Here is a 72,089-nt window from a genome sequence, read left to right as displayed (position 1 = left end):
CTTGTTCAAACATTCTCAGACTTATTGAATGCAAAATGATAAATCCATGTTTTTGTTGAGTTAATGGAGGATTACATTTGAAGTCTTTATTTCCTGCTAGGTTAATATGGAGTGCTTATTCTTTGATTCTTACAGAAATCTTATGAGGGAGATATCACTTGGGAAAGGAACTGAAGCCTAGAGGGTTAAAAATTTGAAAATAGGCACAACCAGTCTTATCTTCTCTTCACTAAATCTACCCGTCTACATGTGCCTGGACTGTAAATGTTGTCTTTCTTCCTGCGACATGAGGAAGAACATTCCTTTTTAACTTCTGCCTGCTTCATTCAGGATCTTGATTCTGTTGCAGTCTCCCTCTTGTATCTCTGTTTTCCACATTTATCTAATCATTCTAAGAGTACAATGTTATGCTTTAATATCAGGCATCTTGAAAGAGGATAAAACATTTCTTTGACTTATGTTCCTCTCTAGCCACTACTTAACTTTTTTTTTTTTTTTTCCAGTATTGGGGATGGAACCCAGGGACATTCTATCTCCGAGCTACATCCCCAGCCCTATTTTTATTCTTTATTTTGAAATGGTCTCACTGAATTGCGAAGGGCCTCACTAAGTAGCTGAGGCTGTGCATGAACTGCAATCCTCCAGTCTCCGCCTCCCGAATGCTGGGATTACAAGCGTGCGCCACCACGCCCAGCTACTACTTAACTTGTATGTCCTCTTTATAGCAAAATTCTCCAAAGAACTGTCTGAGCCTGGAGTGGTGGTACACTCTTGTAATTCCCATGTTCCAGAGGCTAAGACAGGAGAATAAAGCTTCAAGGCTAGCCTCAGCAAAATTTAATGAGGCCTTCTGTAACTTAGTGAGACCCTTTTTCAAAATAAATAAAATAGGGTTGGCGGTGTAGCCCAGAGTTAGAATGTCCCTGGGTTCAAGCCCCAGTACCACCAAAATGGGACAAAAAAGAAAAAAGAGTCTGAACTCTAATTTGCCAAATTCAAAAGATAAATTCTGAACTCATTCTCTCTTTCTCTTTCTTTGCCTTTAAGCAGAATTTGATACACATGGCCACTTCCACACTTTTGAGACATTTTCTTCTGTAGGCTCCTAAAATACTTCATTTTTCTGGGTTTTCTCTTAACCTTCCTGATATCTCCTCATTTTTCTTTGGCTTATTCTCCTCCTCTCCACCCCCGACTTCTAAATATTAAGAGCTGCTCATTTCTTAGTCCCCGATCTCTTTTCTTTCTTTCTCTGAATAGTAACACCCAATTCCATGGCTTAAATATCTATATTGTGTGGGGAAAGGAGGTATTGTGTATTGAATCCAGGGGTAGCATACCTCTGACCTACACCTCCAGCCCTACTTTATTTATTTTGAGACAGGGTCTCACTAAGTTGCTGAGGCTGGCTTGAACCTGAAATATTCCTGTTTTAACCCGGGATTATAGATGTGCACCACCACACCCAACTTAAATACTTTTATTTAATTTATTTCATTTATTTATTTTGTGGGTCTGGGGATGAAACCCAGGGGCATTTGACCTCCGAGCTACACCCCCTGCCCTGTTTTTTTTATTCTTTATTTTGAAACAGGGTCTCACTGAGTTGCAGAGGGCCTCACTAAGTAGCTGAGGCTGTCCGTGAACCGCAATCCTCCAGTCTCAGCCTCCCAAATGTTGGGATTACAAGCGTGTGCCACCACACCTGGCTAAATACTTTTATTTTATTTTATTTTATTTTATTTTGGTGGTACTGGGGTTCCTGGAAACCCTCCTACCTCTGGGCTATACTCCCAGACCTATTTTTTATACTTTTTTATTTGGAAAAAGGGTCTCTTAAACCAGCGCGGCTGACTTTGAACCTGCATGATCCTCCTGTCTCTACCTCCCAAGCACAGGGATTACAAGCATGCACCACCATGCCCGGCTAAATACTTTTATTTTAATGGCTTCTAGGAGTTGGGTGTGCTAGCACACAGCTGTAATCCCAGTATGTGCACAGGCAGCTTTAGCAATTTAGTGAGGCTCACAAATTTTGAATTCCAGTACTGACTCGTGTGTGTGTGTGTGTGTGTGTGTGTGTGTGTGTGTGTGTGTGTTGAGATTGAACCAAGGGATGTGGTACCACTGAGCTGCACCCCAAACCTTTTTAATTAATTAATTTATTTATTTTGGTGGTACTGGGGGTGGAACCCAGAGGCTTTCTACCTCCGGGATATACTCCCAGACCCATTTTATATTTTATTTCCAAACAGGGTCTCACTAGGTTGCTGAGAGCCTCACTAAGTAGCTAAAGCTGGCTTCAAACCTGCGTGATCCTCCTGTCTCAGCCTCCCAAGCATGAGGATTACAGGCATGCACCACCACTCCTGGCTTTTAATTTATTTTGAAAAAGAGTCTTACTAAATATCTGAAACTGGCTTCAAATTTGCAATCCACCATACCCAGGTCCAATACTAATTCCTTTTGATTTCTGGACTAAATATTCTTTTTATATTACTATGGAAAACTTAAGGAAAATAAAGTAAAAATAATAAACACCTGTAGACCATCAGCCATCAACATTTATCAAATTAATGCATAAACTTAATACTTTTCATAAATGGTAAAGTGATTCCCTTTTTCATTTTTTATGTCAACATATTCATAGATATTTATTCCATATATATTTTAGGTTTTGTTGAATTATTTAAAAATTTTAACCAGGTGGGATGGCGCATACCTGTAATTCCAGTACTTGGGGGGGGGGGGTGCTGACACAGGAGGATTGTAGGTTTGGGCCCAGCACCTTAGTAAGATCATATTTCAAAAAAAAAAAAAACACATAAATATGCTGAGGTAGATAACATAAATAGCTCAGAGGTAGAATGCCCCTGAGTTTAATTTCCATTACTACAAAAAAATTTTTTTTTTTTTTTTTTTTTTTTTTTTTTGGTGGTACTGGGGTTCCTGGAAGCCCTCCTACCTCCGGGCTCCACTCCCAGACCTATTTTAACATTTTTATTTGGAAACAGGGTCTCCTAATGAAACGGGGGTTTCTTGAGAGAAAACCCCGGCGAGTTCTTGTCTACGGAGAGCAAAGAATGACACCCGCAGACCTCAGGAAGGGGAGTAAAAGGTTTATTGGAAGCAGCAGGGAATGGGGCAAGGGTGGCTGAACACCCCCAAAGGGGCTGGAACTCTGGGTCCAGCAGCTGCCTTCAGGACAATACTTGAGAGTAGCCCAAGCCGAATTGCCTTCAGGTGCAGGCTGCTTTCCTCCGGAGTCCACGCAATCTGCCAGAAGGGAATAGAGAAAAGTGGCCGAACACCCCATAGGGCTGTCGGAACTCCGGGGTCCAGTAGCTGCCTTCAGGGTCACTATCCAAGTGTCGCCCGAGCCAAGTGCCCATCAGTTGCAAACTACTTTCTCCCAGAGTCCACGCGATCTGCCAGGAAAGAGGTTCAGGTCACCCCTAGGAGCCTGGTCAGCCATGATGTCCAGCAGAGGCCTTCAGGTCACTACTCGAGAGTGTCGCCCGAGCCACTCTGCCTTCTCTCAGGGCCAACACGACCTGCAAGGGAGAGGGAGAGGGAGAGGGAGAGGGAGAGGGAGAGGGAGAGGGACTCCCTGGGAGGGGGAGGGGGAGGGGGAGAGAGACTCCCTAAAAGGGGAGGGGGAGGGGGAGAGAGAGACTCCCTAAAAGGGGAGGGGGAGGGGGAGAGAACAGCTCCCCAAAAGGGGAGGGGGAGAGGGAGAGAGAGAACAGCTCCCTAAAAGGGGAGGGGGAGGGGGTGGGGGAGGGGGAGAGAACAGCTCCCCAAAAGGGGAGGGGGGGAGGGGGAGGGAGAGGGAGAGAGGGAGGGAGGGAGGGGGAGAGAGAGAGAGAGAGAGAGAGAGAGAGAGAGAGAACAGCTCCCCAAAAGGGGAGGGTGTCCCTGAGTGGGAAAGTCCCCCACTTTTGCCATCTGACTGGCCGATGCCTGACCACTTGCAAGTCCGTTTGTGGTTAGGGTGACTCCAAGGAGAATTTGCATAGGACATTTGCAAGTTCTTTGAAGGGTCTCCTTTCAGGAATGCCAGACTTGCTTGGTGGGTTTGTTGATTAGGAAACTCAGGATGGCTTTGTGAAGCTCTGGCCTTCTTATCTCCTGAGCCTTTGGAATTTCAGGCATTTGTTGCCCCTCAGGAAACTCAGGAAATTAACTTTTTCTACCAAGGCCTTTTCCCTATCTGCCTATTTCCTTTCTATCTCCTCACTAAGCCAGCGCGGGGATTACAAGCGTGTGCCACCACGCCCGGCCAAAAAAAAAAAAAATTTTTTTTAACTGGAGTTGAATAATGTATAGATAGATTTGGGAAGCATGTATTTATTATTGTATATGTCTGTTCAGTTGCAGGGAACAGATCTCTCTAAACATATCAGATTTTTTTTTTTTTTTTTTTTTTTTTTGGTGGAACTGGGGTTCCTGGAAGCCCTTCTACCTCCGGGCTACACTCCCAGACCTATTTTTTTTTTTTTTTTTTTTTTTTGTGAACAGGGTCTCTTAAGCCAACACGGCTAAACATATCAGATTTTAATATAGGGAATTGATGCTTTAAAGGTGTTTAAAGGCCAGGCGTGGTGACACATGCTTGTAATCCCCGCGCTTGGGAGGCTGAGACAGGATAGCACAGGTTCGAAGCCAGCCTCAGCTACTTAGTGAGGCTCTCAGCAACTTAGTGAGACCCTGTTTCCAAATAAAATATAAAATAGGGCTGGGAGTATAGCCCGGAGGTAGAAAGCCTCTGGGTTCCACCCCCAGTACCACCAAAAAAGAAAAAAAAAAGTGTTTAAAGGTTGCCGGGCGTGGTGGCACACAATTGTAATCCCTGAGCTTGGAAGGCGGAGACAGGAGGATTGCGCAGGTTCGAAGCCAGCCGCGCTGATTAAGAGACCCTGTTTCCAAATAAAATATAAAATAGGTCTGGGAGTGTAGCCCAGAGGTAGAAGGGTTCCATCCCCAGTACCATAAAAAAAAAAAAAGTGTTTAAAGGGATGAAGGAAGCCAGGCGTGGTGGCACACACTTGTCATCCCAGCATCTGGGAGGCTGAAACCGGAGGATCGCGGTTCGCGGACAGCCTCAGCTACTTAGTGAGGCCCTCTGCAACTCAGTGAGACCCTGTTTCAAAATAAAGAATAAAAATAGGGCAGGGGGTGTGGCTTGGAGGTCAAATGCCCCCTGGGTTCCATCCCCAGACCAGCAAAAAAAAAAATAATAATAATAATAATAATAAAGGGATGGAGGAGTGGGCTTTGGGTTAACCTGGCAAAATTAAGTCTAAGGATAATACTGCAAAACTGGGCCTTAGAAAAAGAGAATCAGGATGTCACAACTGGAATCACTGGTGGTAAGAGTACACCACTGTAACTACAATCTAGGGATCAAAAGGATATTGTAACAACTGCTCCTCCACACCTACAAAGTACTGACAGGGCTCTGGAAAGCTGCTGTAGACAATACTTTATCTCCCTGGGCATGCCTGCCAGAAAAACAAACAGCAACAAGAGAGCAAAATGAAAAAAGCTTTGAGTTTGGGTCCACTTTCCAACTCTTATGTAAATAGCCTAATTGGCAGAAATAATTCACCTCTAGAACCCTAACCACAAGGATGTCTGGGAATGTAGCCTTTTTAGATGTATAGCGCAAGAGGATAAGCTTGAAAGAAATTGAAATGGATACTGAGTACCAAACTACCTTATCTACCCAAATTTTCACTTCTACAAACATACCGCATCTATATTTTCCAATCATTTATGTATTTTAGCAGAGTTTTTAAAACTTTCTGAAAGTCCTGTGCATTTTTGTTAGGTGGATTTCTAGATATGTCGTAGTTTTTGTTTTATTTCTTGCCTATTTTAGTCATTGAAAATATATTTTCCTGGTCTGTTAAATCTGTTGTTCTTTTGTTGAACATAATTTTTGACCCCAATATGATCTAGATATCAATTTGCAAAATGTACAATGACAGAAAAATATGTTAAGACAATAAGGTAATTAATCTGTTTCTTCAACAAGTAAACTCCAAAAGAAAAGGAGTAAGTGACCAGGTGTGGTGGCACATACCTATAATCCCAATACTTGGGAGGCTGAGACAGAAGGATCACAAGTCAAGGCCAGCCTCAGCAACTTAGCAAGACCCTGTTTTAAAATAAAAAGTAAAAGAGGCTGGGGGAATCAACTCAGGTAGAATGACTCTGGGCTCGATCTCCAGTACCAAAAAAAAAAAAAAAAAAAAGAAAAGGAAAAAGAAAAAGAAAAAGAATAAGGGAATCTTTCCTAAGACATATCAAAACAAGCCAAAACATATATTGTTTAGGGGATGCACACTTAGGTGATAAAACTGAAAGGAAACTACCAAAAGATAGTGCTTATATTTGAAGAAAAGGTGTTATAATTAGGAGGAAGTACATAAAGGGTTTCTAGGGTGAGGAGTAAAGGTCTGTCTCCTGACTTGCTCATGCATACCATTCTCTATATTGGTTGTCCTGAGCAATAAAGGTGTCTTGAAAGGAAAAGCACATAAAAGATGACATAATAAAAAGATCTGTGCATATTTAAACTCATTTCAACATTGCAGTGGGTATCCTTATCGAGGAAAAGAATGGAAGCGAAGATCAGAGAAGAAAAATCAGTAAGCAAGACTTGCATGGCCTAAAAATCACAATGTGCTGGTAATGGCTAATGTTTATATAGTGTAAGATATGCCTTAGGCACTGCTCTTAGTGCTTTATGTATGTTAGGTAGTTAGCCAGCAGGGCAGGGAAATGGAACAGGGAGGAGCCTTCCTGAGAAGAGATATTGCTTCACCCAGCAGTGATCAGAGACTTGGAGCCCTTACCTTGCAGCTTTAGACACCAGCATAAAATATCAATGTGGTAAATTTGCACTAAGCTGTAACTTCCCCAAATTGCTATGCATGAGAAGGGGGTGAGACTTCTGGACATAAAAACTTGCCCCTTGCCGGGCGCGGTGACACACGCTTGTAATCCCCGCGCTTGGGAGGCGGAGACAGAAGGATTGCGCAGGTTCGAAGCCGCGCTGGCTTAAGAGACCCTGTTTCCAAATAAAATATATATATATATATAAATAGGTCTGGGAGTGTAGCCCAGAGGTAGAAGGGCTTCCAGGAACCCCAGTATCACCTCCCCAAAAAAACTTGCCCCTTTTTCTGTCCTGAGACCTCCTGGTGACCCCCCCCTCCCATAAAACTCATTGTGTTCACCCTATCAGTATCCCCAGATGAAATCTTTCTTTTGAGGAGACAAGAACCGGGGAAAACTCACCGTCCTGTGACACATATATTAACTTAGTGTGGTGTGTGTGTGTGTGTGTGTGTGTGTGTGTGTGTGTGTGTGTTTTACTGGGGATTGAACCCAGGGGCATTCTAACTCTAAGCTACATTCTCAGCCCTATTTTTTTGTTTTGAAACGGGGTCTCACTATGCCGTCACACTCTGGTCTTGAACCTGTGATCCTTCTGTCTCAGCCTCTGACTACTGGGATTACAGGCATGTGAGTATATACACCTCCTCCATTCATTAACCCAATTCATTTGGTTCTCAAATGAGTTAATGAACTCATTGGATCTTGTGAAGTAGATACTAATGCTCCCACTTTACAGAACTAGAAAACAGGCACAGAGTGCAGTCACTTATCCAAGGCCACAGCACTGGTAAGTTGCAAAGCAGAACCATGCGCCCATGCAGTCTGTCCTGTGGTCCCTGCTCTTAACTGTTCTACAGTGCTGCTGGCTACTAGAAAATAGGATGATCTCAATCTGCTCCTCCTGTCTAGGAAAAATTGATTCAACTGCTCACTCATTATCTTTACCCAGATGAGAGCTCAAATATAACACATCTAAGTCAGAATGAGATTTCCCATTCGCCATTAAGTCAAAGCTCTCAAAAGTCAACTTTTTTTCTTCCTGTAATCTCCCATATCTATTAGCAAATTTTACCAGTCTTACCTCCTTGACCACTTTAGCATATTTACTCTCACCATTCTAACCCAAACCGCCATCATCTCTCACTTGAGCTACTATAAAGGTTCCTAATTTACCTCCCGGTTTCCACTTTGTCTCCGCAGCCTGCACTCCATGCAGCAGTTGCATTAAAAAAAAAAAAAAAAGAGCTGGACATGGTGGTGCATGCTTGCTATCCCAGTACTTGGGAGGTTGAAACAGGATTGCAGGTCTGTGGCCAGCCTCAGCTACTTAGTGAGACCCCGTTTCAAAGTAAAGAATAAAAAATAGGGCTGGGGTGTAGCCCAGAGGTAGAATGTCCTAGGTTCTATCCCCAGTACTGCAAAATAAAAAAAAAAAATTAAAAAAGCAAATGAAATTATCTGTGCTGCAATAGCATTCCAATAGCTGTCCATTTGAGTTTTTAGTTTGTTTTAGTACTGTGAATTGGACCCAGGGCCTTGTGCATGCTAGAGAAGTACTGCACCACTAAACTACCCTCCTGGTCCTGCCTGTTGCCTTTGAGATAAAACCTAGACTCCCTACCAGGATCTACAAAGCCACACTTTTGTCTTCTGTCCTTATCTTCTCAGAATTTGTCTCCTACCACTCTTCCCCTAGTTCTTGAGCATCTTAACCTGCTCAATTTGTACAGACACACAGAACAAGTGCTTTTCTGATTTTTTTTCTACCTCCAGGCTATACTCCCAGACCTAGTTTATATTTTATTTGGAAACAGGATTTCACTAGGATGCTGAGAGCCTCACTAAGTAGCTGAGGCTGGCTTTGAACCATGCCATCCTCCTGTCTCAGCCTCCCAAGCACTAGGATTACAAGTGTGTACCACCATGCCCAGCTCTTTGATTATTTTTATTATGAAAATACAGGACTAGGATAAAAATAATCAAGAATGATGAGTTTATTTCAGTCTGGGGTACTTAATGTAATATTTAAACTGACTGTTCCTCGACCTCAGCTGTCATCAACTTCCTTAGCCCTAAACTGTGACCAAGGCAATGGCCATCAGAGTCTCAGAAGTGATCCCTTAATTATTCTTCCTCCCCTTCCCCCAACCTTCCCTAAACCCACTCCATCGCTCCATTGGGGTTTCTCCTCTATTATCTAAAGTCCCTCTTGGCCCCGGGTGTGGTTGCCCATTCTTGTAATCTCAGTACTTGGGAGGCTGAGATAGGAGGATCACAGGTTCACAGCCAGCCTCGGCAACTTACTGAGGCCCTGCTTCAAATAAAAAATAAAATAGGTTTGGAGTGTAGCTCAGATGTAGAATGCCCCTGGGTTCAATCCCCAGTATCACACATACATGAAAATTAAAAAAAAAAAAACCACAAGAAAGTTACATGAAGAATTAGCCAAATACCCATTTGTCTTTACTTTTATTACATTACCTTTTTCTCCCAGCCTGCATCAATGGCCTGATGGATCCTTTCCTGTGAGTTGACAGTTCTCAGAGGAAAAGATGATTTGGGCCTGGTTTACAGATGGTTCTGCACAATATGCAGGCACCACCCGAGAGTGGACAATGATGGCACCAAAGCCTCTTTGTGGAACATTCCTGGAGGATCGGAGTGAAGATCCTCCCACTGGGCAGGACTTTGAACAGTGCACCTAGTGGTTCACTTTGCATGGAAGGAGAAATGGCACGACACAAGACTGTGGTCAAGTGGTTGGATTAAATAGTCCAAGACATGACAGAAAGATAACTGGAAAACTGGTGACAAGGACAAGTGACACCACACACCTTTCTGAATGGGGGAGAACGACAAAAATACTTCTGTCCTGTGTGAGTGCTCACCAAAGGATAACCTCAGCAGAGAAGGGATTTAATAATCAAGTGGCTAGAATGACCTAGTCTATGAGTAGCAGTCATGTTCCTTCCTCAGCCACCTCTTATTGCCCAGTGGGCTCATGATCAAGGCACTCAGGGTAGCAGAGGTGGAGGGTATGAATGGGCTCAAAAACATGGACTTTCTGTCACCACATTGACCCGGCTGAAGCCACTGCTGAGGGCCCAATGTGCCACACTAAACCCCTGACATGGCACCACATTCTTGGTGATCAGCCAGCTATCTAGTGGTGAGTTGATGACCTGAGTCACTTTTATCATAGAAGGAGCGACATTTTGTTCTAACTAGAACATATACTTACTCTGGATATGGATTTGCTTTCCCTGCATGCAAGGCTTCTACCAAAACTACCAGTTGTAGACTTCTTTTTTGTACTGGGGATTGAACCCAAGGGCTGAACTTCACCCCCAGCCCTATTTTGTTTTTCATTTTGAAAGAGGGTCTCACTAAGTTGCTGAGGCTGGCCACAAACCTGTGATTCTCCTGTCTCAACCTCCTAAGTACTGGAGTTACAGGTATATGCCACCATGCCCAGCTCAATCCACAGACTTATACAATGCCTTACCCACTGTCTTAGTATTCCACACACTATTTTTTTTATTAAGTAACTCACTTCACACCAAAAGAAGTGTGGCAATAAGCCTGTAGTCATGGAATTCACTGGTCTTACAATGTTTCTCATCATCCTCAACTAGATAGCAACACGCTTGTGGGGGCTGGGCAAGATTCTCCAGAAGGCTCTGAACTAGCATTTGATATAGATATATGTATTATGGGGTTGTTTTTCCCATAGCTAGGATTCACAGTCCAGGAATCAAGGGGTAGAAAGAGAAGTGGCCCTACTCACTATTACTGGGTTACAGTAACCCAGTAGCACAATTTTTGCTTCTTGTTCCCCTGACTTTATATCCTGTTGGCCTAAAGATTTTAGTTTCAGAGGGAAGGATGCTTCCCCAGGAGAACCAATAATGATCCCATTTGAACTGGAAGTTGAAATGGCTGCTGGACACTTTAAGCTCGTCATGCTTTTGAGTCAACAGGCAAAAAAGGGAGTTATGGAGTTGGCTGAGTGATTGATCCTGACTACTAAGGGAAACTGGACCACTATACCACACTGGAGTTAAGAGTATGTCTGGAATACAGGAGATCCCTGAGAGAATGTCTGAGTATTACCAGGCCCTGTGATTAAGTAGATGAAAACTACAATAATCCAATCCAGGCAGGACTGCCAGCCTTCAGGAACCACACCAGCTCAGGTTCATGCCAAAGGCAAAGGGAATACAGTATGTAGTGAAGAAGGAAGTTATAAAGACCAGCCATGGCCACACAACTAGTTGCAGAAGTGAGAACTGTAATCAGCATGAGTATTTCTTAGTTTCTTATGAACACGTGTGTGTGTGTGTGTGTGTGTGTGTGTGTGTGTGTGTGTGTGTCCTATTGGTTCTGTTTCTCTGGAAAGCTCTGACTAATACAAGGAGCGTCACACTTAATCTGCAACTGCAATCAGGGCCTATTCCCCTGGGGACTTGACAGGCTGGCCACAATGACTATGTCCAAACTAAAGCAGAGCACTTACACTCCTAAGAAGAAAACACAAAGCGACAGCGCAATTTGAGAAGGCTAGAGTGATGTTTCCCAAAGCCTAGGACGTTGGTCAAGCTTAATATTCAGATTTTAGGTGGCTCACAGCCAGATGAGTCATTACAAAGTCATAGACCTTAACTCTTTTCAATGAGTTTTCAACTATTCTCTTGTAAGGGGAAGCCTTCTTTGGTTCTAGTGTATAAAGCCTTTGTGACATTTCCTAATCTCCTCCCCTTTTTTGTATGTGTTATTGGGGATTGAGCCCAGGAGAATTCTACCTCTGAACTACATCCCTAGCCCTATTTTATTTTTTAATTTTGAAACAGGGTCTCATTAATCCCTTTTAAGCAAGAGAGTTAGTGTAAACTCAGAACTTCAGCTGGCAGCACTATCTAGGTAGAATTTAAAAACATCTTCCCTTGATGGCAATTGAAACTAATTTGCTATTTTTTGGGTAGTGATAGACAGTTTCCTTTTTAAGATAGTTTACTTGAATTATTAAATTGATTTGCTTTAAAAATACTAAGTAGGTATCATAGTTCATTTGCTACATGGGCATGTAAGAAATTGTGAAGGCAATGTATGAGCGACTGAGTTTTTGAGGCCATGATATAGAGAGGTGGCTATAGGCAAGGAGCAATTAAGAGTGACCCTGGAAGAGAGGTTAAGGACTTTAATTGCAAAGTGAATGGAGGAGTCCTAACAGTGTTAAACAACAGTGCTAAACTTAGAAAAGAGCCCCCAAAGATCATGCCAGAATGAAGTGTGTAAGTTGGTGTAGAGGGGAAGAGTTCTCAGATGGGTCTGGCTATAGACAATCTTCAAGCTATTCTTCTTGATGGACATGGTCTATTCATTAAATCAATGGTGACTCCTGACGTGGGTGAAGTGGTCCCTTTAAGAACCTGGTGGCGCATGCTTGTAATCCCCAAGCTTGGGAGGCAGAGACAGGAGGTTCGAAGCCAGCCGTGCTGGTTTAAGAGACCCTGTTTCCAAAATTAAAAAAGTATAAAATAGGCCTAGGAGTGTAGCCCAGAGGTAGAAGGGCTTCCAGGAATCCCAGTACCACCAAAAAAAAAAAAAAAAAAAAAAAAAAAAAAGAACCTTCTGCCCTATTTAGCTGATAGTCATAGCTTAGATATGAACAAAATTATTAGTTTAGTAAAATAAAGCATGACAGCTTTACAGACGGTTGTTTGTTGTAGAGGTAAAATTCCATGCTAAAATTTAGAATATAACAAATATTGCCAATATTATGGGGGGTACCAGGGATTGAACCTAGAAGCATTCTACCTCTGAGCTACACCCCAGCCCTTTTTTATGTTTTGTTTTGAAACAGGATCTTGCTAGGTGGCTGAGAGTCTCATAAATTACTGAGGCTGGTCTTGAACCTCTGATCTTCCTGTGTCGGCTTCCCAAATTCTGGGATTACAGATGTACACCACTGCACCTGGCTCTACTCAATCTTTTCATGTACTTTGGGTAAAATAGTTCCTGTTGCTTACCACTCCCCCAAAATCTGAATGTGTGCCTTGTGCATGTCATAGCTCCCCCAGAGACTGGGCCAGGCCTGACTGCCAGCCGCTCAGAAACAGTGGCCACACTTGGTTGTAGAACCAGATGCCAGACATCTGTCTTCTATCAACTGGGATCAAAATAAAGCTCTACCCGCTAGATGACTTAACATACAATATATAGCAGAAACAAAGATTTCCCTGTTGCCTGTTTAGCAAAATCCCCTTTGGAAGACTTCCCTGCCACCTTCTCAACAGCTGTGAAGATAGACACTTGAAATATGGGCTTTTTGTTCTTTGTCTTTACTATTATGGTGGACTGCTTTATTATTTATTTATTTATTTATTTATTTATTTATTGTGGGTCTGGGGATGGAACCCAGGGTCATTCGACCTTTGAGCTATACCCCCTGTCCTATTTTTTATTCTTTATTTTTAAACCAGGTCTCACTGAGTTGCAAAGGACCTCTAAGTAGCTGAGGCTGTCCGCAAACCACGATCCTCTGGTCTCAGCCTCCCAAATGCTGGGATTACAAGCATGTGCCACCATGCCCAGCTCTGCTTTACTTTTTTTTTTTTTTTCTTGGTGGTACTGGAGATGGAACCCTTCTACCTCCAGGCTACACTCTCAGACCTATTTTTTATATAGTATTTGGAAACAGGGTCTCTTAAGCCAGCAAGGCTGGCTTCGAACCTGTGTGATCCTCCTGTCTCTGCCTCCCAAGAGCGGGGATTACAAGCATATGCCACCACGCCTGGCTGCTTTGCTTTACTTTTTAAACTACATTTTCAGGCCCTTTCTCTTTCTCTCTCTCTCTCTCTCTCTCTCTCTCTCTCTCTCTCTATCTCTATCTCTATCTCTATATCTATCTCTCTCTCTGTACTGGAGATGGAACCCAGGGACATTCGACCTCCAAACTACACCCCCTGCCCTAATTTTTTATTCTTTATTTTGAAACAGGGTCTCACTAAGTTACAGAGGGCCTCGCTAAGTAGCTGAGGCTGTCCACGAACCATGATCCTCTGGTCTCAGCCTCCTGAATGCTGGGATTACAAGTGAGCACCACCACGCCCAGCTCCCCTTTTCTCTTCCTGCTCTTATTCCCTCTATCCCTACTCTAGGAAGCTCAGCTATATTCTGAGCCTTGATAATTGAGTCTTTGCTGACTTCTGACTTTGCATCACAAACCCAACCCCTCATTACCAGGTCTGTATCTTTAGGTGTCTCCCCAGTCTATCCATTGGCATGTACACAAATATAGTGTATATCAACCAAAATCTCCCCCATTTTGGGGAGGAAGGAGTACTGGGGATTCAACCCAGGGGCATTCTACCTCTGAGCCACAACCCTAGCTCTATTTTATTTTGAAACAAAGTCTCACTAAGTTGTGGAGGGCCTCACTAAGTTGCTGAGTCTGGCTTCAAACCTGCTATCCTCCTGTTTCAGCTTCCCAAGAACTGGGATTACCAGTGTCCACCACCATGCCTGGCTCCCATTTCTGACTACCAGCCATGGAGGCTGATCAAATGATGCACTGCAGGCAGTAGAGTCGCCTCTCACTAGCTGGTGTGCTGTTTGGTAAACTTGTGCCATAGAAAAATGGTCTCCATCAACTGATTGTGCACCAAGAAATTGAAGGAATCATCTTCTGTTCCTTGTGCCTTTACCTGTAAGGTTTACCTCTTTTACTTTTTTATTTGTGGTACTAGGGTTTGAATCCAGGGGCATTTTACCTCTGAGCTACATACCCAGCCTTATTTTTTTATTTTGAAACGGCCTCACTGAGTTGCAGAGGGCTTTACTAGATTGCCAAGGCTGGCCGAAAACCTGTGCTCCTCCCATCTCAGCCTCTCAAGAACTGGGATTACAAGCATACACCACCATGCCTGGCTTATTCTCTTTTAAGAAGAATTTGAGAAGTGAAAATCAGTGGAGTGACTAGTTCACAAACACTTATCTTTTACAAATAACTAGAATGGAACTGAAACATTAATTACTCTTATTTGATCAGTACAATTGTATTGATATGTTGAAATATCACACTATACCTCATAGATATAGTTATTATGTGGTAATCAAATTTTAAATGTTTAAGGAGATGGAAATGCTAACTACCTGATTTATATCAAATGTATCAAATGAAAACTATAAGCATGTACAATAAAAATAATTAAATTTAAAAAGAATCAAAAGTCAGATGTTTAGTAATTTCAGATTACTGAGTACTGGACTTTTTAATGTGATATACTCATGAGTAATGCTCATCAGCTTTTGTTGCTAGTGAATACACTAAAGGAAACCTTACAAATTCTAATATGATTAATCAATATAGTTGTACTCAGCGCTTGGGAGGCTAAGACAGAAGGATCACGCAGGTAAGAGACCCTGTTTCCAAATAAAATTTATAAAGTAGGTCCGGGAGTGTAACCCAGAGGTAGAAGGCCCCTGGGTTCCATCCCCAGTACCACCAAATATATATATAGTTGTACTCGAAACATGGTTGTAGAGGACATACTTTATAATAAAAGTATCTAAGTTAATTATACCTTCTACTTACCTGACATAAATTTATCAATATATATTTAATTTTTCTTTCCTTTTTTGTATATGTATGGGGGGATACTGGGGATTGAACCCAGGAGCATCCTCTCTCTGTGCTACAGCACTTTTATTTTTTATTTGGAAACAGGGTCTAAGTTACTGCACACTGGCCTCGAACCTGCAATCCTCCTGTGTCAGTCTCCCATGTGCTGCGATTACAGGCATGCACCACTGCTCCCAGCTAGCAAAAATATCCCTCATGGAGGCTTGAGTAGAATTTTCTTTTTTCTTTTCTTTTTTTTTTCTTTTTTTCTTTTTTTTTTTTTTTTTTTTTGGTGCTACTGGGGGTGGAACCCAGAGGCTTTCTACCTCCGGGCTATACTCTCAGACCTATTTTATATTTTATATTTTATTTGGAAACAGGGTCTCACTAAGTTACGGGGGGCCTCACTAAGTAGGTGAGGCTGGCTTCAAACATGTGCAATCCTCCTGTCTCAGCCTCCCAAGCGCAGGGATTACAAGCGTGCGCCACCACGCCTGGCAAGAGTAGAATTTCCTAAATAAAGATTCATGTTGGCTGCTTTCAGGATCTAGTACCTTAATGATAATGATGTAGAATGCTATGTAATCTCTGCATTTTAACATACATGACAAACATTGTTGAGGGTCAGCAAAAAGGAAACAAAACACATTCCTTCAAGCAAACAGAAATGCATAATTGAGTATGAATGTGGCACCCAAAATGCTGGTGCCGGAATAGCATCTCAGGTTGAAAACAGTACCGCCTGGGTCATCTACCGCCACCTGCCAAGGATCTCAGCATGGGATTGTGGTTCCCAGAGGAAGAGAGCTTGTTACCAGAAGACATTCAACAGTGTGGAGTGGCCACGCGTGGTACTGCACGCCTGTAATTCCTGTGCTTGGAAGGCTGAAACAGGAGGATCACAGGTTCAAGGACAGCCTCAACAAATTCTCAGCATCCTAGTGAGACCCTGTTTCAAACACACACACACACACACACACACAAATCAGGATGGGGGTGTACTTGGAAGTAGAATATCTCTGGGTTCAATTCACAGCATCACAAAAAGAAAACAAAACAAAGCCACAGAGTGGAAAAAAAAATAGCAATAAAGGGAATGTGAGAAGGGCAAGAAGAGAATGTGAATAAATCCATTCTTATTTCTAAATTTTAGCTAAATTCTTCCCTGTCAAGGTGCTTAGGTAATACTAATTCAAAGCTTATTAACTTTAAGAAAGTTATTATTCTCCTCAAGTTCTTTTATTTTTTAAATTTTTTATTGGTGCACTGTATTCATATATCATAGTGGGATACAAACTTTTGTAGACATACATGCACACATCGCCCAGTCAGGCCCACCCAATCCCACCCCATTCCCTCCCCATCCCTCCTTCCCATGCTTGGCTTAGTGGTTGACATCTAGTATTATAGCAATTTATCCAAAATTAAAAATGATAATCTCACATAACAGTTTCATTTGTCTGATACCAAGCTTTTGATAACTTAAAGATAACATTTCAATATTTCTTTTTGCTTTCTTTCTTACCAGAGAATATTTTTTTCTTTTCTTTTTTTTAGGTGAAACTATCATATATTTATATATTTATTTTTCAGAAAAAAATCTATCCTAATATAGAATATGGACTCTAGATACCCAAAACGATCTCGAAAAAGAACAAAGCTAGAAGATATATATTTTCTGATTTCAAACCATATAAAGCTACAATAATTGAAACAGTGTAGTACTGTTCTAAAGGCAGATATATAAACCATTGGAGTTAAATAAAAGCCTAGAGCTAAATTCATTCATATATTGTCAAGTTATTTTTGACAAGGTTTCCACGAACATTTGGTGGGGGAAATAATAATCTTTTAACTAAATATTGTTGAAAAATAATAATTATATGAAAAAGAATAAAATTGGACCCTTACCTAACACCATATACAAATATTAACTCAAAATAGATAAAAGACCTAAATATAAATCTTAAGACTATAAACTTTTAGAAGAAAATCTGGGTCATAAAACCTCACAACACTGAAATTGGCAGTGATTTCTTGGATATGATTTCAATGGCACAGGCAACAGAAGAGTATACAAACTTCCTAAAAAATTTTTAAAAAGTTGTATATCCAAAGACAATGTAAACAGAGTTAAAAGTTACTGATAGAATGGGATAAAATATTTCCAAATTCTATATCTGAAGGTATATTAATATTCCAACTAGAAATCCTAAAAATTAACAACAATAAAGGCAAACAATACCATTTAGAGATAGGTAAAAGACTAACATAAATAATGAATCTCCACAGATAACTAATATTAGTTGTCTGTTGGATGGAAAATCTTGTTTCTCTGGTTCTGGTGTGTGTTACCTATTTCTTCTTTGTAGTTAATCTCTTTGAGTATTTTCTCTAGCACTGGTTTTGAAGACATAAATTCCTTCAGTTGCTGTTTGTCATGGAAGCTTCTTATTTCTCCATCTAATTTGATAGAAAGTTTTGCTGGGTAGGAAATTTTTGGCTGGAAGTTGTTTTCTTTCAGAGTTTGGAATATTCTGGCTCTCATGACTTGGTTTGGGAAGTCTGGAGTGATTCTAATTGGTTTGCCTCTGAATGTCACTTGGCCCTTTGTTTTTGTTGCCTTTAAGATTCTCTGCTTGGCTTCCACATTGGTCATTTTGACAATTATGTGGCGTGGGGATCCTCTTCTCCGATCCTGTCTAAAGGGAGTTCTATAAGTTTCCTGGACCTGTGTATCGACCTCTTGCTCTATGTTTGGAAAATTTTCTGCTATTACTTCCTTGAAGAGATTATTGATCCCTTTGGTTTCACCTTCTTTTCCCTCCTCTATTCCAATTATTCTTAGGTTAGCTCTCTTAAAATGGGCCCATATTTCTTCAATGTCAGATTCCTACTGTCAGATATTTTTTTCTAGATTAGAAACTATGCGTTCATTTTTGGAATGATCATCTTCTAAGAGCGAGACTCTATTCTCCATGTGGTCTAATCGGTTGTTTGTACTTTGAATTGAGGCCTTTACTTCATTAATTGCATCCTTTATCTCTTTTTGGCTCTCTCTGAATTCTTTTAGAAACACCTCTATTATTTCTACAGTTATTTTCCTGATTTGATCTTCTAGAAATCTCTGAATTTCTGTCTTATCGGGTTCTGATGGTGTAGGGTTGTGGGCATTCATTGCTCCATTGTTATTCCTCTTTCCCATGATTTTGGAAGTTTGTGCCTTCTCTGGGTTCTTCCCTTGGGTCACTATGACTTCACTTAAGGTGCTCTGGATCTCGAGTCTCTGGTATCTCAGACCCCACTACTCCTTTACTGGGTTGTATCACAGAGTTTCAGACCCAGGGAGTCGATAGAGGCTGCTTTAGACCATAGGGGGTGCCAGGTTGGGCATTTTCCTATGGTGTGATATCTCTGCCACCACCACTCCCCCACTGGGTCAAGTAACTGGGAGTGCAGTACTGGGATTTCTCCTCTGGGGCCCGCAATTTGACTCACTGTTGTTGAGTACGCAGATGGAGCTGTACTGGACTCGGTGAATTTTCTGATGCTGCCGCCAGTGGCAATATGGCGCCGCTGCCACACCCTCGGCCGTGAGGCTGGCGTATTTGTTCTCTGATTTTGAGCTCTGCTCTTAGTCCCTGCAGCGTGTGCTGAGCTCAGCCACTGGGAGCTTTAGATGCTCCCTGCGCTGAAAAATCCCACCCAGCTGTTCCGCAGCGGCTCACCTCGGCTTGCTGTAGCCGTCCGGTGAACTCGCCGCAGCCGCCGGCAGGATGGCGCTGCTGCCATGTCCTCGGGCGTGAGGCTGGTGTATCTCCTCTGTGGCTCTGAGCTTTGTTCTGAGTCTGCTTTCTCTCTGGAGCCTGGTGATTTTTTTGTTTCTCTGGTGATGATGTTTTCTGGCTATGAAAGGTGCTGATTTTGTGGTAATGGAGATTAGTTGTTAGCAGGGCTCTTAAGCCCCGCTTTTCTCGGTTGCCATCTTCCCAGAAGTCTTCTCAAGTTCTTTTTGAACATTTTTTGTCTAATCACCCCCATGAAATTTTTTTAAATCACAGGTACACTTATGTACTATATGTATATCCATGCTTTATATATAAGAAGAGTAAGTATAAAAGCTTATTCTTCTTATCCATTACAGAGGTAAAAACAATGAAATAAAATCTTAAGTTAAAATTTTAGTTAAGAGCTGGGCATGATGGCACAGGCTTGTAATCCCATCATTTGGGAGGTGGAGACAAGAGGATTGTGGTTCAAGGACAGCCTCAGCTACTTAGTGAGGCCCTCTGCAACTCAGTGAGACCCGGTTTCAAAAATAATGAATAAAAAATAGGGCAGGGGTGTAGCTGGGAGGTCAAATGCCCTTGGGTTCCAGCCCCAGTACCCCCCCAACACACACACACACACACACACACACACACACACACACACACAGTTAAGTTAATAAATAAAAGCTGAAGTTGGGTGTGCTGGCGCACGCTTGTAATCCCAGCATTCAGGAGGCTGAGACCTGGAGGATTGTGGTTCGCGGACATCCTCAGCTACTTAGTGAGGTCCTCTGCAACTCAGTGAGACCCGGTTTCAAAATAAAAAATAAAAATAGGGCAGGGGGTGTAGCTCAGAGATCGAATGCTCCTGGGTTCCATCCCCAGACCCACAAAATAAATAAATAAATAAATAAATAAATAAATAAATAAATAAATAAAAGCTGTAACATTGAAATTGAGTTTGGGATGTCAAGAAGGAGGTAAACAACAGCCGAGGTATCAGAAAAAACTGCTTTAATCAAACCTGGCACCTTCGGGTAAGGTCTGCCGCCCGTAGGGGAAGGGGCCAATGACCGAGCAACAGAGCCATGCGGTGGAGCAGGGTCACCATTGGTAGGCAGAGTCACGTGGCAGAGGGGAAGTCAGGGTATTATATATCCGGGTCTTGGGGTGGGGCTAGAATACAGGTCCTCTCAAGACATCTATAGTCTCGAGTCCTTTGGAGTAGCCTCAGGACGCCTGGAGTCTCCAGGCACCTGGAATCTCGTGATATCTCCACTTCTGCCTTCCGGGGTTTCGCCTCCTGTCCCTGCTGCGGGGTCCCATGGGGGAAAGGAGGGACCCAACCTATCAAGAGCTACCAAAATGTAGTATTATTATTATTATTATTATTATTATTATTATTATTAATTTATTTATTTTTTGGTGGTACCGGGGTTCCTGGAAACCCTTCGACCTCCGGGCTGCACTCCCAGACCTATTTTATATTTTTTATTTGGAAACAGGGTTGCTTAAGCCAGAGAGGCTGGCTTCAAACCAGTGCAATCTTCCTGTCTCCACCTCCCAAACACGGGGATTACAAGCGTGCACCACCAAGCCCAGCTTTAGTTTATCTTTATACTGTATTTTTTGTATAACTTTTCTTTTTTTGGTACTAGCATTGAACCTAAGGACATCCTACCTCCAAGCTATATCCCCAGCGCTTTTTGTTTTTTATATTGAAACAGATTTCACCAAGTTGCTGAAGCTAACCTCAGATCTGTGATCCTTCTTCCTCAGCCTCCCATTGGTATTACAGGAGTGCACCACCATGCCCAACCTGATGCATAATTTTAATATAATTCATATAATTAAGTTATATAATGTATTATTATATATACAAATATGTAATTTATGTAATAACAGCAATGTAATCAATTTTGGTGGAGGTACTAGAGATTGAAACCAGAGGCCTTCTACCTCCCAGTTATACCCGCAGCCCTTTTATTTACTCTTTTTTTATTTTTAATAGAATCTCACTAAGTTGCTGGGAGACTTCTATAAGTTGCTGAGGCTGGCCTTGAACCTGTAATCCTCCTGTCTCAGATTCCCAAGTACTGGAATTACAGGCATATGCCACCATACCTAGCTTAGTCAAATTCTTAAACATCATAAAACTGCTTTTCCCAGCAAGAGTAAAATAATTGAGAGTAATTTATTTCCTGAACATTAACTTTTGCTTGATATGAGAAAGTAAGTTTAACTAGATATTTTATATCTATTCAAATATTATTGGTATATTTTTCTTTTCAGCACTTGAGATATTTAATGGTGGTTCAATAAATTCCATAGTATTATATGGAAAATAGCTGGGCGTGGTGGCACACGCTTGTAATCCCAGTACTTAGGAGGCTGAGACAGGAGGATCCAGGTTCACAGCCAGCCTCAGCTACTTAGTGAGGCCCTGAGAAACTTAGGGAGATCCTGTTTCAAAAATAAAGAATAAGCTGGGCATAGTGGCGCGCACTTGTAATCCCAGCATTCGGGATGCTGAGACCTAAGGATCACGGTTTAAGGACAGTCTCAGCTACTTAGTGAGGCCCTCCGCAATTTTGTGAGACCCTGTCTCAAAATAAAGAATAAAATAATAGGGCAGGGGGTGTAGCTTGGAGGTTGAATGTCCCTGGGTTCCAGATTCCATCCCAAGACCCACAAAAAAAAAAAAAAAAAAAAAAAAAGAATAGCCGGGCGTGGTGGTGTGCACGCTTGTAATCCCAGTATTTGGGAGGTGGAGACTGGAGGTTCGTGGACAGTCTCAGCTACTTAGTGAGGCCCCTCACAACTCAGTAAGACCCTGTTTCAAAAAATATAAAGACCTCTGGTCTTTATATTTTTTGAAACAATATATAGGACCAGGGGTGTAGCTCAGAGGTAGAATGCTTCTGGGTTCCATCCCCAGTACTACAAAAAAATAAAAAATTAAATTAAATTAAAAATAAAGAAGAAAATATCAGGATGGGAGGGTGTAGTTCAGAGGTTGAATGTCTTTGGGTTCAATCTCCACCACCACAAAAAAGAAAGAAAGAAAATATAGACAATTCTCTCTTAATTTTCATAGCTCAAGTTACACACACAAGCACTGAAAATCAAACATAGATGATGTCGTCAAGGCAGCCAATGGCTTTTTCGAAATAAAATACACAGTTGAGAATGGTGGTGCATACTTATAATCCCAGTACTTGGAAGGCTGAGACAAGAGGATCACAGGTTCAAGGACAGCCAGCCTCAGCAAGTAGTGAGACTCTTATCAACCTAGCAGATCCTGTTTCAAAATAAAATAAAATAAAATAAAATTACAATAGGGCTGGGGGTGTAGTTCAGAGGTAGAATGCCTCTGGATTCAATCCCAGTATCACACAAAAATAATAATAATGATGATGATGATAATAATAATAATAATAATAATAATAATAAATATACACTTGGCACCTGAGATTTAATGACCTAATTGTAAATGTTAATGGATTGACAATGTTCAAAAAATGCAAAAACATGGGCATTTTTAGGCCTGTAATACATAAAGCACTGGTCATTTTGGCCATACTAACACACTTTAACAATGAGACCTCAAACACATAGTCAATGGGTGGCACCATTTGGCAGGGAGAGGGGAGAGACTTTGCTATGATAACTCTATACAGTTAGGCAGAGGGGAATTTTTGACTTGAATTATTTGAACATTTGGCCCAATCCTTCACTCATTGAGAATAGACCTAGTTTATGAGAGTTAATTCATACCATTTGGAGGCCGAAGCAGTTATAAAGCTGCTTTGGAATGTCCTAAATTATGCCTAAGAGACCTATTTTTGACAGATGTGTTCATGAAGTCCAGTCAATTGGCATATGGAATTTTTATGTACAAGCTAGTGCAAAAGTTTCAACATGTAACATTTATTAGTGTTCCTACTGGCCTGGAGAGACAAATGGTACACACATTTCATGCAGAAGCAAGCTGTGCAGTTGGCTTGACTTACAAGCTTGACTTTGCCCAGCTTCCTAGGTCGCTGAGCTGAACCCCCAGCCCCACACAGGCTTAGAGGCCTGATCCTGCCATGTCTCCAGCCGAGGGCCCACCGTGGGGCCCCTCTTCCCTCCCAGTTGCTGGAATTCAGGTTTCTCTTCTTTCTGGCCTCCTTTTTGCCAGATCTTTTCACCTCCCGCTTTTCACCTCCTCCAGCTGGGCTGGGATGAGGTCTGAAGGCAAAGGTAGGGAAGAAGCTGCTCCTGCAGCTGTTCTCAGCTGCCACCTTCCCCCAGTGTGAGTCGTGGCAACCTCCACACTATCCACATTCACCCCAAACTCCTCCTCTCTTCAACACTCAGCTTCAAAAATAAACTGCTCAGGTCACCAAGAGGTGCAGATAAACCTTCTGTCCTGGACAGTTCCAAAGGAAAATTTAGTTCAGGGGTGAAGGAAGTATCTTCCCTCTTTCCTGTAATAGCTACACGAACTAGCAAAAGAAGGAAGAGATTCAGGGTGGAGTCCTTTTGGCTTTCCAGTCCCTGCCTCTTTCTCCATGGCTGCTAGCAATACAAGCAGGTTTATCTGAGGAGGAGAAAAGCTGAGTCTAAATTTTGTTTTCCAGGTGCCCAGAGGAAGAGAGAAGTTCTGTTCATAAGCTACTAGTGGTGGTGGTGGTGGTGGTGGGGAGTGAGCAGCTGGCACGCCTGGGGGTGCAGCTGGAGGGCCTTGGAGATGGATATGCAGGAAGCCAAAGCCACATCAGCCACAATGCCTTGAACCTTTGCCCGTTTCCCTCTGCTCCATCTCTTCAGCCTTCACCCAGATCCTCACTCCAGTTGCTAGCCTCCTCCTTCTCTCCAAATATTTCTGGTATATAGGGCTATAAAGAGAGGGAGGGTCCCTCTTTTCATTACAGTAGGGAGATGAGGGGTAAAAGAGAGGTATAAAGGAATCCCAGACATCTTCTTGTAGAAATGCTATTGTACATCGCAGACAGGAACAGTACTGTTAGTACTTTCACTGAACAGAAAGATTGGGCTTACTTGGTGAGACCTAGGGCATGACCGGAACCTGGCCTAGGAATCCGGCACTTAGTTTTTCGTCATGGCTCTGTTGCCACGTACTTTTGAGGAATCGCTTATGTATCAGCCTGTAAAAACTCCCATTCATACTTCTTCCAAATGAAAATCATGGTATCTGCCTACTGCACAAGACTGGGGTTGGGGGATATAGGTGATATAAAACAGGCAAGTCATGGTTTGGAAGATTAAAAGAACTGTACAGTAGTGGAGGATATTGCATTACTGCTAGCATGGGAAACATAATCTGAAAAGAACTTTTAGCATAGGGTGGGAGAAACTGAGAATGTGTTGTTAAAATGGAATGCAGACTCTTTATTTTAAATCCCCCAAGCATTTATATTTGAAATCTTAGAGTTGTTGTGGTGATAATTTTATGTGTAAACTTAACTGGGCCACAGGATACTGAGATACCTGATTAAGCATTCTTTCCAGGTATGTCTATACTATAAAAACGGTTCTGGATGAAATTATCATTTGAACTGGTAGACTGAGTATAGCAGGTCATCCCCTCCTGGGGGTGGGAATCGTCCATTCCATTGAGGTCCCCCAAAAGAACAGGGGAAGAAAGAACAGGGGAAGGCTCATATCTCTCCTCTTCTCCCTTTCTCTCTCTCTCTCTCTCTCTCTCTCTCTCTCTTTCTCTCTCTCTCTCTCTCTCTCACTTTCTCTCTCTCTCTCTCTCTCTCTCTCTCTCTCTCTCTCTCTCTCTCTCTCTCTCTCTCTCTCTCTCCTGCCCTTGGACTGTACAATGTTTGAATATGGTTTGTCCATTATACAATTCATGTTGTAGTTTAATCTCCATAGTGAGATATTAAGAGCATGGTAATTGAATCTGACCATGGGGTTAAGAGGTGAGGCTTTAGAGAGGTAATTAGGATTGGATACGGTCATCACAGTGGAGTCCCCATGATTGGATACTGGAGGAGAGATTCCAGAAGATACACACATACAAGCCCCCTGTCTCTTGGTCCTGCTCTTACTCCCTGTTTCTTGGTATTGTCTCAGGATTCTGCAGCAAGAAGGCCATCACCAAATGCAGCCCCTCAACCTTCAACCAAAACTGCAAACCAAAATTAACAACCTCTTTTCTCTTTAATTTACTCAGTCTGTGGCATTGTCTTATTAGCAAAAGATGAGCTAACAGACTGTTTATACCTTAGTGCTCCTGGTTCTCAGAACTTTGGACTCTTGTTGGAGTTTATCTCCTACATGTGATTATAAGCCTCTCGATGGCAGGAATTGAGTTGAATTTGTTTTTATGTCTCCATTGTATCTGTCACACTGTGTCTGTCATTGTGCTTCCTATTTTATGGGCCTCCGGGCCAATGGGAAAGCTCTGGCTTCCTGTAAAACACTGAAGTGTTCAGTCCAGAATGGCCCCACCCAGCTCCCCAGCAGTGTAGGCTAATGCATTGTGGCTTGCATAAAATTAGAGGCTATGTGACCCCATCTGGTGAGGAAATGTAGGTTGGAGGTAGAATGCCCCTGGGCTCAATTCCCAGTACCACAAAAATTGAAAGGAAGGAAGGAAGGAAGGAAGGAAGCAAGGAAGGAAGGAAGGAAGGAAGGAAGGAAGAAAAGATGGGCAAAGAGAAGCTGATCTGAGCCTCCTAACACACCGATTCCACTGCTCTGGCAGTAACACCTCTGGACACCACTAGATGCTCATGGCTGTCAGAACCTGTCAGAACCTGGCCATCATGCTGAAGACATCAAATCCTAAGGCTAAATAGAAAGGCCAGGGCCCGAAGGGCACAAAGATGGAGGATGGTGGAGGTTTGTATGCTCCAGCTGACACTGAGAAGTGTGGCCTTATGTCAGTGGCTTCTGCCATTGCTACCACCACCATTGGTACCAGTCTTCCTTTTGAGAAACAGTGAGGTTGTGTTTTTAAAAGATGACTCAAGCTGTACATGGTGGCGCAAGTTTGTAATTCCCACACTTGGGAGTCTGAGACAGGAGGATGGCACAGGTTCAAAGCCAGCCTCAGCTATTTAGTGAGGCTCTCAGCAACTTAGTGAGACCCTGTTTCCAAATAAAATAGAAAAATAGGTCTGGGAGTATAGCCTGGAGGTAGAAAGTCCCTGGGTTCCACCCCCAGTACCACAAAAAAATAAAAATAAAAGATGACTCAACATCAGAAGTCTAAGACTACGATCTTAATTTTCCACTGCTGTCCTGTAGGTTTATCAGAATCCCCTGCAGGGCTTGGTAAGCACAAATTTAAGATCCCTGCCACATTGTCAGGGTGTGCTGCTGTGATGACTTGTTCACAGCAGGAAGTTGGTTCTCAAGGTTCTGGAGGCTGAAGTTCCATGGTTGGGATCTGGTGAGGGCCTTCCTCAGAGTTTCAGATTGCCTTCTCGCGGTATGGCATCCTCGAGTGGTGGGAAGGAATCTAGAGAGCTCCCTGGGGACCCTTTGTTAAGAGCGTGAATCACATTCATGAGGGCTCCTAGTTACCTCTGGAAGGCCCCACCTCCTAACCCCATCACATTTTAAGTTAGGGTTTCAGCATACAAAGATGGAGGGGGTGGGGGAGATACCTAATCAGTTCACTTTACCCACCCTCAGAATTTCTAGAATAGCACCTGAGACTTTGCATTTCTAACTCCTAAATGATGCTGATGCTACAGGTCTGGGGACCACTGAGAAATGCTGCTCTGGGTAATCTTAGAAGGTTTGGCTAACCCTGTTTCTAGGAAATCTACCGTGAAGGCTGATTTATTTATTTATTTATTTATTTATTTATTTATTTATTTATTTTGCTCCTACCTCCACCCATACTATGCAGTTTTCAAAATATAATTATCTCAACTGAACATGATGATGCATACCTTAATTCCAGTACTTGAGAGGCTTGAGACAGGAGGATTACAGGTTTGAGATCAACCTTAGCAACTTAGCAAGACCCTTAGCCAGTTAGTGAGACCCTGTTTCAAAATAATAATAAACAAGGGCTGGGGGTATAACTTGGAGGTAGAATGCCCCTGGTTTCAAAGTATATATATATATATATATATATATATATATATATATATATATATATATATATTGTTCACAGTGGGATATATTTATCCCAGTCATCTATTTTGTTGTTTTGTTTTTGTTTGTTTTGTTATTGCAGTAATGGGGATTGAACTTCTCAGCTACACCCCCAGACCCAGTTTTTATTTTTAAATAGGATCTCAGTAAGTTGTAGACGGCCTCACAAGGTTGCTGAGGCTGGTCTTGAATCTGCAATCCTCCTGTCTCGGCCTCCCAATTACTGGGATTACTGGTGTGCACTACCATACCCAACTCCAATCTATTTTGTTAAAAGCAAGGAGGAATATCTATTTTATTTATATATTTATTTTTGGCAGGGCTATGTGTCAAATGCAGAGCTTTGTATATGCCAGGCAAGTGCTCTATCACTGAGGGGCAATGTCAGTCTCAAGAAGGGGTAATTTATCTGGAACAGAAATGACAGATGATCAGGGTACAGATTAGTAGTCCTGGATAGTGGATAAACTTTCAAAGAATCTGGGAAAAAGGAAAAAGGCAGGCAGACAAGAAGAAAGCAAGTAATCCCAGGCTTCACACCTAGGATTTTTTTTTTTTTTTTTTTTTTTTTTTTTTTTTTTTGGTGGTACTGGGGATGGAACTCTTCTACCTCTGGGCTACACTCCCAGACCTATTATATATTTTTTATTTTGAAACAGGGTCTCTTAAGCCACTGAGGTTTGCTTCGAACCTGCGCGATCCTCCTGTCTCCGCCTCCCAAGTGTGGGGATTACAAGCGTGTGCCACCATGCCTGGTGCACCTAGGATAGTCTGATTTAATTGCTTTGGTGTGAGGTTATGGCAGGATTAAGTTTCAAAAGCCCCAGTGTAACTCAGACTTGCAATGAGGATGAGAACTGCTGGTTCTCAAGTTTGGGTAAGCATTAAAAACACTTAGAAGTTTTATTTATTTATGTATTTATGTATTTATTTATTTATTTATTTTTGAAGGTTTGGGGATGGAACCCAGGGGCATTCGACCTCCGAGCTACACCTCCTGCCCTATATTTTATTCTTTATTTCAAAACTAGGTTTCACTGAGTTGCAGAGGGCCTCACTAAGTAGCTGAGGCTGTCCGTGAACTGCGATCCTCTGGTCTCAGCCTCCCAAATGCTGGGATTACAAGCGTGCGCCACCATGCCCGGCTACTTAGAAGTTTTAAAAAATACCGATACCCTGATTCAACCTCAGAGAACCCAATGTAATTATAATGGGATGCAGTCTTGGTGGACAGAATTTTTAAGTGTCCATAGGTGATTCTGATATATGTCTAATATGCAGACAAATTTGAAAACCTCTGTCCTAGATTTAGCAAGTCATCTTGGTAGTTTGCCTGAACCCCTAGATGTTCCCTACCACGGTGGTTCTTAAAGTGTAGTCCCTGGACCAGCATCATCTTCACTTATGAACTTATGTATTTATGTATATATGTATATATATGTATGTATGTATGTATGTTTTATGTATGTATGTACGTATGTTTTGTGGCACTGGGGATTGAATCAGGGGCATTCTACTTCTGAGATGCACCCCTAGACTTACTTGTTTAAAATTTTTGAGATTAGATCTCATTAAGTTGTGGAGCATCTCACTAAGTTGCTGAGGTTGGCCACAAACCTGCGATCCCCCTGTCTCAGCCTCCCAAGTGCTGGGATTACGAGCATACACCATCATGCATGGTTACCTAGACACTTTTTAGAAATGAAGTCCTCAGGTAGCTCCCCAGACCCACTGAATCAGTAACCTGTGCTGTCATAAGTCCTCTGGAAACTGTGATGCCCTTAAGAGCAGCTGTTGTATCATTACTGCTCAGTGGCTCCCTGGGGATCTGCTGCTTGCTTCCTCCCAGAGACCAGGCAGAGCAAGATGCAAGGACCTCAGTTCTCCGAATGCTGGGCAATGCCAAGTCCCAACTTTCAGATGAGCGATGCCAAGTTTCTTGGTGTGGCTGAGTTTTTATATCATCTGCGAAGCTTTTGTTAGCTGGAAACTGATGGCATTAAATTAGAAGAGTCTTATAGGTGCAATTGCAGTCATGGTCAATGTTAAAAAGCAAGGAAGAGATGGCAGAGGAAGGGAAGGGGTCACTGTAAAGCAACTGTTGTCTTTCATTGTCTGGGATGTAAAGAGAGAACATGGATTCGGAAGGGGAAAAGAGGGAAGGCAAGTGACCAGGACAGGGGAGGCCAGGGAGGGCCTTGGTTTGGTATGCTTTTCTCGGACACTAGTGCCCTTCAAGTTAATTTCACTTTTGCACAGGTGAAATCTATTTTCTTGTTTATAGGGACCTGCTTTCCTGCTAAGTGGGAAAAAAAATCACTAGTGTGTACTGTATTGAACTCTGAAAGAAAATCTCCCCAGTCGCCTCAGGGCCAGCAGCCTGGCTGAATTCCCTAACATCAAGCAGCTTATACAAAGGAGACTTGCTTAAAAAAGGACTCATTGCTTACTCCCATGAGACCAGATTATTTTGGTTCAATGTAGTCCTGGGTTAGTTGCTGTGACAAAATACCTGACATAAACCACTTAAAAGAGGAAAGATTTATTTTGGCTTATGGTTTCAGAGGTTATAGTGTGTGGTTACTCAACTCCATGATTCCAGGTGAGGAGAGCAAAGCTGCTTACCTCATAGCAGTGGAGAAGCAGAGAAAGAGGGAGGAAGGGGCTAGGATGACACCTAGTCTCGCGGGGCACACACCCAATGACCACAGCTTCCTCCAACTAGGCCCCACCTCTTACAGTTTCCACCACCTCCCAACAGTTCCTTCCATGGTGAGCCCAGGAATGGATTAACCCACTGAGGAGGTCAGAGCCCTCAGGGTCCAAGCACTTCCCAAAGCCCCACCTCTGAACACTGCTGCCCTTGGGACCAAGCCTTCAACACACAGCCTTCAGGGGACGGTCCAAGTTAAACCATGACTGCTGAAGACGCCCAGGTGAAAATGGCGCAAAGTCTACCTTCAAGTAGATCATACTCTGGCGAGCAAGTGCATTTCCACATGTGTGCTAGGTGCAGTGGAATACAGAGGGGTGGAGGTGAGGTCGTCAGGGAAGGCTCCCTGGAAGCCGACTGTAGAGCTGGGTTATGAAAGGAGAGTAAGTTATTTGGCAGTTGCCTTAGTCTGTTTTCTGTTGCTATGACAGAATACATGGGGCTGGGGAATTCATAAAGGAAACATTAATTTATCTCACAGCCCAAGCACTTGAAGTTCAAGGCCATGAGATTGTGTATAGAAAGGGCTTTGTGCAGCCAGGCATGGTGGTGGATGCTTGTAATCCCAGCAGTGGATCGCACAGGTTCAAAGCCAGACTCAGCTACTGAGTGAGGTTCTCAGTAACTTAGTGAGACCCTGTTTCCAAATAAAATATAAAATAGGTCTGGAAGTATAGTCCAGAGGTAGAAAGCCTCTGGGTTCCACCCCAGTATCACCAAAAGAAAGAAAGAAAGAAAGAAAGAAAGAAAGAAAGAAAGAAAGAAGAAGAAGGAGGAGGAGGAGGAGGAGGAGGAGGGAAAGAGGAGGAGGAAGAAGGAGGAGAAGAAGAAGAAGAAAAAAGGGCTTTGTGTTGCTTCATCTCAGGACAGAAAAGCAGAAGGGAAGTGAGAGAGAAAAACATGAAGGCAGCCCCACTTGGTAACAACCCACTCTTAGGAGAAAGGCATGAATCCCTTTTGAGGGCAACGTCTCCATGACCACATGACCTCTTAGAGGTCCTCACCTCTCCATGTTGAGCACTAACTACAGCATAAATTCCAGAGGGGCAGACCATACTCAAACCATAGCAGCAGCTGAGGTGGGTGGGGGGTTTTCTGCCTGCACGGGGGCTTGGTGGGGTGAAGCATTGTATCAAGTATTATGAGCTATTGATAGTGCAATACTGTTCTTGGGGAAAGCATGGGTTGTGATTGGTGTTGCAGAAAATTGCTGATGTGCATTGGAGCCACAAGAATTACTGCTATCTTTGAGTTTGGCAGGAGCCCTACTCATGTGCAAAATTCATTTTGCACTATCAGATTCATCTCAAGTAGGAACAATAATGACAGCCAATGAAACATGATAATATTTATTGTTATAGCAAATGCTTATTCGTGTTTGTTTCTTCTAAAATTTGTTAACAATATACATTTAAACTTACTTTGCCCATAAAAGTAACAAGCACGAATTTCTCTAAGTGAAGACAAGATTGGTCAAGGCTGAATGATAGCCACTAATAGTGAGCGTCTACTACAAATAAGCAAATCAGCCAACGATCTTAAAGTAGAGTGAATCTTTAGGCCAGAAATAATAATTTTCTGGAAGTGCTGCTAGGAAGCACTGGTTTTGAAGTGCAGCCTTTCATTGGCTTGGAAAAGGGTCAGCTATAAATTTTTCCAGGCATCTTGTTTGGAATCAGATAGTTGGTGTTTGAGCTCTTGGCCCACTACAAAAGTAGGAAACATGTAAAAGTTGATTTTCCCCAAATTATACATTTCATATTGTGAGCTGATTTATGTGAAATATAAGTTGTCATGGATTCTTATCTTTCAATGCTTTATCTCATGGTGTGGATGACTATTTTCTGAAGATGGCAGTATCTTTGGAATATCTTCCACATATACTTTATACATCGTGACTTTGTGACACTCTCCCCATTGAGAGCTGGGTCTGAATTCCTCTAATGGGTTAAACTGTATTTTCTAAAAAAATTCATGTTAAGGATCTAACCTACAGCACCTCAGAATGTGACCTTATGTGAATGTAGGGTTTTTACAGAAATGATCAGTTAAGATGAAGTCATTAGGATAAGCCTTAATCTAATGTAGCTGGTGTCCTTATGAAAAGGGAAAAGTTTGGACACCAAGACACATACAGGGGAAGGTGATGTGAAGAGACAGAGGAAGAAAACAGCTGTACACAACCAAGGCGACAGGCCTAGAACAGATCCTTCCCTCAGAATGCTTGGAAGGAACTGGCCCTGCCGACATCTTGAGCTTGTACTTCTGGCCTCCAGAATCAGAAGACAATAAATTTCTGTACGCCATTTCTGTGGGTGCTTCGTTATGGCAACCCTGGTGAACTAGTCCACTTCCCTCCTCCTGAATCTGGGTGACTTTAACTACCATGGAAGAGACATTATGTGACCTCCTAGGCTAGGCCATAAAAGGCAACGCAGCTTCCACTGTTTCTCTTTGGAGACTAGTCTGGTGAGGAAGCCCAGGCCACTTGAAAAGTTCTCATGTTGGTACTAGAGCCACCACTCCAGCTGACAGCTAGCACCAATGGGTAGAGATGTGAACGAAGACACCTGCATATGATCCCTGCCCCAGCCCTGGGTCACTCCAGCCCTTAAGCCCTCCTAGATGAGTCACAGATACTGTGGCACAAAGGATGCTCTATTTCTCCAGTCCCTGTGTGAGTTCCTGACTCACAGAAGTTGATAGCATAATGAAATAGTATTTTAACACAAAATTTGGGGATATTTTAGCTTGCCAAATGTCTTTAAAATACTTTCTGCTCACAAATTCTTATCTACTGTTGTTTTATTGAAACTATCAGGCACCTTGGTTCCTAGATGATGGTCTTCTACTGACCCCTAGGGACATTAGGTCCAAACATTAGTTGAGGGCAGTAGGTGACTGTGCTAGGAGTCAATTTAATACCTCTCGTGAATGAATTTTAGAAAAACCAAACCAGTAAGGGCAGGACTTTCAGAGTAACTTTGGAGATACTTAAGGGCTCATTGGCAAGGCTGGTGTTAATCTTGGAGGGAGCTAGGGAATTGAGAGTCCCATCAGGCAGGATGTTTCTTACTTGTAATACAGAGCCCAGGGAACAAACAAAAGTTCCAGCCTGTCAAGGGGTGAGAAGTATTGGCTGTTCTAGAGGAAGGAATGAGGAAGTCAACGGTGGTAGAAACCCGTATCTCAACCAATCTAGTCGGCACTACCAATCCAACTCTCCAAAGTTAAGTGTGTCCATCCCTCAGGTGCAGCGTCGGAGAGATGGAGGCTCATCTGCCTGAGGGGCTGCATTCATCCTACTCCAGCTATCCACACCGGGCAGGGAATGCAAACCTGCCCAATTATTTCCTAGATTGTTCTTTTTTCTTTTATACTTTGCCTTTCTTATTTTTGGACAATTTTCATTTTGAGAAATTCCAAATTATGTGAGGCATAGGGGGACGTGTGTGTGTGTGTGTGTGTGTGTGTGTGTGTGTGTGTGTATGGTACTGGGGTTCCTGGAAACCCTTCTACCTCCGGGCTACACTTCCAGACCTATTTTTTATATATATATTTTTATTTGGAAACAGGGTCTCTTAAGCCAGCGCGGCTGGCTTCGAACCTGCGCGATCCTCCTGTCTCCGCCTCCCAAGCGCGGGGATTACAAGCGTGCGCCACCACACCCAGCTAATGTGTGCAATTTGATGTTTTGAGGTAGATTTATAAAGGTGCAACTATCATGGGTTTAAGATAGTGTAATACCACTCCCAAGTTTTCTTGGCTCTTTTAAATCACTGTCTTTCCTGATGGCTTCATGGGATCAAAGATTTTCTACCCACACACGGTCCTTGCTTGGAAAGCATCTTGCTCCTAGCGGCCAAATGTGGTAATGACCACCTGCTGGGCTTGCTGAAGTCTCTGAGTGGAAATTGAGAGGTCCTGTACACTAGATGTCCTATACATGTAAATTGTTGTGTTTGTTCATTTTTAAAAACATTCCTTTAAGCCGAGCGTGGTGGCTCACGCTTGTAATCCCCCCTCTTGGGAGGCGGAGACAGGAGGATCCTGCAGGTTAGAAGCCATCCTCGCTGGCTTAAGAGACCCCGTTTCCAAATAAAAAGTATAAAATAGGTCTGGGAGTGTAGTCCGGAGGTAGAAGGGCTTCCAGGAAACCCAGAAACACCAAAAATAATAAATAAATAAATAAATAAACAAATAAATAAATAAAATACCAAGAATAGTCAAATTCATAAAGACAGAAGGTAGAACAGTGGTTATGGACGGTCGGTTGTGGAAGTATTGTTTAATGAATATAGAATTTTAGTTTTGCAAGTTTACAGGAGTTGTGTGGCTGGGTGGTATCAACAGTAGCAGAACAAGGTAATATGCTTAATGTCACTGAATTGTATGCTCAAAATAGGATGTTAAATTTCATGTTATGTGTATTTTACCACAATTTTAAAACAAACAAAAGCAAAAGAAAAAAGAATATTCTAGTAGTATTTTTTATGTGATCAGAAAATTTTGGTGAACTTGTTCTAAATTTTTCGGTTTATTTTTTCTCATTTTAAAACACATGCATGTAATAGAGGAGTTAAGCCATATTGGTACTTTTTTCCCCTCTTAAATTAAGTAGTGGGTACTTGAGTGTTGTGCGTGTGTGTGTGTGTGTGTGTGTGTGTGTGTGTGTGTGTGTGTGTTACTGGGGATTGAGCCCAGGGACATTTTATCTCTGAGCTATACCCTAGCCCTTTTTATTTTGAAAGAGGCTGCCCTCAAACCTGCAATCCTCCTGTCTCAGCCTCCAAAGTATTGGGATTACAGACATGTACCACACCGCCATTTCTGCCTGGATGTTTGTGGTTTTTTTAGATAATTTTTTCATATATCAAAAATATTTCATAACAAAATTAGAAGGTAATAAATGTTAATTCAACAAACATATTGTGGACACTGTTTTTTCACTGGGGATATATCAGTGAATACACTGGCCGTTCCTGTGGAGCTCACATTTCTATGAGAGGACTGATTTAATAAAGTACTTTTTAATATAAAGTATTATTCCTATTCCTAAAGATGGAATAACTATGTGAAATAACATAATTACCTTAGGCTCCTATGAAATTCTACCAAAACACCCTGTAGTGCCTCACGTCTTGCCAGCCTTTTAAAACAGTTACTAACAAGATGGAATAGTTTTCAAATGTTCATTGAGCATTTTCAAATAGTTATGTTTGTTTATTTATTTATTTTTGTGATACTGGGGATGGAAACCAGGGGCATTCTACCTCTGAGCTACACTCCCAGCCCTATTTTTTATTCTTTATTTTGAAACAGGGTCTGAGTTGCAGAGGGCCTCAGTAAGTAGCTGAGGCTGGCCGCATACCACGATCCTCCTGTCTCAGCTTCCCAAATGCTGGGATTACAAGCGTGTGCCACCATGCCTGGCAGTTATGTTTATTTTAAAAGATAAATTTGAGCCCATTGTGGCGGTGCATCCCAGTACTTAATAGGCTGAGATGGAGGATCACAGGTTCAAGGACAGACTCAGCAAGTAGTGAAACTCTCAGCAACCTAGCAATGCCTTATTTCAAAATAAAAATATAATAGAGCTGGGGGTGTAGCTGGGAGGTAGAATGCCTCTTGGTTCAATCCTCAGTAACAATCAATCATGCACACACATACACACACACACACGGACTATTATTAATGTTATTAAATCTCTACTGGTCATATTTATTGCACTTCCCTCCATTTTATCTATTCCTTTTTCCTTTTGTTCACACACACACACACATACACACACACACACACACACACACATTTTATGTAGTCAAATCTATCCATGCTTTTATGACTTATTCTATTCTCTGATGTTTACAATCCTTGCCTGTTCAAAGATCTGATAAATAATTCCTATACCTTTTTATTAAAAATAGTTTCATCATTTGGTTTTACTTACAAATAAAACATTACATTTGGGGGATGGAAGAAGAAAGTGTTCAGATTTTGCAAAACTCCCCCCAAGTAAGATACCTTTATTTTCATCTCTCTACTTCGAAAGAATCACTAGGTTTGTTCACCTGGAATTTGTTTTAGTATATGGTCTAATTATCTCACTTTTCTTTTACTTCATAAAAGTTAGTCAGCTTTCCCATCTAATTTCTGAATAATTTCTTTCTTTCCTGTCTAATTTGTGATTCCATGGTTAAGTCTAGCCCTAAGCAGCCCATAGTCACAGCTTATGGCCTGTTTCTGGACTTTACAGTTTGTACCATTACTCTGTTCTTACATGAAGTCTCCACTATTTTGATTACTGTAGTCATAGAATCTGATATTAAGGCATATCTGATAAACCAAGTTCCAATGTTTCAATGTCCCCCCTTTTTTGGTGATACTGGGGATTGAACCCAGGGGCATTCTATCTCTCAGCTACACCTCTATTTTTAAATTTTGACACAGGGTCTCAGTTGCTGAAGCCTTGGCTAAGCTGCTGAGGCTGGCCTCAAATCTATGCCTCAGCATATTCTCCTGCCTCAGCCTCCCAAGTACTGGGATTACAGGCATGTGCCACCATGCCCAGCCCAATCATTCTTCTTTTCTAAAACTTTCTTGGTTATTTTCATTCATTTATTCATCCAGATTACCTTTGAATGAAGTTTTTAAAAGCCATTAGCATTCTTATATTACATTAAGCTCATAAATATATCTGAGAAAAACCAACATTTGTAAAACAGTCATTAATGCCCCTCTGACTAGTTGTAGTTATTATGTAGAAGAGTAATTTATCTGTATTTGTTTCATCCCAACAAAGTCTTACTTTAGAAAGCTCTGCCCTTCCCAAGCACAGAGCTTGCTCTTTATAGATAGCCCCTGGTAAACTACAAGTGGAAAGTAAACAAATGCACCCTGTCTACACACAACATGGACTGAACTTTCCTAATCCAAGTCTTTTTTTTTTTTTTTTTGGTGCTGAAGATGGAACCCAGGGACTTTCTACCTCCGGGCTATACTCCCAGACCTATTTTATACTTTATTTGGAAACAGGGTCTCACTAAGTTTCTGAGAGCCTCACTAAATAGCTGAGGCTGGCTTCGAACCTAGGCATTCCTCCTGTCTCAGCCTCCCAAGTACTGAGATTACAAGTGTGCATCACCACGCCTGGCTAAGTCTGACTTTTGAGCACTGACATGACATCCTGAGTGGGAAGTTCTGCACCGTCAAATCACAGGCACAACAAAAATACTGTATAAAACCACTTTCAGGCAATATGTGTATTTAAGGTATGACTTAAACAAATGAATTTTTTTTTTTTGGTGGTACTGGGGTTCCTGGAAACCCTTCTACCTCCGGGCTATACTCCCAGACACCTATTTTTATATTTTTATTTGGAAACAGGGTCTCTTACGCCAGCGAAGCTGGCTTTGAACCTGCACAATCCTCCTGTCTCTGCCTCACATGCATGGGGATTACAAGTGTATGCCACCATGCCCGGCTAAACAAATGAATTTAAGTTTAGATTTGGCTCCCATCTCCCAGATATTTTAATATGTGCAGACATTCCAAAATCTGAAAAATCAGAAATCCAAAACACTTTTGGTCCCAAGCATTTTGGATAAGGGATACTTAACCTGTGATATTATTCCTCGGTTCTTCATATATTAGAATTAGGTATACTATTTCCAGGAAATTAGCTCATTAAATGATGTGAGTAAATATCAGATGACCACAGAGCCACAGATATATTCTCCTGAGGGTTTTGTGTTAAGGAGAATGCCCAAAATGTGGAGTCCTCTCTGGAATGGAAATGTGTATGTGTGTGTATATATATTTGGTGGTACTGGGGTTCCTGGAAACCCTTCTACCTCTGAGTTATACTCCCAGACACCTATTTTTTATATTTTATTTGGAAACAGGGTCTCTTAAGCCAGCGAGGCTGGCTTCAAACCAGCGCGATCCTCCTCTCTCTGCCTCCCAAGTGCAGAGATTACAAGCCTGAACCACCATGCCTGGCGAAATGTGCATATTTTAAATGTGAATATATGAAGAAAATAGCTTTTGAGTTTTTTACTTTGGGGTGCAAAATTTAAATGTGTGCCACTTCAAACCACTGAGATACAAAGCTAAATAGGTCAGTGTGGGTGTGTTTAGAAGGGCAGGTTAGTCCAAGTTAATGCAGCAATGAAAATTCCTGAGTCAGTGTAAATAAGGTTGCTGCCATAAAACACAGATTTAAGCTGGGTGTGGCAGTGCATGTTTATAATCCCAGAACTTGAGAGGCTGAAATAGGAAGACTGCAGGTTCGTAGCCAGCCTCAGCAATTTAGTGAGGCTCTCTGCAACTTAGTGAGACCATTTCAAAATAAAATAATAAAATAGGGTTGGGTGTGTAGCACAGAGGTAAAATGTCCCTGGGTTCCATTCCCAGTACCACAAAAATACATACATACATCCTAAATAACATATATACATACATACATACATATATACATACATACACCCGTTTAGACCTTTGTTGACATTCTAAATTCTTGAGGATTTGTGCGTGTGTGTATGTGTGTGTGTGTGTGTGTGTGTGTGTGTGTGTGTTACTAGGGACTGAACCCAGTGGCATTCTACCTCTGAGCTACACCCTCAGTCCTATTTTATTTTAAAATAGGGTTTCACTAAGTTTAAGAGGACCTTACTAAATTGCTGAGGCTGGTTGTGAACCTGTGATCCTCCTGTCTCAGTCTCCCAATACAGGGATCACAAGCATGTACCACTATGCCTGGATTTGAGGATTTCTGAATCCTGCTCAGGCCATGAGACATCTGTTTAAAAAGTGTTGTGCTGCCAGGCCTGGTGGCAAACGCTTGTAATCCCTGTGCTTGGGAGGTGGAGACAGGAGGATCGCTGGCTTAAGAGACACTGTTACCAAAGAAAAATATAAAAAATAGGTGTCTGGGAGTGTAACCGGAGGTAGAAGGGTTTCCAGGAACCCTAGTATCACCAAAAAAAAAAAAAAAAAAAGAAAGAAAGAAAGAAAGAAAATGTATTGTGCAAGCAAAGCTACCCAGTGAGACCTAGAGGACACACACACACACACACACACACACACACACACACACACACAAATAATACATACATAAAGCTTCCTTACAAAGGACTCACCTACCACAATGCCTAAAACAGTTGCAATCTGGATTTATACATCTTCTTCTTAACTGGATCCCCAGGTTACAATACATGCACCCACAGTGCATCAATAGGATCCATGATCTATCTACATTTTATCAGTGGGATCCCTAGGTTACAATGTATCCACTCCTGGAAGAAGCACACCACTTTCAGCCAGTGTTATTTTGCATTGAATTTGTTTTCAGACTCCATTAGCAGTCCCAAAGAAGCAGGTTGGGGTGGAGAGAGCCTGGTCCATGGATCAGGAGGCCCACAGCCTCAGGAAAGGTTGGGAAATGAGAATGGAGGGCTTTGCCCCAAGTCACTGCTACTTCAAGGGCTCAAACAACTCTCAAGCCTATTTTCTCAGCTATGGAATGGAGAACCTCACTTTAATAGTTGTCATGATGTTGAAATTATCCTAGTATTATAACCAGAGAATGCTGAAGTGGAGGGTCCTAGACAGTCAGAGACATTTTTTAAGGTCTTCTTAAACCCATGAAGATTAGGACAGGTAAGAAGGCGTAATAAGTGTAGAAAAAGCATGGATCCCAATGATGCCTGAACTAATTTTGAGGGAACATGAACAACTATTACTTTCCTCCTCCTCCTCCTCCTCCTCCTCCTCCTCCTCCTCCTCCTCCTCCTCCTCCACCTCCTCCTCCTCCTCCTCTTCCTCCTTCTCCTCCTTTTTTTTTCCTCCTCTTCCTCCTCCTCCTCTCCTCCTTCTTCTCTTTCTCCTTATCCTTCCCCTTTCTTTCTCTTTTTAAATTGAAGATTATATATAGAGTCTGAGTCTGAAAGTCTCAAAATTGTAAACAAGTTGAGATCTCAAACTCAGAAGGGTGGGTCCCCTTTATGGTATAGACAGGAGACACTATCGCTGTGGGTGCTGTTAGGACAGTGGGGTTCCTTTGAGGATTTCAGAAGTAAAAAAATGTGTAGGAAAATGAATATTTGTTTAAACACTGCACACAAACATTTATTGATTTATTGTTAGCTGCATGCAAAGTGTTACAAAGAGTGGGAGTTGAAAAAATGAACAGAAGCTGGGTATGGTGGCACACACTTGTAATCCCAGCATTTGGGAGACTGAGACAGGGGGATCACAGTTCATGGATGGCCTCAGCTACTTAGCGAGGCCCTTTGCAACTCCGTCCATGAGACCCTGTTTCAAAAAGAATAAAAAAAAAAAAATAGAACTGGGAGTGTAGCTCTGAGGTAGAATGTGCCTGGGTTCCATCCGCAGCACTCCACCAAAAAAAGAAAGAAAGAAAGAAAGAAAGAAAGAAAGAAAGAAAGAAAGAAAGATGAAAAGTAGGAAATTACTCAAATGTCCATCAATGAGTGAGTGGATAAACAAGATTAACAAAATGTGGTACACCTATACAACAGAATAGTACTCAATCTTTACTAAGAAATTCTGATTCATACCTCCACATGGATAAGCCTTGAAAATATTAAACTAAGTGAAATAAGCCAGACACAAAGGAAGAATACTGTATGATTCCATTCATTACCTAAAATACATAAACTTATTGCCTGGGGTACACAAACTCAGACAGAAAGTAGAATACTGATTGCCAGGGGTTGGGAGGGAATGGGTGCTTACAGGAACGGAGAAATATTTTTAGCAGGTACAGAATTTCCATTTGGGATGATGCGAAAATTCAAGAAATGATGGTGGTAATGGTTTTACAACAATGTAAACATATTTAATGCCTATGGACCATGCATTTAAAATAGTAAACTAGTGTTACTTATATTTTACCCCTTTCAAAACATGCTAAGTGAACAAAACACAGAATGGAGTCCAGCTTGGGTGGGGACTGCTAAAAAGAAGGACGAAGAAGGAAGCCTGCGAGGGCAAAAGCACCAGTCCATGGGCGCGAGGAATCCCAGAGGACCTGGCTTCCAGGACGGTGGGAGTGCCAGCCAGAAAGCAGTAACTAGTTAAAGCACTTCCCAAGAGGGACGCAGCCCGGGGTCCCACGGAGTTGAAAACACATTCAAGCTGTGTTCCTGAGGAAGCGCCCCCCACCTTGAGGAAGGGCAAGGGGTAACCCAGGATCCTGCCTCCAAGTCTCCGCTCCAAGTCTCCGCCAGCCTTTGCCCACCCAAGGGCCCCTGTGGAGTTCTTGGTCGGGGACCAAACACAAAGGGTGGAGGCAGAGCCCCCCGCGCTCCCCTGGACCCCAGCTCTGCAGCCCAGGCCAGCCCTGCGAAAACTGCCCCCGCGCCCACCCGGGCCGCGTCCCGCATCCCGCATCCCGGGGGAGGTGTACGTGGTTCCCGAGCACCGCCCGTGCGGCCCGGGAGCACCGCGCCGCCGCCAGGGGGCAGCTCTTCCCCGCGCGGTCCCGCAAGGCCCCGGCCACCCCCTGTCCGCGTCCACACGGGCAGGACGCGCGAGTGGGGCCACAGAGCCGCTCCCTCCGCTCGTTCTTGGGGAAAGGCTGCTGTCCCCGCGCTAGCTGGACGGGGCAATAGGTCCTAACTGCGGCCGGCGCGCCCTGGGAAGGAAGCCCGGGGCTGGGGCTGGGGCTGGGGCTGGGGCACCGGGCGCCGGGCGGCGGGGCGGGGGTCCCCCGAGCCCGCAGCTGCAGGTCGCGCACACGCGCAGCTGAACTAAGCGAACCAGGCAGAGGGGCCGCCTCGAGGTGAAGCTTTAGAGCTGCCCAAGCCCGTGGACATTGTCTGCTGCGGTCCCTCTGGATTGATCTCCGCAGTGAATCCCCACGCTTTCCTCTGCGTGGCCAGAAGATAATTTGCCACTTTAAAAAAAAATCAGTTCTATGGAAAAGCCTTTTAACTGGAGGGCTCTGTAGACATCGTTACAACCGGATCGTGCCCGGCTCAGACAGACTTGAGGGCGGTGGAAACTCTGACCAGAATTACGGCTGCAGCTGATCATGGAAAGTAATTGATGGTCTGCTAACAAATTCTTAATTCTTCCACTATTTCATCTTTAAGTACTCCGCCACACACCAGCCCTCAGTGCTGCGAAAATCATGGTGTTTATTTAGATATCGACTGAGCACTTATTAAACTTAAACTTTCCGATGTAAACGCGAACTCCTTGGTAAGGACTCCTAGCTACATCAACAAAGCAATGCGATGCTTGATTAATAGCGCTGATTAATGTTGGCGCAGGTTAATGCGAAGCCCATTACAATAATTAAATGGTTCAACCATATATCAAACGAGAGCCAATGAAAAATAATTTATTTAGAACTATGAGGCATTCTCATAGATCTTTCAAAGATCTCTAATAGACGTTATGGGTCATTTGTAAACGTAACTGGTGGTAGCCCTACTCGGGAACAAAACCCCGACTTTAAAAGAAGTCTGAGGTGGGAGAAGAGTTTATTTTTGAGGCTCTGTGATTGATAACAGGAATAACCAAACCTTTGAAAACGTGAAAAGTTGATAAAGTGATATACACCAGGGCCGCTATCATTCCTACACAAAGCTATTCAATTTTGATTCTGTTCTTGTCACGTGGCCATTCTCATCACAAAGTTAAACTTTTAAGGCAAAGTCCTCACTTTGAAATAAAATCATTCCAGGAAATGCAATAATCCGAAAATATGGTTATGAAAAGTGAATTGCACAAACTATTAGGACTTTTCACTACCCAAAGTAATTTAATTGGTGATAAAGATAGGTATCCTTAAAATGGCATCATATTGGATTTCCAACTATCTTGATAGCTGAAAAAGAAAACTGAATTGAATGGAATTTGAGTTTTACATTTAATTTTTCATGTCTTTTTTTTGCCAAAAGGTGTTGGAAATATTTAAGGGTTCGTTAAAAACACATTTTAAAAAGTTGGTCCTAGAGTTGTTATTGTTTTTATTGAGTCTGCCTAATAGACATATATATCTATGTTGTAGTAGTTTAACTACTTTGAGATTACAATGACAGGCGGACTAGAGCCCCCTTCACCGATACCATAGGATCCCTCCCCCCCCCATCAAAGTTTTTTTTCTTTGAGTCTTTGCTGGGTGCAATCTTCTTGTGCATTTGAGTTTTGGCTAAAATTTTCTGTCCGTTCCCCGCATTCAATGATTTACTTTATTATTCCCATGGAATCTGTGAGATCCTCTCATTAGAGTGGCTTAGTTTAGCTGTCAAGTCTCTCGGGCATTCAATTGCAGATAAGTGACTAAAATGCCCGCCTAACTGCATTTTTATTAACAGATGGCAGAAAACAAACGTCTTTGGAGGAGAACCGACGGGAACGGGTTAAAGGGTCAATAAACAATTATTACTGTGCTTAAACTAGAGGGGGGTTCCCAACAGATTCGATGGGGAGCCGGTCACGCAACCTGGAGGAGCCGGGACCCCCCCCCCCAGCAGTCCCCCCCACCCCGGCGACCTAGGCAGCGCTGCAGCGCAGGACGCTCCCCGCGGAGGGGCTCCCGTCGGGCGCGGCCCCCGCGCGGGCGGACTCTCCCTCCGAGCCGGCCGGGTTCCCGGGCCGCTTCCTTCCCGCGGCCGCTGACGCGCGCACCATGTGACAGGCCCCCGCGCTATAAGCGGCGGCGAGGTCCGCCCCCTCCCGACTCCGCGGGCCGCGCCGCGCCGGCTCCAGCCGCCCTCGCTCCCGCCCTCGGGGGCGCTCCGCCGCCCCCGCTGCACCGCCGTCGGGGCGCTCGGCGCGGGCCGGGAGGCCGGGCGCGGGCCGCGCGGCCGGGGCCCCATGCGCCGCGCCGCCGCCGGGCCCCAGCCATGACCCTGAGCACCGAGATGTCCGACGCCTCCGGGCTGGCCGAGGAGACCGACATCGACGTGGTGGGGGAGGGCGACGACGACGACGACGAGGAGGAGGAGGACGAGGACGCGGGCGGCGGGGCGCGGCGGCGGCGGCGGCGGCGCTCGTACGCCGGGGAGGACGAGCTGGAGGAGCTGGAGGACGACGACGACGACGACCTGCTGCTGGCCGCGCGCGCCCGCGGCTCCCCGGCGGCCCCCGGCCCGGCCCCGGCGGCGGGCGGCGGCGCGGGCGCGGGCGCCGGCGCCAAGAACCCGCTGGTGAAGCCGCCCTACTCCTACATCGCGCTCATCACCATGGCCATCCTGCAGAGCCCCAAGAAGCGCCTGACGCTGAGCGAGATCTGCGAGTTCATCAGCGGCCGCTTCCCCTACTACCGGGAGAAGTTCCCCGCCTGGCAGAACAGCATCCGCCACAACCTCTCGCTCAACGACTGCTTCGTCAAGATCCCCCGCGAGCCGGGCAACCCGGGCAAGGGCAACTACTGGACGCTCGACCCCGAGTCGGCCGACATGTTCGACAACGGCAGCTTCCTGCGGCGCCGCAAGCGCTTCAAGCGGCAGCCGCTGCTGCCGGCCGGGGAGGCGCTGCTGCTGCGCGGGGCCGAGCCCGCGCCCGCCCGCGCCGCGCTCTTCCCGCCCGCGCCCGCGCACGCCTTCGCCTGCGGCGCCTACGGCTGCGCCTGCGGCCTGCAGCTGCCGCCAATGGCGCCGCCTTCCGCGCTCTTCGCCGCCGCCGCCGCCGCCGCCGCCGCCTTCCACGCGCGCCCGCCGGCCGAGCTGGCGCGGGCCGCCTTCGCCTACCGGCCGCCCGCGCCGCCGCCGCCGCCGCCGCCGCCGCCCGCGCCCAAGGCGGCCGGCTCGCCCTTCTCCATCGACAGCCTCATCGGCCGCGGCCTGGGCCCCGCCGACGCCGCCGCGCAGGCCGCGCACGCGCCCGGGCACGCGCACGCGCCCGCGGGAGGCCCGGCCGCCGCGCTCACGCGCTCGCTCGTGGCCGCCGCCGCCGCCGCCGCCGCCTCCTCCTCGTCCGCGGCGCTCGGGACGCTGCAGCAGGGCAGCGCGGCGCTGGCCGGCGTGGAGAACTTTGCCGCCAGGATTTCCAATTGTTAATGCCGCCGTGTTAGCGCGCGCGCGTGGGAAAGCGAAGGTAGGAACCCCGGCTCCTCCTCCCCGCCCGCCGTCCGTCCGTCCGTCCGTCCGTCCGCCTCGGCTCGCGCCGCCGGCCCCGCGCGCCCCGCTCCGCCCGGGCCGACGCTCCGAGGACACTGTGTTTGGCAGCGGCGGCGCGGGCACGCTTTTTAAAATTTTTTATTTTTCCTTTTAAATAGCGCTGCGGGTCCTTCTATTTATGCAAAGTCGCCCGGGGCTGCAGCCCCAGACCCGGGATGGGGAGGAGGAGGAGGAGGAGGGTGCTGATGGAGATTCACCTTGTCTAAGCACTAAGGGCTTCCTTGACCTTGGGCAAACTGAAAACAAACAGAAATTATAAGCCTTTTCGAGGTGGAGAGATTCTCAGGTCCAGGCGTTTAAAAAGATCAATAACGTTCAGATGAATAATAATAAAAAAAAGTTAAAGGTCTCGACGAATGCCTTTTATTGTGAGGATATTTGTCCGGTGTACTTTTTTTCATGAAAAGGAGAAAAATAATGAACATGTTTACACAAGAAACAAAAGTCGAAATTATCAGTTCTTATTTTAACCTGTGTTTTGTATCATAATAGACATGCGGAACTTTTATTTTGTACTTACTGTGTATTCTTTACCAGGAGTATTGTAAATTTTACTGGCAATTATTATTGTACTATACTAATGTAAGATTTTTACACTTTTTCAGAAATAAAATGCTTAATTTTAAAAGAAAATCTTCCAAAATAATTGGCTTCATTTGTCCCACTCTTAATTTTCTTCTGTTAACAAAAAAGTTTCTGTGCGGGATAAGTAGGAACCCAGTACAGAACAGACAACAGACGTGTATATTATCTTCATAAAGAACTTAACAGAAGCATCATGCCATAGAGTGTTTTTTTTTTTAATTTAAACTCTACAAGTCAAAAACATTGCAGGAGACTAGGAATTACTTTTTAAGTGACTACAAAAATGTTATTTTGATACGTATTTCAGAATCTAATTCCATTTTATTTTAAAGACCACTGAGGCATAAAAAAGGGAAGTTAACAATTACCCTAAGACAGTTTTATAGTAACCTAAAATTTTTTAGCTTCATGCTCCAGTTTCCACTCACATTTTGGCACAAGGTTGTGTATATCTGCAAAGAATGCTGCAACATTATGTTGTAATGGAAGCAACAAGGAAGGTGGCAGTTTCTAGTTTAAGATTTTAATAGAAAAAATAAATTATTAGAACTATCAGCATAAAAGCTTCAAACGTTCAAGCAATTGTATATAAAATAATTTATATTTTAAAGTTACTATATTTAAGTTGAAAGAGATTTCAATAATTACATATAAGGGTTTTATCTTAAAAGGCAACTGTTGAAATTCTAGTTTGAGTGTATAAGAGACATCAACTTTAGAATAGTATATACCATAAAGAATTTAAAATGAAATGAATGAGGTATTTAATGAGCTGATTATGCAATTAGGTGACTTAGAATGTCTTTTCAAATTTTAAGTCTTTCACTATTTATTGCATACAATTTCTCAGAAATGTGAGACTAGTTTTGATGACTACAGATTGTTATGAGCTCTAAACAGACTCAAGGCATTTGTACCACATAATTTGAAAGCCTAATATCAGTGGCTTGCAGTGGAGATTAAATCCTTTTTTCCCCAATTTCTTCAAAATGCCTGGACAAGAATATGTCTGAAGACCTGCAGGTTTAATGGGCTCGATTATTGAAGTCTGCATTACAGGCCAGCATTTTGTCATGACAGTCATTTTTGATGCTTTATTCTCTCATTCCTTTTGAGAGGGAGAAAAAGCCTGTCACCGCCTCAGAAGTTCTGCCCCCCCCCCCATAAGATGTCTGGAAGAAGTTAAATAAGAGGTTAGAGTAAACACACTCACCCTCAAACTTACCACTAAATATATAGCTACAAATTGATATATTTCTACCTCGAAATTTTATATGCAGCCGGGTGTGGTGGAGCAGCCTTTTAATCCCAGTAATTGGGAGGCTGAAACAGGAGGATCGCAGTTCTAGGACTTCAGCTACTTAGTGGAGTTTTCTGCAACTTAGTGAGACCCTGTTTCAAAATGAATAAAAAATAGGGCTGGGGTTGTGGCTCCTGGGTTCCATCCTCAGTACCGCAAAAAGAAAAGAAAAAAAGAAGAAAAAGAAAGAAAGAGAAAGAAAGAAGGAACTTATATGCAAAAGTTTCTTATAGCCTAGCCCAGATTAGAGGAAACACTGGACCGAAAACCCGGATCCCACCGGGTTCAGAGGCACTAGCTGGTAGAATCCAAAGGGCGCAGACACTGCGGGCACACCTTGTACTCTTCTGTAATGCACAGATCTGAAACTTAGATCTGAAAGTAATTACAGAGAAAGCCAAGAACAAAACTTTATTTTTATAAAAACTAATTTTTGCTTGATAGATGCATGGTGCCTCTAAAGCAGGGAATCCGGGTTTGGCCTTTTCGGCTCAGATGCTTGAATCTTTTTAAAAATGCCGGGCACAGCTACGCCTCTCAGGCTGTAGGTGCGCTTGAGACCCGCAAGAAGGCGCGGGGGACGCAGCGCGATGGCGGCTGGAGTCCCGGGGCCGGGCTTCCTCTACCCCCGCCCCCGCTGGCGCCCACTCGAGACTACGAGCCTGACTCTGAGCAGGTGGAGCGGAGCGTGAGCCCTGGGCCCGAAGCAGACGCCAGCGCCACCGATCCTCATGTCTCCCAGGTTCAGCAGCCCACTCTCCAGCTCTGGGGTTCCATGTCCGCCTTGCTGGACTCTGCTGGCCCGGCGGGCGGGCTGGCGACCGGGACGTTGAGGCCCGCGGCCCGCGAGGAGTGGGCCGCGGGCTGCGGGCTGCGGGCTGCGGACGGGCGGGCCGCGAAGGCAGCAGGTGCTGGAACAAAGGCCGCCCGGCAGCCCAGGCTACCAGGCCTTTGATGGGCAAGGACGTCTCCTCCCCGGGGCTCCTCATTCGCATGCAAATCCAGCGCTGGTCCCCTTTTCTTTGAAGGCAAACAGAAGGATGTTTGTGTGTTTGTAGGGACGAAGCCTGCTTCAACAAGCCTTCCTCAATAGGCCAGGTCTCGAAAAATAAACCAGTTGGACAAACATTGGCCACCAGCTCTCCTCCTCCCAACTACAAAGTGTGGATTTGCTACAACTCATTAACCCGACGCTTTTCTCTCCTCCTTCTTGTTTCTCTGCTCATCCAATGCCCCTGTAGAGCCTCCAGACAAACGACCGAAGCGTTGTAGGGAGGGAATTGCAGTTAATAGGGAGAGGGATCTATTGGGGCTAATGGTTCAGGCAGCTCCGGGAGCCGGACCACACAAAAAGGAGGCTCTCCATTCAGGGCTCTGTTGTGCTGCGATTTAATCTGCAGCTAGATTTAGCCAAATGTTATCTATTGCGGGGGTAATGAAGCCCTTATGGATTGAATTGCTCCTTGTACCACACATGGTGTCATGACCTTAGATTGTTTCTTGGTTGATTTCTTTTTTCTCTCTTGGGTAATTATTTTATTTCTTTAAAATAAGAAGGTAGCGCTTCTGCCCAAAAACATGTTCCCTCTCCATTTCTGTCCTGCACATTTATTTAAGAGCCATTTCCTTTTATCTTAAAAAAGAAAGAAAAAAAAAACTGAGGAGGCAAAGAGAAAAATTTGAGGACCTTCCCATTTTTTTACTTGCTCAAATCTTTATGTTTCCTCATCTTTTCTCCTCTGTTCCCTACTCAGTGATTGGCCCTTCTCTGTCCACACTTTCTGTCGATGCAACTAGAATTTTGAATATATTTATTATCTAAACCCTTTTAGTAAGCATCCATCTCTGGAAAAGTTTTCTGCACCTCATAGTTTTTCATATATATATTTCATTTCTTCCTGTAGCCTGTCAGCTGAGAGAGCTGGGGGAGGTGGTCATTCTGATGGAAGGTGATTATTTTGATGGAATACCAGCCTGTGTCATTTATTCAAAGCTGTCCAAGGCCCTAGTTGAGGTTGTGCCTGATTTGTTTTTCTCCCTCCGGCCGGGGTGGCTCTGATTTCCTTGCTTAATGGAGAACCAAACTTGGAGTAGCTAAAGGTGTTATTACAACTGCTATTGATGGGTAGAGATCTGATCTTTCTACCCACAGCCCGGAACCAAGAACTCTAGTTTATAATTTTAAAGTTCTCTGCTGGTTACACATCCCGCTCACACCTGTTTTATTGCTGATTGAGAAAAGTCATTTGGGAGCAACATAAAGGTCCTATCAGTATCATACAGGACCCGAATCAGAAACCTGCTCAGAAATAGCCCTGGTTTGATAGGGCCCTTCCAGGGTGGTAGATGTACAGCTAATTGGAATACTAGGGGGTTCCCCATCCCCTTAGACCTGAAGCAAAGAAGAACCAGCCTGGGGAGCAGAGGACAAGTGAATTGGATCCAGCATCATTGTTATTCATTCTTATCTCTCCTGGTTTCTTGGAGGTACATCCAAGTCAGTCTCAGTCTCTGTCTGTGTGTCTGTCTGTCTGTCTCTCTCTCTCTCTCTCTCTCTCTCTCTCTCTCTCTCTCTCTCTCACACACACACACACACACACACACACACACACACACACAGGCATGCACACTCATAGCCCAGTGGCTGCCACTTGCCTCCCTGTTTCCCTATGATTTTGTAATTAGCCATATGTTTTTTGTTGGTAAATGTGTTTGATGTCACAGCCAGTGAAACATGGTGTGTTTATAGGGCCACGAATGTAAATGTGTAAATATGTTTAGTGTAAAATCTGGCCCTTCGACTTTAGCAATAAATACCCTGCCAACTTGGATACGATTACATTTGACAGAAAGATGGAGAATCTGATCATGACCAGCTGCTCAGGGCTCTTTGGGGCTTCTACTTCCCCAACTGAATTCACTTTTAAGATAATTTCTTTGCATGTCACAGGTCTCTAATCACATCTTTCTCTTGATGTGAACAGCGTGGGCTCCTTTCTTTTTATTGCTGACCCCTATGGCATGCAAAAAACTTCCTGGTTCATTCCTCAGGCTCCTTTACCAGGGAAATACTAGTCAGTAACAAGCAGAGCACACAAAGAGAAAACAACTGGTGATTATCAGTGACCCCTGTATGAGTCCCGAGCCTTCAGGTGTGATAGAATGGTCGGTCAGGAAGTGAAGTGGGGATTAAAAATTATGAGCTTCTGACCCACATTTAAAATTTTCCTTGTCATTATTATCAGCATCTTAGCTTTTAAAAAACGTTTTGAGCTACTCTCACTTTTAGACATAAAAATGTTAAGGGAGTATAATATGTATACGGAGAAGTACAGAAATCCCAACTTTTCGCAAAGCAAATACACCCATATAGCTAGCATCAGATCAAGAAGCTGATGTTATCAGTGCCCCCAGAAACTCCTTTTCTGTCTATATTCACTACACATTGGCTTTTTTAAAAGGACTTTCACAGCCAGGCATGGTGGCACACACTTGATCATGCAGTTTCAAAGCTAGCCTCAGCTACTTAGACCCTGTTTCCAAATAAAAATATAAAATAGGTCTGGGAGTGTAGCCCGGAGGGAGAAGGCCCCTGGCTTCCATTCCTGGTAACACACACACACACACACACACACACACACACACACACACGCGACTTTCACTAATATTTCAACCATACTGTGAAATAGCACAAAAATTATTAGTGACCCCATTTTACAAATTAAAGATAACAAGGCTCAAAAAAGATTAAATGACTTAAGGTCAGAGCCGCTGAGATTTCAGCATTTAAATCACATTTTTTCCTCCGTTACATTGTACTGTCACTGTTACCATCGTTGTAATTTATTAACACCCTCCCCCCATCATGGTAGAGAAGTTACCTTAGTGGTCACTGTGAAAGAGTCATTTACTTCTTATACATTTTTGGCTTTCTCACCACACCCTTAGCTCTGCTGACGTCTCCCAAGATACACCCCCGCACTTTGTTTTAGATGCACTTGGAATTGACAGCCACTTACTTCACAGGCATTGCTTCCTCAGTCTAGTTCCACATGACACTCTCGTAGCATCTGTTCTTCTACTTTTTTTTTTTTTTTGCATCAGCAATCTTCTTTATAACAACACACTCTCATGGCAGGCACACACGCACACACGCATGCTCACAGCTCAAAACTTACTTTTGTACTATCTGTTTCCTCTGCTTCTTTTGCTGACTTTTAATGGTCAAAAACTGCCAGTTTAGAACTTTTTGCGGAACTCTTTAGCCAACTTTAACCAACTTTAAGGTCACGTCTTCTCTCCGTGGAAAAGAATGTAAGGAGTCAGAGCAACTGATTTAACACGTAGTGAGAAAATGAAGCATTCTTCTGAGAATGTGTCTCCTCTCCTTTCTGCACATACTCGAAGATTTTTACTGTCTTTGAATAGCTGCTGTGTATGGTGTTGCTCCGGCAGATCCATGGTTCTTTTCGCCCCTGCAGGACTAATCCACTGCACAGAAGCCTCCCCAGTGCAGATCTCTGCTTGGAGCTTCCACTGGGCTTGCTGGAGTTCTCCCCACAGTGCTTGTGGGGGATTCCAGACTTCCTGCTAGCTTATGCTTGCCGACTGCCATCTAGAAGCCTTGCAGAAGGCTGGCTTCACAAGGCAGGGGCTGGGCCCACTGCTTTGTCCAGGAAACAAGACTCTGTTTCAAAATAAAATAAAATAATAAAATAAAATAGACTGGGGGCATAGCTCAGTGATAGAATACCTTCTTGGTACAATCCCTGGCACCAAAGAAGACATCCAAGCTGGAGTCTGCAGGACGTGGGGGTGGGAGGGGGCTGTGCTTGACTAATCGTGAACTACATAGTTCTAAAGGATGGTGCTTGATGCAAGAGAAGGTTGATTTTCTAAAGAAAACTGTGAGTGTGTATGTGTGTGTGGTGGGGGGGGGCTGTTAATAAGAAACGTTTTTCTCTTTTTCATTCTAAACTTTCAAAGATAACAAAAAACAATTTCAGGAAGAAAAGCAGTCAATTCGTATTTTCAGGTTTATTTAAACAATCTGGAAAATCCTAAATTTGAATTTAAAATTGGGAGACGGTTTGGAAGGATACTTTTCTGCTCTTAAACTGAGGGTGACTTTATTTTCCAAGATAAGGTGCTTCCTAGCGCATAGAATATAACTTCTGGGAGACTCCATCTAGTCTGTAAGGTGTAAAGCGAACTAAAAGGAATGTGTCCTAGGGCCAGTTGGACCTGAAAGAGCCAGAAAAGGGAGGTAGAAGATGAATTGAACCAGGCACACAGAACGGAGTCCCTCTTAATGTAACTATTGATCAATAACAGGACAGTAAAGAAAAAAAGGAGAAGGTAGAGATTAATTATGGCAGAAGGAAAACATATTTTTGCAAACTTGCCTAGAAACTCCCATTATTAAACTAGCTGGAAGGCAGATAATTTCAGCAATGAAAAGAAGCAACACACCCTTGAAGTCTGCAGTAAAGGACTTTTATGAAGGAAAAATAGGTTGGTTCTATTTTGGCTTGTTTTTATGCAGAGAGCTTCATGCACAGGAAAACAACTGCACAAGATTATGTCCTGTTAAATAATTGATGGTGGAGAGAGAAAAAAATCACAAGCCAAGCAATCTCTAAAGCCTGTATGGGAAGAAAGATGATTAAGTTGAAGTGAAATATTAGATTTGTTTCTACCTCCATATACAGTTTTTCTTTCATCTTTTTTGGGGGAGTGGGGCAAGCCGTTTGTGAGAATCAAATGATATAATTTGTGTAAAAATGTTTTGCTAAAATATAGCTCATATTAATGTAAAGAATTATGGTCCTTTTGTGGCATCTTCCATTTCCTTATTAATCGGGGGGGGGGAATAAAAGAAAACCAAAAACTTCTAAACCTTGGAATATACTTAAATCCTTAAATTAGTTAGAGAAATCTTTGGCCATATATTAAAAATATCTTTCTTTAAAGTCTTACCCCAACTATGAAGTAAGTTTTTATTTAGTCCTTTCTATATTTAACGGAGATAAAATTGATGGCCTCGCATTTTCTTTCACTTCAGCCAGATGTGTATTTGAACAGATAACTTTCTCCCCCTCTAAAATAAACAAACCAGTGGTGTTTTAAATCCATTCTTCTAGTCTTTTGCTCCATTTCTTTTCTCTACTTACTTATCTACAGATCATCTCTTTAACCCCTAAGCTTTGAAAAGTAGGATTAGCCCACACTATTTATTGAGCACCTGCTATATTGCAAATCCCTTTATTCTCCCTTTAAATATAGGAAACAAATTAAAGAATTCCCGCCACCAAACTGCCTCTAAAAACATAAGCACGTGCTTAGAAACAAGAAAAGTCATTTTAACAGGAAACAGTGGGGGTGAAGGGAAGGCTAGGAAGGTAAAGTTTTCAGTGCTCCACTTAAAGAGGAACATTTTTCATCACCAGAAACTTCACTAGGATCTAAACAAAACTGATAATATATTCTTTATAATACCTTTCTGGTGTGGCCAATTTACTCACAAAAGTGCCTGAAATATTCGAGTGCCTATGTGGTATGGAGATAATTTAGTGCCAAACTCCTTGAGGCAGGAAATCTGAATTTCCTCCCAAGTTTTAAGGTTTTTACTTATAGATCGCATTGAGTCCCTAGCCGCTAGTTCTTCTCTGAGAACTATAAATGGAGAGGCCTTGGCTGGGAACTGGGACTGTGACTTGCACAGAACAAATTTATGTTTTCATGGGTTCATAAAGAGCTAAATACAGCGACCCAGTGTAAAACCCCAGGGCCTCTTTCCTCATGTTTAAACATTTTTTTATTACAATCAAAGAACACTAAATTAAAGCACAATATCTTTTTTCTCATATTCTCTTACAAACGTTTAAATGCATATTTTTCCACTTTCAGAAGTTGCAGCATTCAATTTTGCAGACTCAGAGAGTCCAGGTTTTGGACCACTGAGGGTGCACAGGCTCACCAGAGTTTTTCTCAGTTCAATTCAAGCATTAACCTCACCTTTATGTTGTCATCGCCAAACAACTTGGTTCAAGTCATCAAGTTTGGCTCTTATTTTCTTCTCTAGAAGTGACCAGGGGTACAGAGGGCAAAAATAAAAATGCTGAGACACTCTGGGCTCTGTTTTTCTATGTAAGGAATGTAATCGTCCTTTGCCTTCCTCCCCTTCTCTCCCCCACCCCCATCTGCTAGCCTAGCAGCACTCCAGTAAACCCTCTCCCACACGTCTCTAGAACATGTGGGATGGGATCCCTTATTTTAGGGAGTTGGTGGGTGCGGGCTGTTATTGTAACTCTATTCTGTAACTAAAGCTCTGGCATGTAATAAATCTCTCCCCAAGGACTTTTGGATCTTTGATTTGAAAAATCGGATTCCTTTTGTGGAAACAGTTGACAGGAACCTAAAAGGATTAGGCGCATTCCACATAGGATAATTTTTACTGGCAACATTTTGAAACGATTTGGTCTCTTTCAGACCTTAAACAATGTCCAGAAAAATTATCAAAGGAGACTTGTATTGTTTTTCCTTTGTCTGTGAATCCGCTTGCCGCGAGTGCCAACGCCTTGGTCGGGTTTTGACAGCGTTCTGCTCCCGAACAGTACGTGGAATTAACTCCCCGTTTCCACCGGGTCTGTTACCTTGCTTCAGCCGGGGGCCGGGCTGTGTTTCCCAACCTCAGTCCTTGCAGCGGGACGGGATGGTGTGTGTCTCCCGCGTCTCGCCCGCGCGCAGGGACCCTCTCCCGCCTCTCCAAGGGCGGCGAGTCGGTTGCGCAGAGACCGGCCCGAAGTCTCGGGCAGCCCCGAGGCGCGGACCTGCCGGGCGGCGCGCTGCACGCCCAGCCTTCGCCGTCCAGCACGCCGGGGGCGCGGTCCGCCGGAGCGGGGCGCGGAGAGGGAGACGTTTGCAGCGCCCCGGCCGCCCTCTCTCCAAGTGCGCTCTGCAAAAATCCCGCGCGGGCCCGGCCGCCGAGTGGCCAGCAGCCCGCCGCGGGCGACGGCGCTCCCGCCTCCCGGCCCTGTTTATTTTATTGTCAGCGGACTTATCAAGATGTTAGTTTGCCGGAGGTTCTGACCTGCCCGGGCGCTTTGGCTGCCCGGCCCCGGCTTTCCCCTCTGTTTTTACACCTGCACAAACTCCGCCGCACTCCCCTGCCTGATTTATGGCCCAATTAAATGTCCAGTGCGCTCCGAGCCCCCGGGCGGCTCCCTCCCCGCCGCCTCCTGGAGCTGCGCGGAGCCCCTGCCGGCGCCGAGGCCTCGCCCAGCCCGGCCCGGGTCCCTTCTCGGGGTCGCGGTCCAGGGGTGGGGAGCGCGGCCGGGGCCGGGGGACCCTCCGCGGGCCGGCCGAGCCGCAGCCCCCGGCCGAGGGGCGCGGGAGGCCGGGCCGGGGCCGCCCAGCCGGCCGGCCGCGGCTCCAACCTCCTTCGCAGCCTTTTCTTTCCGGAGAGAATAAGCGACGAGAGATTGGCAGCATTGAGCATCTTCCTAACCCAACCCTGTCTTCTCTCCGTCCAACCATCCACCTTTCTAATTAGACTAATTAGGAGCGCTCTGGAGTGTCCAGGGCCCAAGGACTGAACCGCTGACGGGTTGTGAAAGAGCCTGAATGGCCACGCTGGGGGCCGGGCGGGGGCCGCGGCGGCCCATTCAGCACACAGCAACAGTGGCTACATTTATCCCCGGCCATTGAAAAGAGGCTCGATTAAAACGTTTGGGAACTAATGCCACCCTGCATCCCCTCTCTAATTAGAGGAGCCCGGGGCGATGGCGGGAGCGCCGGGGACCCCGCAGACTCCTGTCCAGCGTGCCACTGCTTTCCGCCCTTTCAGCCAAGCCGATTTCCTTTCCTGAAACAAAAGTCCTCCACCTCCCCGCCACCTGTTGCCCGGCGCTCGCTCCCTCAGCCCGCGGAGCCCCTCGTCCTAGTGCCAAGCGGAGGCTCCTGCCAAGTGCGTTAGAGTGCGCGGCAGGTCGAGGCCGGGCAGCCAGGTGGGGGAGGCGCCCTCTTTCTCCTTGGAAAGCGTCCTTTTGCATCTGGTAGGCTCCCTGTAAGTCTCCAGCTGACTTCCTCTGAACCTCTCACATTCTCCAGGTAAAGCCCCCCCCATCACTTGTGTGTGTGTGTGTGTGTGTGTGTGTGTGTGTGTGTGTGTGTGTACGCGCGCGCACTAGCGCGGTACGGGATGAAACCCAAGGGCATTCTATTCTTTATTTTGAAAAAGGGTCTCACTGAGTTGCAGCGGTCCTTACTAAGTAGCTGAGGCTGTCCGCGAACCGCGTCTCCGGTCTCAGCCTCCCAAGTGCTGGGATTACAGACGTGCTCCACCACGAAGGCTTCTGGTGTGCTATTCTGATCGTACATTGTGCCCTGAAGTTCTTCAGGGCTGGCATAAATATGCGCCTTTTTTCTCCAGTCTTGACGTTTTAAGAAATGTGTGTTAGGCACCTACTATGTCCCTAGACAGACACGTACTGGGCTGCTCATCCGTCTTCCTTTCCTCTTAGCCCAACCCCAAGTATGTTTTTTGTGTGTGTGAGACAACGGGTACTGGTGATTGAACCCAGGAGCATTCTATCCCGGAACTATACCCAAACACTTTTTTATTTTTGTTTTGAAACCAGGTCTCACTAGGTTGCTGAGAGTCTTTCTAAATTGCTGAGGCTGTCCTCCATCTGAGCCCCTCCTATGGAGCCACCACTTCAGGCTCCAAGTATGTCTTAAAAAGTTAAATCTAACTTGATTCACTTTCTCAGGCGAGCTGTTGATTCTCTCCCCATGGTATATATGTAGATATATTTTCCTTTAGCTTCTCCTGGCTTAATAGGAAGGATCCCAGATACAAGGTTTTAGGGAAGTGGGGCGAGGCGTGCACACTCTTAATCTCAGTACTTGGGAGGCTGAGACAGGAGGATTCGGGTTTGATGCCAGCCTCAGATACTTGGTGAGGCCCTCTGCAACTTAGTGAGACCCTGTTTCAAAATAAAGAATAAAAAATAGGAGCTGGGTGTGGTGGCACACTCTTGTAATCCCAGCATTTGGGAGGCTGAGACAGGAGGATTGTGCAGTTCGTGGACAGCCTTAGCTACTTAGTAAGGCCCTTTGCAACTCAGTGAGACCCTGTTTCAAAAAATAAAGAATAAAAGATAGGGCAGGGGGTGTCACTTGGAGGTAGAATGCCCCTGGGTTTAACCCCTAGTTCCTCAAAAAAAAAAAAAAAAAAAAGAAAAGAAAAGAAAAGGAAAGAAAAGAAAAGAAAAAAAATATTAAATATTAGGAAAACAAAAGAGAGAAAAGAGAAGTAACAGACATTTTAATTACAGACTTCACAGAGTGTTTGTTCATTTTGTTGGTGAGAAGGTGGTATTTAATATTTTTTCAATTTGAAATATACTTTTCTCTAAATTAAGGTGACCAAGAAGATTTTATTTCTTTCTCTTCTTAATCCTTCTGTTTTGGAAAAGAGCCAGATGTGTAAGGAAATATCAGGTCACTGTTTTGATCATGTTAATTTAGAAAATGGAACATTAGTAGAAGATACTATTAACTAAATGTCAACCACAAAATGCAAAATTCCTTGGATCCAAACTTCAAAAAAAGGGAATGAAAGATGTCATGTGAGTGAAAGAAATTGTGGAATTTTTAAAGGCCTAAACTGATTTTAATAGAGTTTCATTGCTTCCACACCCCACTTCATAATATTTTAATTTAACAGTTACAATATGCATGACATTGGAGCATGAGTCTCAGGAACTGGGAGGAGTTAAGGAGGAGGGTAGAAATGAGAAAAGCCATGTTAAGCATTGAGGAAGATGGCAATTTGCAAAAAATTTTTAAATCCCTGGAAACCTTGAAATAAAAAACCAACATCTATACTGTCTGTGACTTTTTAAAATCAGCAAATCTTTTGTTTTTCACTTTAGTTGTTAATCTAAATTTTAATTAAATAATAACATCCATACAATAAAGTGTTTAGTTCCTAACTATACAACTTGGTGAATATGCACCTGTGCACCCACTGCTTAGATCAAGTTATAGAATATTCTGGACATTCCACAAAACAACTCAATGCCACTTTCCAATAAATATCGCCCACTTCCAACTATTGTTCTCATTTCTGTTACCATAGTTTACTTTTTACATGTTCTTGAACTTCTTATAAAAGGACTCATATTAGCTGGGTGTGGTGGTGCGTGCCTGTAATCCTAGTACCTGGGAGGCTGAGACATGTGGGTTGCAGACTTGAGGCGAGCCTCAGCAACACAGGGAGACTCTCAGTAACCTAATGAGATTCTGTTTCAAAATAAAAAATAAAAATAAAATAGGTCTGAGGATATAGCTCAGAAGTAGAATGCCCCTGAGTTCAGTGTGTGTGTGTGTGTGTGTGTGTGTGTGTGTGTATACATGGAGAGAGAGAGAGAGAGAGAGAGAGAGAGAGAGAGAGAGAGAGAGAGTCAGACAGTGTGTAATTATCTTTGTTTGGCTTCTTTATCTCATTAGGGTGTTTGTGAGATTCTTCTGCTCAAATTCCTATTTATAAATCAATATAAATGATAAGACATTTATATAAGAATGAGAGGCAAGCACTGGAGAGCTTCACTTTAGTCTGAAATGAAAACAAATGCCTTCTTTCCATAAAACTTTAACCTTTCAACCAGAAAGATAATTTTATGATTACAAGTAAATAAATAACAGGAAATAATTTACCCATAGTACATATGTGTTACATAATTTTTTTTTTTTTTGGTGATACTGGGGGTGGAACCCAGGGGCTTTTCTACCTCTGGGCTATACTCTCAGACCTATTTTATACTTTATTTGGAGACAGGGTCTCACTAAGTTGCTGAGAGCCTCACTAAGTAGCTGAGGCTGGCTTCGAACCTGTACAATCCTCCTGTCTCAGCCTCCCAAGCGCAGGGATTACAAGCGTGTGCCACCACACCCGGCTGTGTTTCATCATTTTTAAGATGCAGTTTTGGGTAATTGGAAGGAGAGCAGAAGCCACTACCACTTTTGTAATTGGATTCTACTTCCTACTTGCCATTTCATCCCCTAAGACTAGTAGTGAATACTTTGGGCCTCTTCATAAAGGATGGCATGAACTCAGGGGAAAGTAAGTTGCATTCAGTTTGTTCTACCTCTTCCATGAACATACTGACTGCAGTGGTCTTTCAAGTGTGCTTTGAATTCCATTTGAAAGCAAAGTGTCCATTTTGCAACTAACACAGCAGTCTGTACTTTATCTCATCCGCAGGTCACCATACAGACCAGCTAACTGCAAACATAGAAAAGTTCAGCAGACCTGCAGAATCGTGATTGTCCTGCTCTCGCCCAGCAACCCCAGCAATCTAGCCACAAAGCCAGCTCCCTCATTAATTCACACTGTTAGTGGCCCACCAGAGGCAACCAGTGCAGTCCAGTGTCAATCCGCTCTTTTCTCAATGGGAACAAGAAAATACAACCAGTAGGACCTTTCCTCCCCAGGAAAGAAAGCATTTTTTAGGAATTGGCATGTTTATGTCACATTTATGTCATGGAATAATATGAGAAGAGCCTGAAGTAAGTTTTTGGTTGCTTCTAGATGTTGGTAAATTTGAATTTGTGAACACATTGTTTCATAATCTTAAATCTAAAAGATAAAATGAGGCTTGGAGTTCATACTAAGGAAAACAGTATGAATACAAAAAGTCACCCTCACCAAATTATCATAGTAACAGCCAAATAAACTAAATCAACAATTTTAAAAAGTAATTAACTCTTCTATTAGACAAATTAAAAATAGTGTTTTAGTACCAAATGCTGTCAAGGATGCAGAAAAACTAATCTCTCATATATTATGTTTTGAATGTAAAATGTGAACTCAGTTACTTGCAAAACTAAATATGCACTTACACACAGCCTTAGCAATTGTACTCCAGGGATTTATCTCAGAGAAATGAAAATTTATGTTCAAAGAAAAACCTGTACAACAATTTCCATAGCAGCTTGATTTATAAGAGCAGAAGAAAGAAAGGAAGGAGGAAAGGCCAGGAAAGGAAAAAAAGTAAAAGAAAAAGAAGAAACCTACATGTCCTTGAATGGTCAAAACTCTGGGATATTTATTTCAAAAAATACAAAGCAATAAAAAAGGACTAGATTACAGATATGCATGACAAACTAGATCCTCTCAAAAAATTACATATAGGCTGAACATGGCGGTGTACACTTAAAATCCTAGCATTTGGGAGGCTGAGACAGGAGGATCCCGTTTTGCAGACAGCCTCAGCTACTTAGTGAGGCCTTTTGCAACTCAGTGAGACCCTGTTTCAAAATGAAGAATAAAAAAATAGGGCTGGCCCTGGGTTCAATCCCCAGTACTGCAAAAGAATAAAAAGTTACAATAACATGATTCCATTTATACAACATTCTTTTTTGTGTGTGTGGTACTGAGGATTGAACCCAGGGGCATTCTAACTTCGAGCCACACCCCTAACCCTATTTTTTATTCTTTATTTTGATACAGGGTCTCACTAAGTTGCAGAGTGCCTCACTAAGTAGCTAGTTTGAGGCTGGTCTCAGACCTGCGATCCTCCTGTCTCAACCTCCCAAGTACTGGGATTACAAGTGTGGGCCACCACACCTGACTTATATAATATTCTTGAAATGACAAAACCACAGAGTTGAGAATGGATTAGTGGTTGCCAGGGTACAGAGAAGGAGGGAGGGGTGTGAATTTAAAGGGTATCAGGAGATCATTTCTTTGTAGGGATGGAAGAGTTCTGCATCTTGATCATTGTGTTACATGAATCTACTCATGGGATAAAATTGCATAGAGTTCTCTTTCTTTCTCACTTCTCTCTCCATCTCCATATCTATCTATCTCCCTGCTATGATTTGAATGTTGTCGCGCGCAGTGACGACTCTTACACGATCTTCCTCAAGCAGTTTTATTACCCCAGTTTCAATGCTCTCTCAACGCCCTCTCAGGTAAAAACAACATCAGTCTTCTATCCTCTCCCTCATCACTCCACCAACCCTCCTTCTGGCACTCTACGTCTCTGCTGCAGCACACACCGGTCACAATGGTGGCTTTGTGAACATGTCCGTCCCAGCTCGGAGCCCGGAGCAGTCCGCCAAGGAACTGCTCTTCCTGTCCACCAACCCTCTTAGCTCCTTCTCCTTCCTTCTTCCCCGCTAGGGCATGCGCGCTTCTTAACCTTCTCCTGGGCGGGCAGGTGGTAGCACGAGGCGTTGCATCACTAATTATCCGTAAGGCGCCTGATAGGGCTCACTGCGCAGGCTCAGGGCACCGCCAGCCTCGTGAGCCTCGTGACTTGGCTGCAAGCCCAGGCGCCATCTTGAGTCCATGCTGGCAACAAGCCTGGGTGCCACCTCGGTCCTGCCGAGTGGGCCCCGACATATCTCCCTTTTTGTTTTATTAAAATAAGGCTCGGGATCGTGCCTGTCTTAGGTTGCCGACCCTCAAGGACCATTCTTACCCGTCATTGGGAGAACAATAGCATGATTGTTTCCCTGTCTTAGGTTGAAAGGTCCCGGGGACGATCTTACCCGTCACTGACTACCGATCCAGCATACTGAGCCATACATGGGGAGATAAGCCAGCTTCTAGGGCTGCCAGAGCTTGCACCAATATGCGCTGTTGTTGCAGTGCGCGTTGTCGAGTTCGCCTGATATATCCAACCATGAAACATCATGCTACCACCAGCAAGAATGCCCAGAACGCCGTGCCACCCCAGTCTTTTTAAAAACCCAATGTTCCGTGGATTAAGTCCATTCATTGTTGTACTGCGGCGACTTCCACGCGGGTAGACTGCGGCGACTTCCACGCGGGTAGAATTAATTGCAGCGATGGATGCTCATAGCTCAATCATGGTGTGTTCAAATTCACGGCTCCAAGTTCCTAGAAGCGTCTTGCTTAATTGACGAAACAAATTGCCTGCATGGGAGAAATTCTGATACTGCACATACGTTATACATATAGTCCAGATAATTGAGCTTGCTGAGCCATGCCAGCAGCCACATGTGAGGATAGAGCATTCATAGTGGCTGCAATAACTGCCACGGCCACAGAGGCCACAATTACAGCAATAAGAGCAGAAATTCCAAAGTCTCCAAGGATGCATAGAAGCATAGCAGAAAGTCAGAAAACAGGTATCAATAAAACAACCTCATTAACCAAGGTAAAGGAAGAGGGAAAGTAGAAATAATTCCCCAAAGATCTTAAAGAAAACAACTCATCTCTACGGTACCGAGCAGCAGTTTACAACTCTTACGTTAGGAACTAATCTTCTGACCTATCCTTTACACATTAGGCGCCTTTTCCAACTAACCTCAGGTGTCTTCCATCTATGGTGGCGGATTAGGAGAGGGAGGGGGAGGAGCGGAAGGTTTAGGGCGTTTCATTTTTTCTATGAATTCTAACAGAGCTTCTTCCTTCTTAGAAATCTCTTTCACTTTCAAATTTTCTAAAATGGCTGCTTTCACTTTAGCAACCTTAGACCTTTTCGTCGCAACACCTGCGAACCTTCACAGCGCTGTCCCTCGCTTATCCGCGAGCCTCGCTTATCCGCGAGCCTTATTTACCTCCTTAATGGAGCCCCCTTTGATCGGGGAAAATAACCTCCTTAATGGAGCCCCCTTTGATCGGGGAAAACACTAAAAAATATCCTCCTTAATGGAGCCCCCTTTGATCGGGGAAAATAACCCTCCGTAAACGGAGCCTCCTCCTCCCTTTCCGGAGTCAAGGAGTACTTACCAGCCGGCTGCCCTGGACTGCCGAGGTTCTGATCAAAGCGAAGTTCCCCGTACGGGCCACCATTTGTCGTGCGCAGTGACGACTCTTACCCGATCTTCCTCAAGCAGTTTTATTACCCCAGGTTCTTATACAGTTACCATTCCTCTTTAATGCTCTCTCAACGCCCTCTCAGGTAAAAACAACATCAGTCTTCTATCCTCTCCCTCATCACTCCACCAACCCTCCTTCTGGCACTCTACGTCTCTGCTGCAGCACACACCGGTCACAATGGTGGCTTTGTGAACATGTCCGTCCCAGCTCGGAGCCCGGAGCAGTCCGCCAAGGAACTGCTCTTCCTGTCCACCAACCCTCTTAGCTCCTTCTCCTTCCTTCTTCCCCGCTAGGGCATGCGCGCTTCTTAACCTTCTCCTGGGCGGGCAGGTGGTAGCACGAGGCGTTGCATCACTAATTATCCGTAAGGCGCCTGATAGGGCTCACTGCGCAGGCTCAGGGCACCGCCAGCCTCGTGAGCCTCGTGACTTGGCTGCAAGCCCAGGCGCCATCTTGAGTCCATGCTGGCAACAAGCCTGGGTGCCACCTCGGTCCTGCCGAGTGGGCCCCGACAGAATGTGTCTCCCCAAATGTAAGCATTGGAAACTTTATCCCAATGTTACCAGTTTTGGGAGGTGAGGCCTCATGGCAGAGCTCTCTGAATGGATTAGTGCCATTATAAATGGGGCATGTGGAAGTGTCTAGCTATCTTCTGCTTTTTTTTTCTTTTTGCCAAATAGGAGCGCAGGTTAAGTACTTTCTTGCTCCTCTGCCATGTGAGAATGCAGCAAGTAGGTCTTTCCATGTGCTGGTGCCCCTTGATCTTGGACTTCCTGGGTTCCAAGACTTGTGAGAAATAAATTTCAGATCTTTATAAATTATACAGTATTAGATATTCTATAAGAGCAGCACAAAATAGACCAACACACACACACACCAGTATACATGCATATGAATACATGTAAAAATCAGCAAAAACTGAATAAGACTTAAAATGTACTTAATAGTGTTACACAACTGTCAATTTCCTGATAGTAATAGTGTACTGCAGTTATATAAGATGTCAACTTCGGAGAAAGTTGGGTGAAGAGTGCATGGAATTTTGTACTATTTTTTGCAAGTTCCTGTGAGTCTATAATTATTTTAAAAAGAAACAGTAAAATCATCCTTCAATCAGTGTTTCATTAATAAAAGTTTCTGCTGATGACAAGAGTTTTCGTTGGTTGATTTTTCATAATTAACAAGGACAATTATTTTAACCCTATCCTTGCAACAAGTATTTAATAAGCAATGTTTAAAAGACTGATAATTGTCAGTTGTATTTCCTATGGATAGTACAATACCAAAAACTTTTTGTAGCAGAAAAAATATTCTCCATTCACTTGAAAGACTTTATTCTTTGAGGGTATATTTAATTGTAAGTGGCTAAGTGTGACTGAGATGAATGTGAATACAGGAGATGACCAAGTTGGATAAAACGTCTTGGCAACACCAAAAGGTTCTGGAAGATTTGTCATCTTGCATGACTTGTGATCTGGTTATAAAAGGAGAGTTCTCAAAAAGTCCTCAGAAATAATGATGTCATGGGTATTGGTCAGCTCCCAGGGAAATATTGGTTGCGTTTAGGAAAATATTCATTTGCATACACATATTCTGAGAGGGTTTAAACAAATTGTCTCAGGGGCTGGGAGTAGAACGCAGTGGTAGAGCACTCCCTTAGCATGTACAAGGTCATAAGTTCGATCTCAACAATACAAAAACAAAAATTGTCTCATTTCTGGAGTCAGAGTCATGCATTAAAGATGGTTTCTGAAAATGTGCTTGGCTTGTTTTGACAATAGCATGTTATATAAGGTGTTAAGTGCTCAAAGGGTAGCGTTTATCGATCCTTTTCTAAGGTGGAGAGAAGTACATACTATCTTATTGGTTTATAATTTGAACTACTGCAAGTGAAATTATTATTAACTCTAGTCATGGTTGTAACTCCCTTAATCCCTCTACCAAAGGGCCAATCAACAAATACTACTACTAGTTAAGTAGTTAAAAATATATGACAGTGTATTCAGTCTTTGTACTCAATAGGCACATAATTATGGCATAATTTTAATGCACATCCTGCCTGCCTAATCTGTAAGTGGGCCATGACATAAAAACAATCTAAATTCCTATTTAAGGTGCCCAAATTATGAGTTATTGGATTTCAAACAAGTTTCAAGCCCTGATGCCAGTGTTTTAACCATTGTACTTATTTTTTTCCTTGAATATTTTATTGCTTTATTATTTTATTTCCACTAGGAATTGTGGAGTTATAAATATTATTAGTGGTTTACCACTTTTGCACACATGTATCCTATTATTTTTGGAGACTTCTGTGGGGAAAGAGAGTGGCCTTTTTTATTCTACCCACTCACGTACCTGCTCAGATAGATGAGCCCGTCTGTTTAAAGGTTCAAAAGAGACCACAGAGTCCTCAGAAACTTGAGCAGAAGAACTAGTTCATGGATATTTGGCAAGACAAGTTTTTTTTTAAAAAAATAAAAAATCTCTAGTAACTAGCTTAAATTTTTTGTTTATTCTTGATTTGCTTAAAACAGCCTATTTTTTATTTTTATTTTTATTTTTTGGTGGTACTGGGAGTAGAACCCAGGGGTTTTCTATGTCCAGGCTACACTCCCAGAGCTATTTTATATTTTATTTGAAAACAGGGTCTCACTAAGTTGCTGAGAGCCTCACTAAGTAGCTGAGGCTGGCTTCGAACCTGTGCGATTCTCTTGTCTCAGCCCCCCAAGCACTGGGATTACAAGTGTGCGCCACCACGCCCAGCTAAAACAGCCTATTTTTAAAAAGCAATGCAAGATTCTACAACATCTTTAAGGAAATTCTTAGAAAAACATGAACATTTTCATTTGAAAGTCAATAAAATACATAAAAATTAAAAGCAAACTACACTCACTTCTTTTGAAATGTTACAAGAAGTGTCAGATCTTGGGAATTTGTTACCAGATTCTTTAGTCTGTGTAACATTATAGACTTTAAGTAGCATAAGGATTGAGAAAAATACAAATAAAGATCACATTAAATACTTTTTTTGGTGGTACTGGGGTTCCTGGAAGCCTTTCTACCTCCAGGTTACACTCCCAGACCTATCTTACACTTTTTTATTTGGAAACAGGGTCTCTTAAGCCAGCGTGGCTGGCTTCAAACCTGCACGATCCTACCGTCTCTGCCTCCCAAATGAGGGGATTACAAACGTGCACCACCACGCCCGGCAAATACTTTTAACTAAAATAAGGGCAAAGACATATTTAATCATTCATTCATCCATTTATTCACCTTGAAGTTAGTGAGCACCTGCAGTTTAAGGTCTGAGGATGAAAAAAAAAATCTGGTAGGGTGAAGAGAGACAGGTATGCTAATTATTATATTATATGCTGTTCTTTAGTATGTGAACGGATAAATACAAAATCACTGTAAAGAAGGAAATGTGGAATACAGAATATACAACTGTTGTGTGCATGTACATTTGTATCACTTTGAAGCTCACTATGATATATAATTACAATGCACCAATAAAAGCATTAAAGAAAAAGGAAAGAATCCAGGTGTAGTGGTGCTTGTCTGTAATCCTCAAACTTGGGACACTGAGACTGGAGGATTGCAGGTTCAAGGCCAACCTCAGCAACTTAGCAAGACCTTAATTCAAAATAAAAATAAAAAGGGCTAGGAATATAGATCAGAGGTAGAATGCCCTTGGGATCAACCCTCAGGGCAAAAGAAAAACAAACAAACAAACAAATAAGCTGGGTAACTGGGAGGGTCAAGGAAGCTTTCATATAGGAAATAATGTTTGAACTGAACTTCGAAGGAAGAAGAGAAATCATACATAGAAGTGGAATGTATCAAGGAGTAGTAGCATGAAGCAAGCTGGGACGTGGCCACTGGAATCTCATCACGTCGAGTTGACCAAGCACACGTAAAGCAGTCGATGGACTCTCCTGGCGGATGGCCACAATCCGGAGTTCACTGCAGTGCCTCTGAGGAGTGAGGGCAGGGTGTATGGGGGTGGGGGGCCCTTTGGTTGAGCCTGTTGTTAACAGTTGAAGTCTGTTTAGCTCTCCAAGCACATGTCTATCATATTGACGGCTAAGTGGGAAAGTCCTGTAGAATACGTATGTAGCTTTTCTCTTTTGTTAAATGGGAATCGTGATTTTTAGAGATATCTCTCAAACAACTACAGCCTGTAATCAATTTCTGCCCTGGTAAAGGGTGGAAGGGAAGAAAAGTATAGAGGGCTAGACTACAAGCTGGAACCAGATGGGAAAAACAAGGTGAGCGTGAGCAGGGCAGGAGGAGAGAACATCCTGATAGTTCACTGTGTTATGGCCCATCAAGTCTTCCCCTACCACAGTGACTTCTAGATCTCACCCCAACATCTTCCTCAAGCCCCAGTCCTAGATTTCCAACTGCCTGCTAGACAAACCCACTTAACAAGCCTCAACATGACATTCCTAAAATGAGCAACTTTCTATAATTGGCTTCCCATCTCAACTGCTGATTCCAATCGCTAGTAATATTTTCGTTTTCCTATCAATCCAGGCTTAACATTTACAGAATCACTGTGTGTGTGTGTGTGTGTGTGTGTGTGTGTGTGTGTGTTTGTGTGTGTTTCTGGGAATTGAACCCAGAGGCATTATACCTCTGAGCTACACCTCCAGCCCTAGTTTATTTTTAATTTCAAACAGGATCTCACTAGGTTGATGAGAGTCTCACTGCTTTTTGAGGATGTCCTCAAACCTGCAGTCCTCCTGTGTCAGCCTCCCAAGTAATGGAATTACAGGCCTGTACCACCAAGCCTGGCTCAGAATCATCTTTTATCACCTTAATTCTCTCAACTATATTTCTATTTGATTTGTTGACGTTGGCATGAATTTCTTTGTTTTTTGTGGTGCTGAGGATCAAGTCCAGGACCTTGTATATGCTAGGCAAGTGCTCTACTGCTGAGCTCCATCCTCAGTCCTTGGCATGCATTTTTTATTGAAGCAAAAAACATGGAACCAATTAATAAGTGGGTTGAAATAGCTGTCAGGTAGGCCTTTTTTTTTTTTTTTTTTTTAGTTTATGACACAGAATTGCCAAAGCAGAGGGATACTCCTCAAAATTAAAGTATGTATTATATAGGTGAACTTTCTGTTAGTTATATCTGCAGAAAACTGGGAAAGAGTTTTCTGCAGATATACAGCAACTTACAACAGTAGATAATATTTCCTATATTCACCATGTATGACCAAGGAAGATAATTAGGCATTATTGCATTGAACTATAATTAGATATATTATTCTTTTGTTACAGGAAAGGGACACATAGGGTTATTGAATTAGCTGTTCATATTGATAGTTAGTACATCATAAGAACAAGGAGAGTGAGTCTTTGAGAGACTCTTCCTAGTGAGACATTAAGCAGGAGGAAGGGAGAACTTGTTCCCTCTGCAGGAACCACTGATCAAAGCATCTGTTGCTATAATGTATGCCACTAGCTGCTTCTTGAAAATGGTTAGCCAGTCTGAGAACATAGCTCTGGACTTTCTAAAGACTTAACATTTATGGAAGAGATAAGATGTACAAGATGTGATGCTAAGCACTAGGGAGAGTGCAAAGAGTGGAATAACATGGATTTAGCAGATACTAGGTACTAAGAACTCTTGCATTATATCACTTGTTTGTTTTTCTGTACTTGGGATTGAATCCAGGGCCTACGCTTGCTAGACAAGCCCTCTACCACTGAGCTACATCCCCAGCCTTTTGTTTTGTTTTGTATTTTTGGTACTGGGGATTGAACTCAGGGGCATTCTACAGCCTTTTTTAATTTTTTATTTTGACACAAGGCCTTGCTAAGTTGTCCAGGGTCACTTTGAACTTGTGCTCCTCCTGCCTCAGCCTCCAGTGTACCTGGGATCACAGGCTTGCACCATGCATTGTATCTCTTTAGGTTTATACATCTAACTTAGGAGATAGTGTTTGGTTTGTCTAACATTAGGAAACAGGCTCAGAAAGGGTAAGTCACTTACTTCAGGCCACACAGGTACCAAACAGTGCTTAGATTTCAACTCAAGTCTTCCGTCCTCAGAGTCTATTCTTGACCACAACCCCAGGAGCCTAGAAAGGACACAACTGAGGAGAAGTGGAGATTTTGCCACAGCACTGTGGCTAAGATGTGAACTTGAATCTTCCCATTTAAAGATGATGCTCAGTGGGGCATGGTGGCGCACGCTTGTAATCCCAGCATTTGGGAGGCTGAGACAGGAGGATCTCGGTTCGAGGACAGCCTCAGCTACTGAGTGAGGCCCTTTGCTACTCAGTGAGACCCTGTTTCAAAATAAAGATGATGCTCTAAGTGAAAAACAAACAAATGAAAACAGAGAACACAGACTTTTGAACTGGCTCTGTACAGTAGCAAGTGCAACTCTGAGACGTGAAGATTCCCGTCATTTGCTAAGACACAGCCTCTCAATAGTGTCCCCACTATTGTCCTACTGCCATTTGGTACCCGACAGAGAGGACGAGATCACTTATATTGGTTATATATTTCTGTGTAATGAATCACCCCCAATTTAGAAAGCTGAGATAGGAGGATTGCAGGTTTGCGGCCAGCCTCAGCAACTTAGGCCCTCCCTCTTTCAAAAACACAAAAATAAAATAGGGCTGGCAGTTATAGCTCAAAGGTAGAATGCCCTGCAATCCCAAGTACCACCCCCACACAAAAAAATTATTTATCTGTGTCAGGCACCTTCAAACTTCTCTCTTCCAGTTCTGTATAAAATTTATAACAGATGAGTGTAAACTCTGGTTGCCCTGCTGTGCTGTAGAACATTAGAAGAGCTCTTTCCTAACAAGGCATTGCCTATCTCCATGACCAGAACGTTCCCAAATAGTGTGGCTGAAGAACTGAAGAGCTTCCAAAGTGTGAAAGACCCGTGCCATTTAGATAAACCGTTTGTCTGGGATTCCACATTGAAAAGAGACTCAATCCTCCACAGTTCCAGAAACACCAGGTTCCCTTCCAGGGGCCAAACTTACCTGAAGAGAATAGAGTGACATGGCTCCTCGAATCCCTAGGCTTCACATCCCAAAAGCATCCCGCTGAATGAGCCCAAGCAGTTGCTTCTGAAATCATAAATTCCAAAAGACAATGAAAATTGCAATCACAAGGGGTAACAGAAGCCAAACACATTAGGAACATGTTCCTTGAGCAAATAGCATAATCCCGGACACGCGGGAACACATGGTTTGCCTCAAACATGTTTCATTTTGTCATCGCACCGAGTGTTCACTATTTCTCTTTGGGTGCAAGAGTGATTGATTTCTTGGGAGAATTGTTTGTAAGAACATGAACGTTGCCAAAGCAAACACGTTGGAGGGAAGTGTGGAGAAGGGGAGTAAGAATATTTGGAGTAGATCTGGGCTTGGGAAGTTCATGCAGAGGTGAGACAGTGAGATGTAGAACAAATAAAAACATTCTGCACACTTCATCTACATAAATTATGTGCAGAAATTCACTCTGCGTAGACATTAGCTGTGCAGCTACAAGTCTCTCGAGTGTGCTGCTAGAATGTGGGCACTGAGCCAATGTTTAAGTGAATGATTTGTAACTTTTCCTCTACATAAATCAATCTATTAATATTTAGATCATCTTGATTTTAATCCACAAAAGCCATGTAGTCATTGTTAAAAAAAAAACACAACAACAATCTATTTGTCTTTTATGATAGAATTCTATTACTGACTTATGTGAATAGAATTGTCTCAAGGTAGGTTGACAAAAAAACATTAAGTGTATTTTGTATTTTTTTTATCTCTTTCACTATCATGAAAAAGAATTTTCTACATAATATGCAGCAGCATTTGTAATCCTGTGGTTTTGAAATATTCCCTTTAAAATGTTATGTTAAAGATGAGCATGTGTTAGCTCTTATCTGCCTATAGGTGTTAGTGTCTGAGAGATGTAAATTTGTTATTAAATACTCATGATACTTTGATACTTAAATATGTAGTCATGTGACAGACTAACTGAACTTTTTGTTTATTCCATTAGGACTTTGATTTTAATATAACTATTCTTAAAGTAAAAAATGAGTGTCAGTACATTTCTTAATGGGTAGAATTATATTTCCAGTCTCTTCAACATATGAATTATTTTCTCCCTCTTCTTCTTTTTTTTTTTTTTTGGTGGTACTGGGGTTCCTGGAAGCCCTTCTACCTCCGGGCTACACTCCCAGACTTATTTTTACTTTTTTTAACATTTGGAAACAGGGTCTCCTAAGCCAGTGCGTGCGGCTGGCTTCGAACCTGCGTGATCTTCCTGTCTCTGCCTCCCAAGCGTGGGGATTACAAGTATGCACCACTACGCCTGGCCTCCCTCTTCTTTTCGACAAAGGTCTTCTTCCATCCCTTCTGACTAGATTTGTGTTGTGTGCCTCTCTTGAGCTGTTGTCATTCTCTTCCTGGTGATGAGAGTGGTTGATAGCTTTACTTTCTATGTATTTAACTTTCAAATATATTAGACACCAGATTGGGAAAAGTTACTTGTCCCGTTTGTTGCTCTAAAAATCTAAGACTGACAAAATATTTTAAAAATTAGATTTATACTGAGTTTTCCAGGATTCTCCCTCCACAGTGCCTTCCTGGGCACTGTCTTCCAGAAGGAAAAGGGATGGACTGAAGTGCTCTGGGAGAAGACAAAATAGAAACTCAGTCAGAAGACCCAGTGAGCCTGGAACTGATCTCCTACTATGACCTTCCTTGGAGTGAGAAGAAGATATCCCTCAGCTAGAGCAGAGAGAACAGGCCAGGAAATCTTGCTTATTAATTCTTATGTCTGGTGCTTGTAAAATGGAACTGGCCTTGGGAGCCTGAGATAGGAGGATCACAGGTTCGAGACCAGTATCGGCAATGTAGCAAGACTCTTAAGACACCTAGCAAGAACCTGTTTTAAAACAAAAAAATAAATCAGCTGGGGTATAGCTTAGAGGTAGACTGCCTCTGGGTTCAATCCCAGAAACACACACACACACACACACACACACACACACACACACACACACACACGAAA

At 43.4% G+C, this 72,089-nt stretch overlaps 1 protein-coding gene across 1 annotated transcript; it reads left to right on the top strand.

The window, feature by feature from the left end:
- Positions 1-44,022: 44,022 nt before the first annotated feature.
- On the top strand, positions 44,023-45,177 carry FOXD1 (forkhead box D1; the record flags this gene model as incomplete). The annotated part of the gene is made up of 1 exon (XM_080698435.1): positions 44,023-45,177. The coding sequence occupies one exon, from the start codon at positions 44,023-44,025 to the stop codon at positions 45,175-45,177; it is 1,155 nt and encodes a 384-aa protein (XP_080554561.1).
- Positions 45,178-72,089: the final 26,912 nt, after the last annotated feature.

This window comes from Muscardinus avellanarius (assembly GCF_963383645.1).
Source record: "Muscardinus avellanarius genome assembly, chromosome: 1".
In the NCBI taxonomy this organism is placed as follows: Eukaryota; Metazoa; Chordata; class Mammalia; order Rodentia; family Gliridae; genus Muscardinus; species Muscardinus avellanarius.
The sequence above is the reverse complement of the archived record's forward strand: the minus strand, read 5'-3'. Positions and strand labels throughout refer to the sequence as shown.